Source organism: Xyrauchen texanus, chromosome 3, assembly GCF_025860055.1.
Source record: "Xyrauchen texanus isolate HMW12.3.18 chromosome 3, RBS_HiC_50CHRs, whole genome shotgun sequence".
NCBI classification, from domain to species: domain Eukaryota; kingdom Metazoa; phylum Chordata; class Actinopteri; order Cypriniformes; family Catostomidae; genus Xyrauchen; species Xyrauchen texanus.
This window is the reverse complement of record NC_068278.1, coordinates 6,591,874-6,661,356: the sequence shown is the minus strand read 5'-3', so window position 1 is coordinate 6,661,356 and position 69,483 is coordinate 6,591,874. Positions and strand designations below refer to the sequence as shown.

Sequence of the window (69,483 nt, the reverse complement as noted above, 5' to 3'; positions counted from 1 at the left end):
TTTTAGATAAAAATACACAGAAGAGACTCCTGCACGTTGGATTGTCTAGATAAATATTTCATGACGATGTCCTTTAGAGATTGCTTCCTGTCAATGTGCAGTGCCACATAGACAAGCAAATGGACCTTGTTTGGCACAGGAAAGCTGGATCCACACTTCCTGATTTTTCCAATGATTTTCATGTGTTAGCTTCATTAGCATAATCGCTGTCCAGGTAAATCACTCTATTGCAATTTCACTCATGTTGTTATTTTGTCAGAGAGAGATAGTAGCGATGAGTCGTTATGTGTGTGTCACCCCTCCACCATTTTTAATCAGCAAATGTGTCATACCGCTGACTGAAGAGAGCAAGATCTCAGCAAAACAGTCTGCATGTGTGACACCCTCGGCCAAAATGATTTGTTTTGAGTCTGCTAGTGTAGAGCCAGATTAAGCAGGTACAGTCAGTTCAATTTATATTGAACCGAGATCAGTTGCTGTTTGGATATTTATTGCTATTCCTCCAGGTGAGTTTTCCAGTGTTTCTCATCTGGTTTTGCGTCACAACCCAGATTTGACTTTGGACAGTAAGTAATAAGTAATTGTGTTGGGAGTAATAAACTCCCAACACAATGCCAAAATAAGCATAGAAATGTAACTAAAAATCTCCTTTAAATCAGACATTGAAATTAAATATTATCATTATGAACCACATAGGTTCAAAATATAAAAAAAATTGTATCATGTCCAATGTTTGGGAAGCCATTTTGAATCTGTGGCATTTTTAGGGTGGCATTTTCTTATGAAAATTAACCATGTTTATGTGAAGTAGTTCCAAAAGAACCAACTCACTAAAATGAATTGGAGTTCCTAACTATTATAGAATCATTTAAGTGGTTCATTTACACAAACTGTCTGAGAGAACCGATTTACTTACATGATTTGTTTTTACCAGCACTACAGTACATGAGAGAGAAGAGTGAACATGTTTGATTACATCTCTCGGCGCTTTTGCTGCTTTTGCTATACAAAGCGACAAAATGTAGTGTGTTGTGATGCTACAGCGCTACTTGTTGGAAAAGTTAGCTTGTTACTGAAAAAGCTACACTATTTAAAAAAAAAATAGCTGATCTACTGTCATGCTATTGCAAAAAAGTTACTAGCACTGCTACTTTTATTTAACTACTCCACAATACTGAACATGACGTGTCTTTATATACATGTCAAATATGGCAATTTTGATTTCTAAACGTCTCTTCAGTTTTTATGGTTTCCTACTCTTTACAGCACAAAACATTGTGGTCGGCACAAACCATGTTTGTTTGTGCAAGAAAACCTGATTATAATGTCATAATTTATTTTACCCTTCATAGTTTTGCCCATGGTTTATGCAACCTGTCCTGTTGGTATCTACCTTAATGTGCCACATTCAATTGCACCAGTTTTATCGGACTATATTTGACGTTAATAACAAAACATTTGGGAAAAGTTTTCTCCTCCCTTTAAAAAGGAAACCAATGCCTGCTGTCCATGACCCAGTCAGACCAGAACTGCTGCCAATTTTGGGGTTGCAACACACCACCAGTCTATCTGTCCAAACAGCAAAGGGATATTTGTTTTTATTTCTATTATTTCTGTTCATATGCATTTTTATTTAATTTTTTTGACAAAGCTTTACTCTATTAAACAATTCTGGGCTTTGAAAGAATGCTCATCACCTATTTATGACATGAAATCAGTTATATGGAGGCAAACTAGAGTTAATGCGGTATAAATGTTTGACAGATTTGTAATAGAAGTTGTCCTGGTTCACTGATCTGAGATCAGCTGTTTTACTATGAACTCTTAAAGGTACAGTAAAGGTTGAATAGTCAAGCTGATCCTGAAAAAAGGGCCACTTTTAAATGGGGCGGCATAAGTCCCTTTACTTGTAATGCAAGTTCACCATTCTGTACGATCTCTACAGCACTGAGTGGTTGTAATATCTATTTGTATTTCTAATGCTCTATGACTTATGTAAGGATTGTACATGAGTTGGTCATGGAGACATTTTTGGCAAAGATTAATCTATGTTTGGAAGGAAAGGCATCAAAAGGACTGATCTTTTTTAAATAATATGCATAATCATTAGCAAGATTAAACTATCATTAGTTAAACTGAACTAATGTATATATACATTTAGTGCACTCCCTCATATGGTAATTTTGCCTGAATATGTTCAAATTTATTGTCATGCAACTAGAAAAGAATTGAAAAAGAAAAAAAAAATACATGAAACAAGCCCTGTACTGAATGTATCTTGCTTGCCTTTAAAATGTGTGGAGAAAACTATTGTCACATGTGTCATTTATGTCAACTACTGGAGCATGAAAATCAATTACAGAGACACGTGCATGTTACACACATGAATTCACACATACATACATAAGTGCAAGAATATTGTAAATGTCACCCAACAAAACACACTCACATTAACAGATAATAAAGCACATCATCCTATGTTCCCTATATTAAGGGTTTATCAAGGGATTCATTAATGACTCATAATTAATTTATAAATACATTATAAATCATTTATATATGTGTATAACAACATAAATAAAAAGGGAAATTTCCATGCAAAATGGAAACTTGCCAAATAGTGAGCCATTTACCTCATATGTTATATATGCTTAATAACAGTTATTACAAATTAGCAACATATCAAAATCTACCTTAATAGCACCCGTAAAAACATTTATTAACTATAGCTGCCAAATATTATTATTATATGCTGTGTCTGCATCTTGAACAGTGTTAGAGAGGCAAATAAAAGGATCTACCTCTGTTTGTGGATTTCGATATTCTAGGAACTATTAACAGGCCAGAATTTATTGATCGTAATGAACGTGATGGAATATAGCGTGGTAGAAGGTCACGTAAGTAATGCGGAGCTAGACCATTCAAAGCTTTGTACGTAGTTTTTTTTAATTAATACGGAATTTAACAGACTATAGCCAATGTATTGATGATAAAATGGGGCTAATATGATCATATTTTTTGGTTCTTGTTAGCACTCTGGCTGCTGCATTTTGAAACAATTGAAGTTTATTTGTTGATCTTGCTGGACATCCTCCCAGTAATGCATTACAATAATCTAGTCTTGAGGTCATGAATGCATGAATACGTTTTTCGGCATCAGCAACAGAGAGCATATGCCTTAATTTAGCAATATTTCTTAGGTGGAAGAATGCTGTTCTACAAACATTGGTAATTTGATTTTCAAAGGACAGATTGGTATCAAATATAACACCTAAGTTGGCTTATTTTTTTGAGTTTTTTGGTCCAATAATTAGTACCTCTGTTTTGTCAGAATTGAGTAGAAGGAAATTTCTGGCCATCCAATCTTTTACTTCATTGATACACTCTGCTAATTTGGAGAATTGTGAAATCTCATCAGGTTTGAAAAAATATAAAGTTGTGTATCGTCAGCATAGCAGTGGAAACTTATTCCACGATTCCTGATAATATCTCCCAGGGGAAGCATATACAAGGAGAAAAACAGAGGCCCTAAAACTGATCCCTGTGGCACTCCATATTGTACAGAGGTGCTGTACAAGTGCATTAAAAGATGCAAGCGTGGGAATCGAGCCGGCGAGCTGGTCAAGGTCCGACAGCGTGACTTTCAAACCACGCTACCAAGCATTCATCTAGCGAATCTACGCTCACTTCCTAACAAAATGGATGAATTACTTCTAGCCTGCAAAAATAAGGACTTTGCAAATTCATGGTTTTCAGCAAAACTCAGGCAGCTTTTTCAGCACAAAGAGGATGCTTACAGAAGTGGGAATAAAAGCTTGTATAATCAGGCCAAACACAGACTGACAAATGAGAACAAAGTGGCTAAAAGGAGCTATTCTGAAAAGCTGAAGAAAAAAAACAGTTTTCAGCTAACAACACCTACGACTGAAAGACCAACTACAAGACACCATCCTCCAAAACGTCTTGGTTACCTACGTAACCTCGGTTCTCTCTAGATGAGGGAACGAGTATTGCGTAAGCTAGCTTACGCTATGGGAAAGATTCATCTTTTCTGAGATATTGAAGCCAAAAAATTATCCTTAATTTTGTATCATTTGTCAACGCAGTGCAGCAACTGCAGACCTTGAGCGGGCTAGCTAGCGAGCTCATTGGTTGCTCTGCGGCAACTGCTGCAGCCTATAGACGAACTTTGCGTGAACTCGCGCCCAATGAGAGCGCCAGCGCTCACTGTCCCAAAGCCCGCCAGAATGGGCGTGGCTAGGGTGCATATAAGCGCAGTTCGTAGGCTGGAACCCTGGTTTTCATTGAATGAAGCTGAAAATCGCCGGTGGCGCTGAAGCACGGCCAGCTACGCAATACTGCTCCCTCATCTAGAGAGAACCGAGGTTACGTGAGGTAACCGAGACGTTCTCTTCACGAGAGGTTCTCTCGTATTGCATAGCTAGCTTACGCTACAGGAACCCATTGTCAACGGCGTGCAGGCCAAGCATCCACTGCATGAGCCCCAGGGGGTGGGGGACCCGGGGGAGCCCTTGTGAGTGGGGAAATAATATTTGGCCGGCAAGAGTGCGGGTCAGTGTTTGTGTGATACATAAGCACATAGTGGGAAGGGAAAAACAGAGCGGCGGTGCCGGTCTGTGTGGAATGTGTCCCATTAGTGCAGCTCACCAGGGGAGCTGTAGCGTATTAAACCGCTAGTAGTTTTGCCTGCAGAGCGGGCACTTCCAGATTGTAAAATCTGACAAAGGTGGAGGGGGAAGCCCAGCCCGCTGCCACACATATGTCCTGAATGGAAATCCCACTGGACCATGCCCACAAGGAGGCCATGCCTCTGGTGGAGTGAGCCCTAATGCCTAACGGGCATGGCAGGTCTTTCGACAATAGCGTCCACTATCCATCTAGACAGTGTCTGTTTCGAGGTGGCGAGACCCTTGGTGCGCCCTCCGAACGAAACGAAAAGCTGCTCAGCGCGTCTGAAAGAGGCGGAGCGCGCAGTATACAATCTCAGTGCTCTGACTGGGCAAAGGAGATTTGTGTCGCGTTCGCTATCGGATGCTGGCAGAGCCGATAGGGAAATAATCTGTGCTCTGAAAGGAGTACCGATCACCTTGGGGACATAGCCGTGTCTAGGCTTTAAAATGACCTTGGAGTCACTTGGTCCAAACTCCATACACGCAGCGCTGACAGACAGCGCGTGAAGGTCTCCCACACGTTTAACTGATGACAGGGCAGTCAGAAAAACGGTTTTGAGTGAAAGGTATTTCAAATCCACGGATTCAAGCGGTTCGAAAGGGGGGGCTTTCATAGCTTCGAGTGGCAACCCGTGTTGAACGCGTCTGTCGAGATGACTTTTCGGCGAGATACAGCTCCCATCGTCACTCCCCGCTGATACCATTCGGCCACCGTCCAGGGCTGCAGAGCTGATATACAGGTCTGAGTCACTCTGATCGGCTGGCGGCCTGTGGCCCACGCCCGGTGAGACGTGCGGGTGTTTAGCCAGTGCTGAAGCGGGCACATGCACAGTAAACCCAGCTGAAGTACTGCTGCGGCTGAGGCCATGTAACCTAACACTCTCTGAAATTTTTTCAGAGGTGTGAGGCTGTTCATCTGAAAAGACGCGGCTAGTCGCTGAGTAGATAAGTGAGCCGTCATTGCCACAGAGTCTAGTTCTATTCCAAGGAAGGAAATTGCCTGACTGGGCTGTAGTGAGCTCTTGGTCCAATTGACTGCAAGACCCAGACTGTTCAGATGACTGAGGAGAACTGTCCTGTGAGACAGAAGCTCCGTATGTGACTGTGCCAAAATCAGCCAATCGTCCAAATAGTTCAGAATTAGTAAGCCCTGACTCCGCGAGGGGTGCGGCGCCGCATCCATGCACTTTGTGAAAGTACGGGTGCTAAGGACAGGCCGAACGGAAGGACGGTGTATTGATAAACCTGACCGTCAAGGCTGAATCTCAAGAATGGCCTGTGACGGGATTTATCTGAATCTGAAAATAGGCATCTTTCAGATCGAGAGAAATAAACCAGTCCCCTGGCGCATCATGCGCGAGGAGTTTCCTGATTGTAAGCATTTTGAGCGGTCTTTTGCAAGCACCTTGTTCAAAACCCTGAGATCTAATATTGGTCTGAGGCCGCCGTCTTTCTTGGGGACAAGAAAATAACGGCTGTAAAACCCTGACTCGCTCAGTAAAGGCGGCACTCTCTCTATGGCCCTTTTTGCACAGAAGGTTTGCTATTTCTGAACGAAGCATGCAGGCTGCTTCCGTGTTCACAGTAGTTCGAGCACGCCCTGAAGCAGGGAGGGCGGCGATCGAACTGTAGCAAATAGCCCTGTTTTATTGTGCTTAACACCCATTTGCATATCCCTGGGATAGCTTCCCACGCTTTGAAGCGTAACGCTAGAGGGTGAATGGCCGAGTCAGCCCTGATTGCCGTACACAGCGGGCTGAACAGAATGTGTGAGCGCTTATTGTGCTTATGCATGACTGCTCGCAGACAGCAGGGACATGCTGTTCTGTGAGTGACTTCCGATTGAGATGAATGGGGAAAGAGTCACATCTGTTAAGTGATGCTGCGAGCATAGTCACGGGCACGGGACTTACACATAGAGAGGTGTTTGCTGGCCGTGTGACAGAGCGGGCAGAGAGGGACGCGCCAGCGGGCTCGTGGGCGCGTTATTGACTCTAACACTCGAGCGGGCTGTGCCCGCTTTATGTGAGTGTGCTATGATAGGAACACGGGAAGTGTAATGCTTGTGTGTAGGGGTGAACACTGGATTGTGGGCACATTTTCTACACATAAGACATGTTTGCTCTCTGATAGGGACACGGGAAGTGTAATGCTTGTGTGTAGGGGTGAACACTGGATTGTGGGCACATTTTCTACACATAAGATATGTTTGCTCTTTACAAGATCTTTTGTGTCGCCGTGAAAACGGCGTTTGAGTGCAGGCAAGCGGGTAGTAACACCGGCTTGTTGGCTGCTGAATTCACCACTGTAGTAGCCTGAGAGAAGGGGACTGACAGGGGGCGAAGCTTTGACGGTGGTCCGGCCGCGGTGGGACTGAGCCGTCGTTTTTTCAACAAAGCTAGGAGGACTTCGGTTGTTCAGGTTTCAGTGCAATCTTAGGCTGAGGCCCACTGGGGGGGCGGCGGTCTGCGGCGGCTGTCTGAGCGTGATCTGGGGCGGCTGCCCTGTCGACGCTGGGAAGTCTGGCTTTGTTGAGCTGGGCGCTGTGAAGATGCTCGTGCAGGAGACTGGTTACGTGGGCGGCCTGCAGAGGAGCTAGCGCAGCGAGGCAGGAAGAGATTCATGGCTTGGGTGGCTTTCTGGACTTCCGAAAAACGGTCAACAATGCCACTTACCGCGGAACCGAAGAGACCGGACGGAGAGAGCGGCGTTGAGGAACGTGGAGCGCTCAGCTTCTCCCATGTCGGCTAGCGTTAGCCACAGGTGTCTCTCGGTTACAGTCAGCGAGGCCATGCACTTCCCTAGGGCTTGAGCTGCAGCTTTGGTGGCGCTGAAGGGCGAGGTCCGTCACACTCCTTAGATCTGTAACAGCCTCTGGGTGCCTGCCTTTCTCATCCCATTCCCGAAGAAGGTCCGCTTGGAGGATCTGCAAGACGGCCATGGAATGCAGAGCAGATGCGGCTTGGCCGGCGGCGGAATAGGCGCGCCAACACAGGCGGAAGTAGTTCTGCAGGCCTTAGACGGGAGCACTGGCTTAGACCGCCATCTCGCGGAGGGCGGGCAAAGGTGTGCTGCTACCGAATCCTCGACCGGGGGGATGGAAGAGTAGCCCTTCTCGGCAGCGCCGTCCACTGAAGCGAGAGAGGTGGAGACGTGGGATCGAATCCTGGCCGAGAGAGGCGCGTTCCACGATTTAGAGAGCTCGGCGTGGAGTTCTGGCAGGAAGGGAGCGGCCCGGGAGCGGGCGCCGCGCGGTGACGGCTTTGAAGAAAGCAGCCGAGGAGTCTGTTGGGAGCCTGCTCAGGGGGCGGTGACCACTCGAGCCCGAGGCGGTCGACGGCCTGTGTGAGGAGGCATATCAGTTCCCCTTCGACTCCGGCGCGGGTCCTGCTGGATTCCTGGGCCGATGAGGAGGCTTGTGACCACTCCTCGCTGTCCGAAGCCATGATGGAACAGCAGCCCTTGTCCTCCACCTCGCTCTCGAGGTGGCAGCAGTCGCGACCGCCGGCGGCAACTGCGGCGTCCCGGGGTGGGGAGGGTGAACGTGATGCTCGAGGGAGAGGCTCCGGCGAGACAGTCGCTTCTAAACCCGGTTCCGGCAGCCTTTGGGAGCGGCGCTTCTTCCGGCGCGGCAAAACAGAAGGCGGCGCGGTGGCTTCGGTCCTGAGCGCTTCGAGTCGAGCCCGCAGGGTCGACATCAGAAGCTCCTCGCAGAGGTCGCATCCGCCGTCAGTGAAGGCGGGCTCTGCATGCCTCAGTCCCAGGCAGAGAGCGCAGATGAAGTGGCGGTCTCCGGCGCTGAGAGGGGTGCGGCATGAACCGCAGGTGCGAGGCATCTTTAAAAAAGACGCTCGTGCTCTTTTGTGAAGTTCACTGAGGAACTAGTTTGCTTTAAAAAGGATACGTCGCCGGATGGCGTAGCTCGCAGGATGGCTGAAGGTGGCGGTGGCCGGCTTCTTCGAGCGCTGTCCAAGCTTGCTTGATGCCCCTCGAACAGCGACGCGCGGCTTCTTGCAGTTTCAGAGATGCGAAGAGCTTCGCTGAAGAGATGAAAATCAGGGTTCCAGCCTACAAACTGCGCTTATATGCAACCTAGCCACGGCCATTTTTGCTGGCTTTGGGACAGTGAGCGCGCGGGCGCATCTCATTGGGCGCGAGTTCACGCAAGTTCGTCTATAGGCTGCAGCAGTTGCCGCAGAGCAACCAATGAGCTCGCTAGCTAGCCCGCTCAAGGTCTGCAGTTGCTGCACTGCGTTGACAAATGATACAAAATTAAGGATAATTTTTTGGCTTCAATATCTCAGAAAAGATTAATCTTTTTCTCTTACGAGAGAACCTCTCGTAAGAGAACTGTAACGAATCAGCTATTGGCTGGCGACCTAAATGTGTTTACTGTAGATCTGAAAAGCCAATTTTCACACCTCACACCCGCTCTGACCTTCACAGCACACAAACATTTACACCTCCTGCAACCCCCCAGTTCACCTAGCCTGACACTCTTCCTGAACTTAAGATCTGTGAAGAGAATGTGTTTGGTCTTCCAGAAACAGAATACAAGAAAAGCACAGGGCCCAGATGGTGTTTCACCCACTTGTCTAAGATCCTGTGCTGACCAGCTGGCCCCCATCTTCACACAGATCTTCAACAGATCACTTGAGCAGTGTAAAGACCTTGCTGCTTCAAACGCTTCACAATAATCCCTGTCCCAAAGAAACCCAAGATCAAAGGATTTAATAACTACAGACCCATCGCTCTGACATATGTGGTCATGAAGTCATTTGAGAGTCTAGTGTTGGCCTACCTGGAGGACCTCACTGAACCCTTTCTGGATCCCCTGCAGTTTGCCTATCGAGAAAACAGGTCTGTGGATGGTGCAGTCAATATCAGAATCAGACTTTATTGTCAAGTAGGTTTTCACATACAAGGAATTTGCCTTGGTGTTTAATGCATACAATAACAATAAACAATAAACATAGTAAGATAAATAATAAACTATATGTCATATACAATTTATAGAGAAAAAGTAAACTGACTGGTTTTAATAAAGCAGCTGTACAGTTGTGCAAAATATGTGCAGCTACAAAGTCAGATATCAGAAGACTTCAAAGGATAGTTCGGACTACTGAGAGGATTATTGCCGCTCCTCTACCCACCCTGCTAGGACTGTACACAACCAGAGCGACGAAAAGGGCTGATAAAATCACTCTTGAACCGATTCACCCAGCACACTTCCTTTTTTAACTGTTGCCCTCTGGCTGGCACTACAAAGGACTGAGCACCAGAACAGCCAGGCCAGGAACAGTTTTTTCCCTCAGGCCATCCACCACATAAACAGTTAAAACTGCCCCAAAATATTTTTATTTTGTCAATACAACCATGTGGAATATTCAGTTCATCCGTTCCTACTTATATCCATATTTCATTTATATTCTTTAACATCTCCTACCTCTTCTTCAATACATTAAATCACCTGGACATAACTATATATATGTATATAAAATATCCAAACAAAAATGTTGCTCTATTGTATATTTCTCTTTTTTCATCTGTTATATCTTATTTTTAAATTTGTATGTCACTATATGTATATATGTTTAAATGCATATGTTTGTATGTATGTATATACGGTTGCTTTTGCACTGGAAGCTTCTGTCACCATGACAAATTCCTGACTTATTAGCCATTAATGAACACCTTTATAAACCCTTAACAAAGCATGGTCAAGTCTAATGACTTCTGAGTTTTGTGCCATTTTTTTTTATAGATTTATTTTTTCATTTTGGTAATGAGGATGCAAATACATTACACAATTGCATACCTGAGCCTCCTGCACATCAGAGAGTAGCACTGAGCTGATTAGTTTTTAGTTATTGGTGTATAAATGTATTTGTTTGTATGCGAGTTTGTAAAAATCAGCCCTGGATGACCCATTTCTTTTGGCAAAGGGTTTAAAATAGCCGGGCAGCTGAACACAGAGCATGTACTGGATTGTGTAAAATATGTGTATCATCCTTCCGAGGACCTGTTGTTAATCATCTGCAACAGAGTTGTAATTGAAGAGGGTGCATTGAAAAAAAGAGACGCTAAAATCACCCTAATCAATTATAGATACCTTAGCATTTTTGTTTCTTAACTAGATTTACAGTAGGGAAGTAAAAGCACTCAGCAAAAATCTTTCTCTGTGTAAGCATGTCAGTTTGCATCCAATCACATATATACAAGTTTTGCACTTTTCACACTTATAATCCTGGGTTGTTCCATGTTCCACACTGTTCATACTTCACACTTGGTTAAATATATACTATCATTGCTTTATTATTATATTTATTTTGTGAATTTAAAACAAAATAAATTCTGCAGGCCTGCAAGAATATATACTTTGAAAGGATTTTCGACTTTAATATAAATCCATGAATATTTGGGTCACATTTTAACTTAAAAATAACATGTTTTGCATAAAGAAATAATCATATTATTATTTTTCTGTGATTCTGTAAAAAAAAAAAAAATCATGGTATTATAGTAATGAAAATCCTCATTAATGAGTTACAATGCCTAATGAGCATTATCAGAACATTACAGTGAGACACAGAATATAAAACAAGGTAAGAGTGTGAACAGACATACAAATAATAGGACATATAACATAGAATTGAGTATGTACATGTGCAAGTGGTAGGTGTACAGTTATTGAATTAAATCTGACTGGATTTGCATATATACATGACATATGAATATACATTATTGCACTATGGGGGATTCTTGAGGCAGTTTAATTGTTTATGTGGAAAATGGCCTGAATGTAGAAACTGTTCTTGTGCCTTGATATCCAGATGGCAAAATTTGAAAGCGGGAGTTGGCAGGGTGTGTGTCACAAACGCCCAGGAAGGCGCCTCCTCGATCGGCCACTGGAGATCCGATTCACCTTCTAGTTCTAATTACCCACATACCGGGCTTAATTAATCCACAGCTGATCTCCATTCATCTCCCTCTATTTAAGCTACATGCAGTCTCACACTCACTGCGAAGTCTTGTTAGTCCCAACGACTCTACTGAGCATTCTAGTTACTATCCCTGTTGATTATCTGCTTTCCAACCTTGCTCTCCCTTCTGACTACGATTGATTGCTGCCTACCTACCTGAACTCTTGCCCGCCTCTACGTATTGCCACTTGCTGCCTGCCCTGACATTCTGCCTGCCTCACTACGCTCTCAGCCTGCCTACGAGTGCCCTGCTTCCCCATTGCTTGACCATTGCCTGTTCATATCTGTGAGTTCAATTAATAAACTGCTTATGGATCCCAACTTACCTGAGTCTGTGTTACAGAAGACTTCACCAAACATCGATCCAGCGGTAATGTCACGCATGGCCGAGGAACTCACCGCCCAAGCGAGTCAGTTGTCAGCACAACATCACCAACTCGGACGCCTCACGTCAGCCATGGAAGAAATGATGCGGTCCGTGCAAGCGCTACACCAGCCCGCACCGGCGCTCGCCGCACCCCAAGCCAGCCAAGCGGCCGCCGCCGCTCCTCACTACCAGTCGATCGCCATCCCACGACTCGCACACCCCGAGAAGTTTGATGGTACGCCTTCGAAGTGCAAAGGCTTCTTCATGCAGTGCACAGTCTTCCTCTCTCAACAACCGGCACTTTACCCCACCGACGAGAGCAAGATCCTCTTCGTGTGTTCAGTGCTCACGGGCAGAGCTCTTGATTGGGCTAACGCGATCTGGTTCAACCAGGGTTTCGCCCAAACGACCTTCGAATCCTTCATGGACAGCCTGAAGACCGTCTTTGACCACCCCGAGAGCGGCAAGAGCGCGGGCAAACAGCTGATGGCCCTGCGTCAGGGAAATCGCACGGCAGCGGACTACGCAATTTCCTTCCGCACCCTCGCCACCCAGACCGGCTGGCCAGAAAGCCCCCTCAAGCTCCACTTCCGACAGGGGCTGAATGCCGATTTGCAGTCCGAACTGGCCTGTCGCGATGAAGGAATCTCCCTCGATCAATTTGTCACGCTGGCGATCTGCATCGACAATCTCATCCGCTCCAGACGCCCAAGCCGGTGGGCAGCACCGGCACCTCCGACTCGTCCGATCCACGAGGAATCCGAACCCATGCAGGTCGGACGGGCACATCTGACGCAGGAGGAAAAGGAACGCCGTCTCTCACACAACCTCTGCCTCTACTGCGGTCTAGCGGGGCATTAAACCGCTAGCTGCCTGAGACGCCCATCACAATTCGGGGTGAGTCATCTATCTACCTCAGCTCTCACTGTTTCTTGTCTTGAAGTACCCGTTAAACTCACTCACGTCACTATTACTCTCACCACTCATGCTTTGATTGATTCGGGAGCAGCGGGCAACTTTATTGATGAGTCACTGTGCAGACGTACTAACATCCCACTGATCTCTTGTACTCCTCCCTTGGCAGTGGTGGCGTTAGACGGGCGCCCCCTGGGGACCGGTAGCGTGTGCTACACCACCACCACCGACGTGATCCTGCAGGTGGGGGCGCTGCACACCGAGTCAACACGGTTCTTTGTCATTCATTCACCCCACAACCCAGTTATTCTCGGCCATCCCTGGTTACGAAAACATAACCCACAAATCTCCTGGCAGGATCATCAAATCACACAATGGGGCGCCGACTGCATGACAAAATGCCTGAAATCCATCACGCCTACCACCGTAGGTTCAACCAGAATTTCGACAGTACCTCACGCCTCATCCCCGATCCCTACCGAATACGCTGATCTAAGCGTAGCCTTCAGCAAAATCAAGGCAGCACAGCTCCCGCCTCACCGCGCGCACGACTGCGCCATCGAGCTCATCCCTGGCTTATCACCGCCCAAGGGCCGCATCTTTCCTCTATCGGAACCTGAATCCCACGCCATGAAGACATACATAGAGGAGGAGCTCGCCAAGGGGTTCATTCGGCCGTCCACTTCTCCAGCCGCGGCCGGTTTCTTCTTCATGGGTAAGAAAGATGTATCCCTTCGACCCTGTATTGATTACCGCGGCCTCAACGATGTTACCGTGAAATTCCGCTACGCGCTTCAACTTGATCCCTGCAGCCCTCGAGAAACTGCGGTCCGCCAAGATCTATACCAAGCTGGACTTGCGCTGCGCCTACAACCTTATCCGTATCCGAGAGGGGGACGAGTGGAAAACTGACTTCTCCACCACTAACGGCCACTACGAATATTTGGTGATGTCCAATAGCCCCTCCGTCTTTCAGTCTTATATCAACGATATCTTCCGAGACATGCTTAACCAGTGCGTCATCATCTACATCGACGACATACTGATATACTCCAGCTCCCTTGCAGAGCACATCATGCAGGTCAGAGCCGTACTAAGACGTCTAGCGGAACACCAACTCTACGCCAAGGCAGAAAAATGTGAGTTCCACTTGACCACTGTGGCATTTCTGGGGTACATAATCAGTCCACAGGGGGTGGCCATGGACGAGAACAAGGTGCGGGCTGTCCAAAACTGGCCACAACCCAACACGGTGAAGGAACTCCAACGATTCCTAGGATTTTCGAATTTCGACCGCCGCTTTATCAAGAATTTCAGCACTGTCGCCTCGCCTCTCACCGCCATGGTGAAGGGGGTACAAACCAAGCTTCACTGGTCCACCGATGCACTCCGGGCATTCGACCGGCTCAAAGAATGCTTCACTTCAGCCCCCATCCTACATCATCCCAACCCAGACCTCCCGTTCGTGGTGGAGGTGGATGCATCCAGCTCAGGTATTGGTGCCATTCTCTCCCAGCACCAGGGCAACCCTCTCAAATTGTTCCCCTGCGCGTTCTACTCCCGCAAACTCTCGCCCGCGGAGCAGAACTACGATGTAGGCAACCGCGAACTCCTGGCGATGAAAGCTGCACTGGAGGAGTGGCGACATTGGCTAGAAGGAGCTCGACATCCCTTCCAAGTCTTCACTGACCACCGCAACTTGGAGTACCTGCGCTCTGCCAAGAGGCTCAACCCTCGACAGGCCCGTTGGGCGCTGTTCCTCACACGCTTTCACTTTTCCATCTCTTATCTCCTGAGGTCAAAGAACATCAAGGCAGACTCACTTTCCCGCCAACACGATGCCGCGCCCCTGAGCTCCAGTGCTGAACCCATCATCATGTCCACTTTGATTCTGGCCCCAATCCAATGGGACATCATGGCTGACATCGCCCAGGCCCAGACGATCGATCCATCTCCGCCCGAGTGCCCGCTCAACTGGACATTTGTTCCATCCAACCTCCGTGAAAGGGTAATTCGCTGGGTCCACGATGCCACGACCTCCGGGCACCCCGGCATCTTTACCACCATACACCTTCTTCAAAACCGTTTCTGGTGGGACACCTTGCAAGAGGACACCACCGACTTCGTGAATAGGTGTGCCACCTGCAACGCAGTCAAAACCCCTTCAACCCCTTCCCATACCTCACCGTCCCTGGTCACATATCGCCGTGGACTTCATCACCGACCTACCGGTCTCCCGAGGCCACACCACCATCTTGACCATCGTTGACCGCTTCTCTAAGGCATGTCGCCTTATTCCATTGCCCAAGCTCCCCACGGCTCTCGAAACCGCTGAGTTCTTCTCCACTGGGTGTTCCGCTGCTATGGCCTACCTGAGGATATTGTCTCGGACCGCGGGCCCTAGTTCACCTCCAGGGTATGGCGAGCTTTCTTCCGTCTACTGGACGTCAACGTCAGCCTCACCTCGGGGTACCACCCTCAGTCAAACGGGCAGACGGAACGGCTCAACCAAGAAATCACCAAGTTTCTCCGCACCTACTGCCACCACAACCAGTCTGATTGGAGCCGCTTCCTCCCTTGGGCTGAGTACGCGCAGAACTCCCTCTTGAAACCTTCGACCAACCTAACCCCGTTCCAGTGCATCCTGGGGTATCAACCTCCTCTGTTCCCTTGGTCCGGCGAGCCATCGGAGGTCCCGGCGGTCAACGACTGGCTCCATCGCAGTGAAGCGGTATGGGACCAAGCACACGTCCATCTCCGGTGGGCTGTGGATCGAACTAAGAGACAGGCGGATCGTCACCGCCGCCCAGGCCCTGCCTACTCTCCGGGTCAGTGGGTTTGGCTCTCCACCAGGGACCTACGCCTACGTCTCCCCTGCAAAAAGCTCAGCCCAAGGTATGTGGGTCCTTTCAAAATCATTAAACAGATCAAAGCTGTGTCATACTGTCTTCAACTGCCCACTAACTACCGCATCTCTCCCACCTTCCATGTCTCACTACTCAAACCCGCCAGTGGCCCGAGGTCGGAGGAGGAGGTAGCGAACCCCGGCCCCCCACCGTGGGCGCTAAGAGGCATTCCTGGTACGAGCACTGCTGGACTCCAGACGTCAACGGGGTCAGATCCAGTACCTAGTGGATTGGGAGGGGTACGGTCCTGAGGAGAGGTCCTGGGTCGGAACCGAGGACATCCTCGACCCCAACCTCATCTCAGAATTCCACAGAGCCTACCCAGAGAAACCGGCCCTCCGCCCTCGGGGTCGACCCCGGCCTCGATCAGGTCCTCGCTTCAGGAGCCGCTCACAGGGAGGGGGCTCTGTCACAAACGCCCACGAAGGTGCCTCCTCGATCGGCCACCGGAGATCCGATTCACCTGAGTTCTAATTACCCACATACCGGGCTTAATTAATCCACAGCTGATCTCCATTCATCTCCCTCTATTTAAGCTACACGCAGTCTCACACTCACTGCGAAGTCTTGTTAGTCCCGACTACTCTACTGAGTGTTCTAGTTACTATCCCTGTTGATTATCTGCTTTCCGACCTTGCTCTCCCTTCTGACTACGATTGATTGCTGCCTACCTACCTGAACTCTTGCCCACCTCTACGTATTGCCACTTGCTGCCTGCCCTGACATTCTGCCTGCCTCACTACACTCTCAGCCTGCCTACAAGTGCCCTGCTTCCCCATTGCTTGACCATTGCCTGTTCATATCTGTGAGTTCAATTAATAAACTGCTTATGGATCCCAACTTACCTGAGTCTGTGTTACAGTGTGTAGGGTCCAGAGTATATTATTAAGGGGTAAAATAAGCTTAATTGTCCTGGAAATAATGCCACAATGCCAAAAAATAAAAAATAAAATAAATAAATGCTGCAAAATATGATTTCCTATTGTTTTTCTTTAAGTTTTGTAGGACAAATTACAGCACCTTGATCCTTTCTTCATAGGTTTAGTTAGATTCACCCATACAAATGTTTGTTTTTGCTTTAGCGGGGTTATGTATCACTACAGATAATATTTTTAAGAATTGGTCAGCCAATATTGACTGTCAAGTTGTGTTGCTTGACGTACGCCCCAGTATATTTTTCTATCAAAGTACTAATAGAATAGCCTGGACTTCATATGTGATCCAGGAGAGGGCATGTGAGGTTACTGGACTTTGTGTGACCCAGAAGAGGTCATATGAGGTTAGTAAAAGTGTTGATGTTGCAAAAACCATACAGTGCTCTCAGCTGTAATAGAAATAATGATGCTATGGACCTTGGGAGACACAGCTGAAGATAAACACCCAGCTGCAACAAAATAACGAGGCTATGGACCTTGAGAAACACAGTTGAGGATAAAGATCAAAACAACTAGTGGTCAAAGTGACCGGATTATGCTCAGACTCTCATGTTTTTATACTACATTCATTAAAAAAACCTATTTTTAGAAATAAACTAAAGCCACGTTTCCACCATTAAAAAGAAATCAAAGGCTCTGAGAGATAATGGTGGCGAACGGTATCCTTGACAACCAATGAAGGGGTGTACCCATGAGGGTAATATCAGAAAAGAAACTGTACAAAAGAGAGTCAGAACTCAGATCGTATTGGTTTCTCAATAAACTCTAACCATTGACACCTGGAACCCTGGACTTCGAGAGTTTTCTTACTGAGAGAGAAAATTAGTTTTCAATATTCCACAACACCCAAAAAGAAAATCCTCCATTTAGTCGCATTTAAATCTCAGAGTACAGAGTTGCCGTGATTATTAGCAGAGCACATTTATAACGGTACACTGGCAAGTACACCAGACCGTTTTTAATGGATGTATATGGAGGAGATGCTTCAGTGTACTAAAATAAACTGCTGTCGTGAGGAAACAGCTCATCACATAATTAACTATTTGTGGAGTTTACTAAAGGAAATATAAAGGAAAACAGACAATTTTGCGACAGGTAGGTGTCAGTTTACGGCTCTCCCCATTCATTTCAAAGGTATCTGCAAAAGATGACATGCTGTAGTAATGCACCAGTTGACCTCTCCTCATCTCCCTCCAATGATAAAAGCGCGGAGGTTGTTATATCGGAAGCATTATTAGCTTTCTAATGGTGTGCAGCTCAAATATGAATTTTGCTGTAACGCAGATGAATAACTGCCTTTCCCCATTAGCACTCGGCTTACATTTAATCTTTTTCTGCAAAGAAAACCTCGAATTGGAATTAATTAAAATTAATGAACATTTAAATAATACAAATGTATTGTATATATTTTTCAAAATATTTCTATCTTATTTTTGATATGAGGCACAGTGAAGTAGAAAGTCTGCATCTTTGCCTTTAAGAAAACGCGTCAAATTACGCGTCACTTACGTGCTCGGCACCGCGAGTAAACGCATATGTCATTGGTCCAAGCGTGTTGTTTCGATTTGCGTGCGCGGCTCCAGCGAGTCACCTTGCCACACATAGCGGTAGCGGTATCTCGTAGAAGCGGAGTTGCAGAAGCGAAGGTGTCCTACAAAATACAAATAACCCCGCAGCCATGGCAGCCGCAGCGGACAAGGCCAGGCCCAAGACCTCGCCCAAATCCATTAAATTCCTCTTCGGTGGATTGGCTGGGTACGTATGTGTGCAAACAGACATACATTTGTGCGTGCGTGCAGCGACTCTGTATTTGAATGGGTGAAAGGTTATTGATAACGCGTCACTGATTATACGCTATGCCAGGTTTTGATTAGATGATGTGAATGTGGTGTGGAATGATTTATTAAATTCTTTTGGACCGCTTTTGATGCAATTGAAGCCGCAGGCCCCGGGAAAGCCTAATAACCCCGTGGCAACCTGAACTTCAACTTTAAATGTCACGGACACGCGGCATGTGTTTGATCTGCTGTCATACATGTTGTTCCTACAGGAATCCTGTTTAATTCTTTTTATCACAGTGTGAAATCAATACGAATGGGAATTATCTCATTGGTTTCCAGCATAACACATCAGCTAATTATTTTACAAAACACGAATATTATCATTATGATTATCAGTTGGATGCAACAAAATCCTAATAATACACATTACACAATATCCCATTGGACTCTGTGGAATGTTGTTTTTTAATTTATGTGCACTTCTATGTCCCAGGAGTTGGTTTTAATTAAAACTGACAGATGTAAACCTTTTTCTTATTTGAAGGTCACATTAATGTCCTGCAATATATATCATTTACACAAATTATTACTGTCCCACACTTCTGACGTCATTTCCAACTTGATCCCATTAGGATTGATTCCAAATTTTTGGATTGGGACATTTTGGCCAGGTTGCATTTACACTGTGTCATGATTGAAATGTTGAAATTTATTTCATACTGAAATGGTCATTTAGACATATTTTGACCAACATAAACACAAAGACTCACAGAAACAAACATAAGGCCCTTAAATAATGCTGTTGCATATACAAGCTGTACTTGCGCAAGAGTGAAAGGCATAATAGCCTTACATGAGCTTAAAATGAGCCAAAGTCTAAGCATGCAACTTGAACAGCACTTGTTTAAAGAGGGGTTCATTTTAAAGGATTTACATTTATTTTACTTGTTGGATAAACTGAAATTCCTACAAAGCTCCTAATTTTATGTAGGAGTTTAGAAGTTCAAAAAACAATTTAAATTCCTTTTCCTGTCCTACAGAGATATTTTATTATTTAAGGAATCATAATAGTGCTATTTGGAACTGTGTTCTAAAAGATCTGTTTTTTTGTTTTGCATTATGTTCTTGCATTGGAGTCCTTTAAGAAAAACTCCCTTTATGATCCGTTCCAAATGACATTTGTGCTCAAAAGTTTGCATACCCTTGAAGAATTGGTAATATATATAATATATGTACCATTTTGAAAGAAACCTTGTTCTTAATACTGTGTATTGCACCCTTTAAATCAAATCAAAATCAAATCACTTTGTCACACTATCATGTACACAAGTGCAACGGTAGGTGAAATTCTTGTGTGCAGTTCCGAGCAACATGGCAGTCATGACAGTGATGAGACATATACCAATTACAGTAAACAACATATTTACACAACAACAACTTGCATATCAAATGGACACATACTTACACAACACAATAATTATATACAATGTACATTAAACAATACACACAATATAGAATACACAATATACATTTACATTTATGCATTTGGCAGACGCTTTTATCCAAGGCGACTTACAGTGCACTTATTACAGGGACAATCCCCCTGGAGCAACCTGGCGTTAAGTGCCTTGCTCAAGGACACAATGGTGGTGGCTGTGGGGCTCGAACCAGCGAACTTCTGATTACCAGTTTACCAGTTATGTGCATTAGACCACTACACCACCACCACTCCATAATATTTTGACAGTCCAGTGCTGTAATTAGCAGTGCTAATTATTGATCCTGATAGATCAAGTGTTCAACAGTCTGACTGCTTGGGGGAAGAAGCTGTCATGTAGTTGGCTGGTGCGGGTCCTGATGCTGCGATACCGCCTGCCTGATGGTAGTAGTGAGAACAGACCATGACTTGGGTGGCTGGAGTCTCTGATGATCCTCCAAGCTTTTTTCACACACCGCCTGTTATAGATGTCCTGGAGGGAGGGAAGCTCACCTCTGATGATGTTTCTGGCAGTTCGCACCACCCTTTGCAGGGCTTTGCTGTTGTTGGCGGTGCTATTGCCGTACCAGGCGGTGATGCAGCCAGTCAGGATGCTCTCTACAGTACTAGTGTAGAACCGTGTGAGGATGTGCTGGTTCATTCCAAACTTCCTCAGCCGTCTCTGGGAGAAGAGGCGCTGGTGAGCCTTCTTCACAGCGGCCTCCGTGTGGACGGACCATGTGAGTTCCTCAGTAATGTGGACACCGAGGAACTTGAAACTGATGACTCTCTACCGGTGCTCCATTGATGGTGATGGGGCTGTGTTCTTCCTGAAGTCCACTACAAGCTCCTTGGTTTTACTGACGTTGAGGGAAAGGTTGTGCTCCTGACACCAGCGTGTCAGAGTGTGCACCTCCTCTCTGTAGACTGTTTCATCATTGTCAGTGATCAGACCTACCACCGTAGTATCGTCAGCAAACTTGATGATGGCATTGGAGCTACGTGTTGCCACACAGTCATGTGTGTGTATAGTGAATACAGGAGTGGGCTCAGAACACAGCCCTGCGGGGCTCCAGTGTTGAGGGTCAGTGATGAGATGTTGCTGCAATGCCAGCATCATGTTTAGCATCAATGACAGCGTGCAGTCTTTTTTAGTCCCAAATTCTTGCAGGTGGTATAGCTGCCATTCGTCTTGACAAAATGCCTCCAGGTCATGCAAAGTCTTTGGTCGTCTTGCATGAACCACACGTTTGAGATCTCCCCAGAGTGGCTCGATGATATTAAGGTCAGGAGACTGATGGCCACTCCAGTACCTTTGACTTTTTCTGCTGTAACCACTGGAGGGTTAACTTGGCCTTGTGCTTATGGTCATTGTCTTGCTAGAAAGTCGTATGCGCAGCTTTCGTGCAGGAGAATGCAAGTTGTCTGCCAGCATTTTCTGATAACATGCTGCATTCATCTTGCCATCAATTTTCACAAAATTTCCTGTGCCTTTTTAGAGCTCTCACACCCCCAAAACATCAGTGAGCCACCACCATGCTTCACAGTGAGGATGTTATTCTGTTCATTATAGGCCTTGTTGACCCCTATCTAAACATCGTGCGTGTGGTTGTGACCATAAAGCTCTATTTTGGTCTCATCACTCCAAATTACAGTGTGCCTGAAGATGTGAGGCATGTCAAGGTGTTGTCGGGCATATCGTAACCAGGCTTTTTTGTGGCATTGGTGCAGTAAAGGCTTCTTTCTGGCAACTCAACCACTTTTTGTTCAAGGATCATCGTATTGTGCTCCTTGAAACAAACACAGAGCAGCCTGTATTTCTCCTGAGGTTACCTGTGTTTTTTTCTTTGTAACAATTCTTCTGGCAGTTTTACATTTACATTTATGCATTTGGCAGACGCTTTTATCCAAAGCGACTTAAAGAGCCCTTATTACAGGGACAATCCCCCTGGAGCAACCTGGAGTTAAGTACCTTGCTCAAGGACACAATGGTGGTGGCTGTGGGGATCGAACCAGTGACCTTCTGATTACCAGTTAATGTGGTTTAGACCACTACACCACCACCACTCCAATACATTTTTTTGGCTGAAAATCTTTCTTGGTCTACCTGATCTTGGCTTGGTATAAAGAGATCCCTGAATTTTCCACTTCTTAATAAGTGATTGAACAGTACTGACTGGCATTTTCAAGGCTTTGGATATCTTTTTATATCCTTTTCCATCTTTATAAAGTTCCATTATCTTGTTACGCAGGTCTTTTGACAGTTTTTGTCTAGCCTGCTCAGTGCATCCACGTGAGGGCTAACTCATTGACTATTTATACACAGACAATAATTGCAATTTATGTAGAAATTAACCTTGAACTGCCATTTTAAACCTGTGTGTGTCACCTTGTATGTCCGTAACAAGGCCAAACATTCAAAGGTATGTAAACTTTTGATCAGGGCCAATTGGGTGATTTCTGTAATCATTATTATTTAAAAAGGAGCCAAACAACTAGGTGATAATAAATGGCTTCATATTATCACTATCCTTAAAAGATAGTGTTTTTGCATGATCAGTCATATTTTCAAAATCAATGCCAAAATCTCACAATTTCTGCCAGGGTTTGCAAACTTTTGAGCACAACTCTATGATATAAAATCCTATAAGATACCTTTAGGTTTTTTGACTAGGCTGACACAGGATTTTGAAGAAACTAAATAAACGAATGGACATTCTCTGACTTTCAGAATGGGGGCGACGGTGTTTGTGCAGCCATTGGATCTGGTGAAGAATCGGATGCAGTTGAGTGGTCAGGGCTCTAAGGCTCGCGAGTACAAGACCAGCTTTCATGCTTTGGCCAGCATCCTTCGCAATGAGGGTATCAGCGGTATCTACACTGGGTAAGAATAGGCTTTGTTCGCACTGCACACAAATCCCATTTGGTTTTCAAATCTGATTTTCTAGCGAGGAAATCTGATCAGTTTGTTCAGACTGTGTAGTCAAAATCCTGTGTATCTGCATTGGTTGCCATAGTAATGACTTTAGCATCACCACAATGCTGAGAGAGTAGCTGTCAAATAGCTATGTTTCCATCCAAGTTGCAAGTATAATTTAGGCAAAAAATCTGAATATCGCCAAAACATTTAGCAAATAAATTAGTTTCCATTGCCAAATTGTTCACGATTAGTCACCTCTGCGCCTGGATTATAGATTGTCTTACTAACCACCCTGAGTCTGTCAGGCTCGGTCTCCACCTCTCCTCCATCCTCACTCTCAGCACCGGTTCCCCACAGGGATGTGTGCTGAGTCCACTACTCGACTGTCTCTATACATATGACTGTATCTCCACATACTCCTCCAATCACATTATAAAATTCGCGGATGACACTACAGTGATTGGACTCATTTCCGGAGGCGATGTGTCTGCCTATCATGACGAGGTCTGAAAACTGATGTTGTGGTGCCCTGAAAACAACCTATCGCTAAACTCAAAGAAAACTAAAGAACTCAGCTGACCCCCTCCCATCTTTATAAATGGAGACTGTGTGGAAAGAGTTTGTAGTTTTAAATTCCTGGGAATCCATATATCTGACCGTTTCTCCTGGTGCACAAACATGACTGCTATTAATTGTCAGAATAATCGTTAAATTACTTGATTACCAAAATAATCAATAGTGACAGCAAAATTAGCACTTCCTGGGAAATTGGCTCTTCCTAGGAAAGAGCCACTGGGGACGCCACTGTGGCTCTTTTGTTCAATGTAATTACTTGCGGTTTAAAATTCTTTCACGAACCTCATGCTAACTTTTTACCACACGAATATGGAACCCTTGATTAATTTTGAGTGCTTTTAGTACATGATGATTGATAATGAATATGGGTGATGTGATGCATCCCAATTCCACTCAATTAAAAATTCAGTGACAGCTGTACACAAACAGTCAGAGGGTCTTTTTTAAAGGGCACCTATTATGGCATTTAAAATGTTCCTAATATTGTTTTGGGAGTCCCCAACAACAGTTTTACATGCATGCAATGACAAAAAACACTTTGTTGTCTTATAATATGCATTTACTGTATGTTTACCTGATTTGCTCACCGACTCCCAAATGATTCGTTCAACGACTCATTTTTCCAAACCCCTACTTTGCGTGACGCTAATCTGCGGTGATTGGTCTGATGACTCAGTCAGTTGTGATTGGTATAATCTGTGCAGAGATTGTCGGAAACAGAACGCCCATCACCATTAATGGATTATGGCTTGTTAAGTGTTGAAAATTAGATCATAGCCCAAAGTTAATTGGTAAACACCCAATCAGTTATTGTTTGCGTTAGCCCAACGCATAAACATATTGATAAAGCACTGCATTACTACAAGTTATTGCTATATTCTTTATGACAACTCCAATAACATCGACAAACATTTCACATATTTCAAAAAAATTGACATTGGAGACCTAGAAGCTGCGCTGCACGTAACTTGCACAACACACACAAATACTTATTAAGCATGCTAAAAAACACATAAAAGCAACAATTATTAATAATACTTACAGGTTGTGATTCGGAGGAGGAAGCTGATCCAAATAAACTTGGTACTGAACCTTCCTTCAGTATCAACCGCTCATGAATCCACACTTGAAAGCATTCATGTTCAGTAAAGCAATTGTCATTAAAATGACGCGAACACAGCACAAGGTTCGGGCTATACTTGTGTGGTATAGTTGTAAATATAAACTCTAGCCACTGATTCTTCACATGCTCGTCCCTGGGCAGTGAAAAAAAGGTCGCTTTTGATACGCACTTCAGAACACAGCGTCTTGTTGTCGACATGATGTTTTCAAGTTTTCCCTGGTGTCTGCGCGCAATGAGTGGGCGTGGCCAATTTGATCATTTTCGTCTTGACATCACAATGAAAAGGAAAATGACTCATTGGAAAAACGATTCATTAAATTGACTGAGTCGACTCCTACTTTTGAGAGACGGTGAACTTTCATATATAAAACTTTGCAGGATGTTTTTGTTCACTTAAATCTGTTACACACTACATGAAAGGTAATTTTCAAAATTCCATAATAGGTGCCCTTTAATTTTGAGATTTCTTACATTGTTGACAATCAAGTTACAGCTGAAAATAACAGAGACGTCTCATAGCAACCAAACTGATAAACGATGCAACAATGTTAGCGTTTGTTCTACAAGTTTACAAAAGAGAGAATAATTGTATTATCATGTAATGTTGAAACTTTGACTCAGTATTACATTTATAAAAGTGAATGTTTAACATTGTAAATCTCCCTGGGTGCCGACATGTTTGCATGACGTCACTCTCTCGGCGGAATCAAAGTTGTAGTTATGTTTAAATCCAACATAAACTGGCACTCCAGTTAGAACTTCAGAGTTAAATGAAGGCAGCATAAATCATCACAGCAACAAACTCCAACAGAGCACTGTGACTTTGTCAGGGGCAGAGTCCGCGCTCAACACTGCGCTCATACACACCAGGCAAGTTCTTCCTTTCAAACAGCTAGACGGAGCGCAGCTGAGTTGAACATAGTGTAGGGTTTTTAAAACTATTTTAAATTAATACAGTGTATTAAAAGCACTATGGTTATTGCGTCTCCGGTAAAGCCAACCATGGTTTGAAATCCGTGGCGGGCCGTGCATTTTAAATCTAGGACTTCAGTGTGATTTATGCTATTAAGAAAACACAGGTTCACAATGAATAAGACACCCTATGCCTTTAGGCATCATACATTGTCACAGCTAACTAGAAATACCAATTGGCATTTTAAAAATACATTTCACACCTCGCATGAAAGCCAGAACTTGAAACAACACTTAATGCTCAAGCAAGCCTAATTTTATGAAAGTCTCCCGAACAGACATTCAAAAATCATAATTTTTCATATGAATCTACCAAGGAGGTCTATAATACCTGGAAAAATCCATCTAAAAATATTTGGAATTTAAATTCAACCCAACTGATAAACAGTGCTGCAGCGCTAGCATTTGTGCTTCAGGTGATTATCAAAAGAGATTATAATGTTTTATACACCTGTTTCTGCAGGTGTTTGTTAAACAAGCTTTAATATCATGTACAAATGCATAAAATGTAATGTGAAACAAACTCATTGATATTGCTTAATAAAGTGAATGTTTATCTCTTACTGTGTATACCTCCCTGAGGGTCGACATGTTTGTGTGACATCATTCTCCTGCATTTCAGTGAAATTGGAGTTGAGAATTTCTGCACGAGCCTAAAAGTTGTCATTCTGACTTTAAGTTGCATCCCATTGCACTTTTCCTTGTAGGAAGTTGTAAAATCCAACTTTCCGAGTTGAAGGGAACGCAGCACTACTTTTCAAAACTTGATCTGACACTGAATGTTCAAGCAGCCTAATTTACACTTCGAAAACTCCTGATGTTGCTATAACAATGCAAAAAGCACTTGCCAATTTACTTGAAGTGTAAATCAGCCCTCCTTTCCTGTTTAATAAACGAAGCAATCACACTGTCATGCAGAACATCTCATGTTTTTAAATCCATAAGGATCTCTTTTTCAATGGCGATAGCTGCAGCAATGACAGCCGATTGGTCAGCAAGATCGGTCAGCAAGATCTTGCGCTCTTCACTTTCAAATGACATAACTTAAAGTGTGATTGCATCACTCAAGGCCAGCTAGAAGGCCTCGACCGGGACATAGCCTAAAGATCACACCCACCAAGAACAACTAAACCAATCTGATTGGCTGATGAATCTGACAATCTGACTTATGTTGTGCATTCATTTGCACTGTTGAGGGATTCTGTGGAAATTCTGAAGGCCTGAGGGGGTGGTGTTCAAACTCGCGTGCTGCTTTTGGCATGTGATTTGTAAAACAGTTGTCACACTTTGCTTGTAAGCATCAAGGAATACATTCTGACTGGATAAACTTTTCATTGTTCTCTATTTGTTTGTAGATTCATTAAGAGTGGAAAGCGATTAATAATACATAGGCAAAAAGGTCAATGAGAATGAAAAGATGAAAAACTATTTATTTATTTGGCACTGTTGGACTACTCATGAATGTTTAGATGCTATTGCACACTTCCTAATGTTAAATAGGCAGCAAATGACAAAACAACTACTTGAAATCCTATCTGAATGCTTGGAAACAAAATCTGATTTTAATCTTTATTTCAAACCATGCATGGATTTGATTTTGAGCAGGTTTATAAACATTGGATCACAGGTCTTTTTTGTTGTTCAGACTACAACTCCAACTCGATGGGTTGCCTGAATGACTAGATGACTAGGTCTAAAGCAAGGGTGGGCAATTATTTTGGTACAGGGTCCACGTCAGCTTTAATTAGTCCGGGGGGGCACATTGTACTCCTTTTGAGATGCAATGTTCAATATTGATTTGGTTCTTGTATCTTTTAAACCCAGGAATAGTTGTGTACTTAATTTTCTGAAGTGTATATGTGACTAATGGGACTATTCTGCAATTGCCTGAAGTATTGTATTGCTCTACAAAGGTAGATACTTTTCTATCAGGCATTAAATTTTTTTTTTATAAAGGCTGAGCATAATTATTCAGTTGAACACAATATTATTAGCCCCCTTAAGAAATGATCTGTTTGATTGGCCACGGAACCAACCACTGTTATCCAATGACTTGCCTAATTAACCTAATTAATCCCCCAAGCCTTTAAGTTGCACTTCAAACTGAGGATTATTATCTTGCAAAACAACTAGTGAAGTAATATAAAACTGTCATCATGGCAAAGAAATGTGTTTATACATGAGAAAAATAATTGTTAATGCTCACAAAGCAGGAGAAGTGTATACACGTTTATTAAAGCGTTTTCAGGTGTCAAGAACTGCCGTGAGAAGTATTATCAAGAAGTTTGAAGAGACCCACACAGTGGAGAACAAGACTGGCAGAAGCAGGAAGCGAAAGAGGGCTAATCATTTTGACCTGTAGATTTTTGTATTCTTTGTTATAATTTAGTATCTATTTGTATTATAAACGCACTAAGTTGCCTAAAATTATTAGGTTTAGAAATGCTATGTTGAAAAAAGTCTTTGCTTCATTAAACAGCACTTGTGAATTATTTGAAAAATAACTAAATATTTCAAAGGGGGCTAATAATTTTGTCTTTAACTGTAAATTATTTATTTTACCATCTTTACTTCCCTGGTAATTTGTTATTCACTTTAACTCTCTACATCAGGGGTTTGTTTTAATTACTAAAAAATTTGAAAATTAAAGAACTCTTTAATGTTTGGCGCAAAGCAGGCCAGTTTACGTTAGCATTAATAACATGACCCTTTTACACGCTAAAAAGGTCATGATGCGAGTCTCGTCAATGTTTTGGCTTGCCATTCAGCACACAGCTGAATAAAACAGGTTGCATGACTATGATAAATGATATCTGCAAGTGTTGTTGGATTAACATTTCTAGGGAGAGCTAGAAAGAGCGCAGTCGCCTGCATGGTTGCCAAATTGCAAAAAGTATAATATTAGGCCCAAATTTGCCGTAAATTGCCCATGTGTAGTCTAAAAGAACCCCTTATATAACTAGGCAGGTTCACCTGTCCCCGATAGGACATGTTTCTTAATAAGTGTCTACATAAAATGTGATCCGCTAGACAGTGTGCAACACAATGCATGGGTCTGTTTTTAAAGTGTTTCAAAATGCACCGCGTGCGGTGGATCGTTGCAAAACAGTATGAGATGCAACGGCTGAAGATGTCCACTTTAGTGGTGGCGCTTCAAAACTGAATTAATTTAAAGACACAACATTGATGCCAAAAAACTTATTTGATATAAACTACACTAAGCATCACTTATTTACTGTTGATATGCTGGATTTTTGGGCTATTTTGTCCCTAATTTTGCTGCCTGTCTGAACAAAGCCTTTGAGAGACATGCCAAACTGACATGAGAGGAAGGACCATTGTATATAGGGATTTTTCAGAAGGCAAGATTGTTTTTTACTGTAGTGATAGAACAGATAAATTAATTAGAATTAATTTTTGAATGAAATAAATTTTTTGTGTTTTTAAGATTAATTTTACCAGTGACTGGATGTGAGAATCTAGACAGCTGTAGATGGACATCCATACTGAGTGACTGTAGAAGAAGACCATAGCTTTACACAAGCAGTAAATATCTGATTAGGTTTAATTTGTATCTGAATTATATCATATCCTTTTTCAATACACATTTATTTTGTTCATGTCTCCATCTTTTCGATTCCTCATTTTCTGTCGTAGACTGTCTGCTGGTCTGTTGAGGCAGGCCACATACACTACCACCCGTCTGGGCATCTACACAGTGCTGTTTGAGCGCATGTCCAAAGCAGATGGCACACCGCCCAACTTCTTCATGAAGGCTTTGATTGGAATGACCGCTGGGGCCACAGGAGCGTTCGTCGGGACTCCGGCTGAGGTGGCTCTTATTCGAATGACGGCTGATGGGCGGTAAGAATGGAACTGCATTCCACAGTATTTAATGTGACATTTAAAAAAAAAAATGGCAATATAATGGTTTTTTTAGAGCTACACATTGGGACAACAGCCAGCAAATGCTTTCGTTTTGTGACTTTGTTTAAATAGCAAAAGTATTCTTCCCATTCAATTGGGATTTCAAAAGAGTTCATTAAAGAGACTTGAACCAAACCAACCATCTTTGAGATAAATCACGTTACAAAATGTGGAGGGAAAAAAAATTAATTCTTAATGGGTGAAAAATGTCTACATCCCATGAAGTATGACGTAACTGAATTAGGGATGTAATGATGAATTGATCATTGATTAATCAGAGTTGATAATTTAATAGATTGTTATTGATTGATTGATCATTTTCAGCACAAATGCACTCAGTTATCAAACTGTCTGTACAGTCACCCGCCATTAAGGTGTGTTAAAGTACAACATGACAACAAGCACTGTTGTCCATCTCTATCAAGTCATCCGACAATCACGTCAGTATTCACTAGGAGAGCATGCAGGTGCACTTGCCTGAAATCTCACGGTCACCAGAGCGGCATGTTCATACTGTTTGTAACTGTGTTATTTGACTTATTTTATTATGGTCCGAAGTAGTCCACGAACCACAACATTTTGTTTTCATAAACTCTAATATGGATCTTCTATACAAGTTATTATTAACAGTAATATATTAACAGTAAATTAAACAATTCACAAATTCGTACTAAACATTGCCAAAATGTATTAAAATACACTGAACTGAAAATATTTTAAGAGGATAATACCAGTTGAACAGTAGTCTATGTGTACATATAATTTGCTGTTTTCTGCATTATTTTTGCGGTATTAATGTTTTATTGGTCGATTAATTGGCCAATAATTTTCAGGACAATCAATATGAAAGTTTCTGAAAACTGACCTTAAACTGAATAAAAAAGATTGTACTGTATAAAACTAAAGAATTAAAGTAATTTTTGGGCTTTATAATTAGGCCTATAATGAAGTAAAAAAAATAGTATATTTTAAATTCATATAAAAATATTCAGATATATACAGATGTAAGTATTTTAGAGTTTAGGTTACGTCATTCATGGTGCTTCATGGGAGTTTTTTTTAATTGCAATTTCTGTTTATCTGTAACAGACTTCTCTGATTGGTGGATTATTCTTTAGGATTATGGGTAGTTCTTCAACAGGATTTCAGCTATTAAACATGTTTGGGTTTTATTATTGTTGAAATTACACTGATTTCTATATTCTCAGAGGTCACCGTAGGTCTGTCTTGAATGTTTTTACATTATTGGTAAAAATCAATTTCTCTGTGGTGAAAAGGATTTAGATTTTAACTTCCGTAACCTTACTGTTGAGCTGTATATTATCATCAGTCTGATATATGTATTGTGTTCCTCTTTAGTATTTAAGTATTCAGTAGCTTCTATTTTTCTAAATTATATCACTCCCTACTCGTGCGCAGGTTGCCTCCAGACCAAAGGAGGGGTTACACAAATGTTTTCAATGCCCTCATCAGGATCACCAGAGAAGAAGGTGTCACCACAATGTGGAGGGTGAGCGAATATATGTGTGTGTGTGTGTGTGTTTGAAACTGAGAACATGGCCATGTTCTGAATGAGTCATATGTAACGTAGCCTACAACATTTTTGTATATTTTACAAATAATCAACTGTGACTTGATGTGCCTATGTTACATGTGTATACAGCTCTTTTTTTGTTGTTGCTTGATTTAGTATTTTAAGACTATATATATATATATATATATATAGGATAATTTTTGTGTGTTTGTGATGCAGGGCTGTATACCCACGATGGCCAGAGCAGTTGTAGTGAACGCAGCCCAGCTTGCTTCATATTCCCAGTCCAAGCAAGCTCTGCTGGACTCTGGTATGATCCTTCTTTATCACAAACTTGTAGTGTCAGACCTACTAAAACTTCCAGCTCAGACCAGATTCTGATGGTAGCTGGATTTTCATGTTTTTTCTGGTCTAGTTTGTTGATGCCATCTTTAAGCTGGTATGAGCTGGGAGAAAGAGACAGGTGGACCACTGTTGTGATGCCCTATAGAATCCGTTCTCTTGTAAAACTTATATATACACACCATGAGACACACACACAGCTGAAGTCAGAAGTTTACATACACTTAGGTGACCCAAAATCATGTCTTGAATTATTGGATGCTACTAAAACTGATCACCCAACAATCGTGAAGATTTTAATCAAACTGTCATCTCTTGAGTTTTAATATTATTTTCTGTTGGGTACCTGGACACTTACTGAACAGAGAAGCACTATCTACTGAACCAGTAAAATGCCCTATACCTTCCACAGATCTGAAAACAACTCTGAATGAATACATCAAAAACAAATGGTAGTCAGAGGGGGATCAGTGTTTAAACAACAAATTACTTGAAATCTTGTTGTTGGAACAAGATATGTGTTCCCTTTTAAAAATCACTAGGATCAAGTCATTTAAACACTATGCCGGATAGAACATATAAGACTTACCAGTTTTTACTATCAGGAGAAAATTCACAAAAGTGCTCATCTTGTCAGAACCCACTATTTTACTGGACTGTTATACTTCTACACATCTGAGGAACCTGTATTATTCAGTTGATACTTTTCAAAGTAAATCCAAATTTAGTTTTATGGTTTTTAGGAAACATTTATCTTAAACACCTTATTTAACTCTATTTTAAATAACTAAACCTGTCTCCGCCATGAATATAGCCATAGAATCTGGCATGGTGGAAAAAAATGAAAGAATGATAGAAAGGATATACTAAATTGTACTGTTTATCAATAATGAACATCATTATGTTTGGAAGAACATAGAGTTCGGCAGACTAACCAAGAAAGTATGTACATGCTTTCTGAATTTACTTGTTGAATTTAAATGTACTGAACCGTTTCCCTCTTTTTGTGTTTGCTCAGGATATTTCGGAGATGATATTCTGTGTCATTTCTGTGCCAGTATGATCAGTGGACTGGTCACCACAGCTGCTTCCATGCCTGTAGACATTGTTAAGACCAGGTACCCTCAACCTTACTTCCTGTGATTTCAAACTAGATAATCGGCTCCACCATAACAATCACATTTTGACAAATATAAAATGAACAATAACTTGGGATGCACTTAGGTATGCATGGAAATTTGATTCATATTTGATTCATATGATTGCAATTTAAGCAGCCTCTGTTTTTCTGTCTGTATTAATGTGCTGCTGCTTAAAACTGTTTATATCTTATTTTATTATATCTTTTATACATTCTTACTAATACATACTAAATATCCAAATATGAAATATTTCGAATCTCAAAGATTTAATGCTTACATATGTATCTCTTTCCAAAAGAATCCAGAACATGAGAATGATTGACGGCAAGCCAGAGTACAGGAATGGATTGGTATGTTCTATTCAACTCTCTCATTCTCTCTCTTTCCCCTTTTTGGGGGCGTTCAAACAGGACATGTTCTTATGTTCAAAAACAGCTTGTGTAACAGTAGAACAGACTGCAGGTGTCTCGAAGCATTTAAAGGGGGTTATATTTAATTTAAATTAGGGGGTATATTGGTAGAATTTGTATTCATTTTCAATATCGTCTCAATCGTGGGTATGCAAATCGCCACCACATGATAGGGAATGCTCGTTCCATCCACTTTACATTCAGAAGGAAAATGAGCAAGAGCTTGTTAACTCTTTCCCCGCCAGCGTTTTTAAAAAAAAGTTTCCAGCCACCGCCAGGGTTTTTGACGATTTTCGCTAAATTTTAATGGCCCGCAGAATATTTTCTTCCATGAATATATGAAGATGCTATATATCACAATAAAGATCGATTTTATCTTATCTTCATTTGTTCTTTTTTTATTGCGACTTGAACAGAGGTAGGTTTTGTCAAAAAACAACATTTCAGACAAAAAGCTGAGAAAAAGGCATGTTTATGTCTGATATTTTGAGCTTCTCAATACTCCACTTCATGTTTGAGACGATCGCAGTCTGTTTCTTTGATCAAAGAGTTGCGTACTCTTTCAAAACATGCGCAGGGGTCTTCCTTACCGCATAACACCTAAAACACGGAAACCCGGAAAATTCCGTGTTTGGCGGGGAAGCATTTTTTCATAAAACACGGAAAATTCTGTGTTTGGCGGGGAAAGAGTTAATAAAAAGCTGAGTCCCTCCAGCCAGGTCACCTAAGCAACCAAATTGGCCTGGTTGCTTGGGAAGTTAGAGTCATATGGGGTAACCTCAGTGGGGCGCATGATGAGCTTTGCCTTCACATGCGCTATGTCTCCAAGGTAACGCGCTCAACAAGCCACGTGATTAGTTCCACGGATAGACAGACTCAAAATCGGAGGCAAAAGAGATTCGTCCTCCACCACCCGTATTGAGGTGTGTCGCTACACCACCACAAGGACTTGGACTGCATTGGGAATTGGGCATTCCAAATTGGGGAGAAAGTCCCAAAAAAATGAGTCCTCCAATTGTTAAATAATCATACATTTATATCTCGTAAAGATGTCAAAATATTTTCCATTATTTATTGGAAGGCTAAATCCAAAACATGAAACTGGACAAACAAATGTGTGATTGAAGGGTTTGCTTTAGAACCAAGTCAAATGCTTTAGCCTCTCTGAAAAACTGAATAATCGTTTTTTTTTTTTAATTGTTCTTTATTGAAAACATTGCATCATTGCCATGTACATGACAGGTCTGCCTTTACTTGGGACATCCACAGTGTCGGGTTGATGGACAAAATTACTCACCAATGCGCATGAAATACCCACATTATCTCAAAATGGCCAATATATTGGTCTATCACTAGATTTAAACTTAATTTGTTGTTGTCATTTATTGTTATAGTTTGAATAAATATCTCCAAGTCAGTGTGTCATCATCTCTCTCTCGCCCTCCCCCTTTCTGTAGGAAGTGTTGGTGAAGGTCATCAGGAACGAGGGATTCTTCAGTCTATGGAAGGGTTTTACTCCTTATTACGCTCGTCTGGGACCTCACACAGTCCTTACATTCATCTTTCTGGAGCAGATGAACAAGTTTTACAAGATCTATTTCCTCGACTCATAGATATAACCTTACAACCACCAGGGGACAGCATAGGCCCAATCCATTTCTGATAGGCCAGTGTGTATACTCGTCTGTGAATGCTGGTTTTACACATTGTTTCTCTTTTACATAAGGAGTGTATTTTCTGGATTTGAAGGCTAGAAATATGTACTGGCTCAAGGGCACTGGATTGTGATCCTTTGCTATGGTGGTAGCTGTGACGGACATTTGGACTCATATTACACAAACCATAGTTGACTGACTTAGTAATACCTAAACTGGCCCTATCTGTCTTTGTGTGAGCATGGATCATTCACACCAAAAATACCCCCCTCCGCCATTTTTGAATTCTATTTATGTAATTCTACATCCCTCACCAGCACCTTCCTCTATTAAAGCTTTACTTGTCCACAATTGTACTGATGTGCTAACAGACTTACTGTAGTTATGAAGAGTCATTGTCAATACACACACTGAACCAGAATTCTGAGTGAATCGTAAAAGGTTTTTCTCTTTCTTGCCTCATAATTCATTTGATTTTAACCAATGTAAACAAAACAAATGTATTTGAAGCAGGTATTTTGGTTCTTGTACTGCCAGATGAATGTTTGGGGAAATATTTACCAATTGAGATGAAGGAATTGGATAAAACAAAAGTGGTGGGACACAAGACTCCCAATATAGTGACAACTTGTAAACACTTATTAATCCTTGTAGACGCTTAACCTCGATTTACTAAGTCCTCTATTGTCCTACCGCAAAGGACTGCTTTGCAATTAATATTTGGTAATGTTAAGCACAATCAACAGCCAAATGCAGTATAATAAAGAGGTGTGCAAATGCCAAGACCGCATCAATGCAGTATTGAAGTTTTGAGGTATTTTAATAGAATTTAGGGACACACTTTATATTAGTTGTCTTTAACTTCTGTGTACTTAAGCATTTGATACAATATATTTTTATGTATGTTACTGTTGGTGAATTGTACTTACATTTAAATTACCTGCATTCAATTACATCTGTAGTTACATTTTTAACCTTATCCCTAACCCAAACCTAACCCTACTCCTAAACCTACCTGTGCCTCAACCTCAGTAGCAGCAAATGTGAATCTTGTGAGAATTTTGCAGAACAACATGTAGTTACACAAATACATTGTACTAACATTTAGAAAATACATTTATGACACCTTATATACACTCACCTAAAGGATTATTAGGAACACCTGTTCAATTTCTCATTAATGCAATTATCTAATCAACCAATCACATGGCAGTTGCTTCAACGCATTTAGGGGTGTGGTCCTGGTCAAGACAATCTCCTGAACTCCAAAGTGAATGTCAGAATGGGAAAGAAAGGTGATTTAAGCAATTTTGAGCGTGGCATGGTTGTTGGTGCCAGACGGGCCGGTCTGAGTATTTCACAATCTGCTCAGTTACTGGGATTTTCATGCACAACCATTTCTAGGGTTTACAAAGAATTGTGTGAAAAGGAAAAACATCCAGTATGCGGCAGTCCTGTGGGCTGAAAATGCCTTGTTGATGCTAGAGGTCAGAGGAGAATGGGCCGACTGATTCAAGCTGATAGAAGAGCAACTTTGCCTGAAATAACCACTCGTTACAACCGAGGTATGCAGCAAAGCATTTGTGAAGCCACAACATGCACAACCTTGAGGCGGATGGGCTACAACAGCAGAAGACCCCACCGGGTACCACTCATCTCCACTACAAATAGGAAAAAGAGGCTACAATTTGCAAGAGCTCACCAAAATTGGACAGTTGAAGACTGGAAAAATGTTGCCTGGTCTGATGAGTCTCGATTTCTGTTGAGACATTCAGATGGTAGAGTCAGAATTTGGCGTAAACAGAATGAGAACATGGATCCATCATGCCTTGTTACCACTGTGCAGGCTGGTGGTTTTTTTTTTGTTTTATTTAGTTTGACAGGGACATTGTACATTAATAAAACATTCCTGTAAATGTACCAGAATTAGCCAAAGGCTATTTTTCATCCGTAGTCCCTGGACAAGATGTTACAAGTCAACCTAAAGAAAAAATTAATTAAGAATACATAATAGAAATTTTAATAATTACACAGTACCATAAAAAGCTTTTTAAACAGTTTTGGATCAATTAAAAACAATCAAGCAAAATATAAACAATAATAGGATGACTAGCAGATATGAGATTCTAATGTTGACAAATCTGAGTACTGATTAACCAATTTTTTAATTGAACCCTAAATAAAGCATATGTGTCTAGATCTCTTATCTAGACACATAGTGGTGGTGGTGTAATGGTGTGGGGGATGTTTTCTTGGCACACTTTAGGCCCCTTAGTGCCAATTGGGCATCGTATAAATGCCACGGCCTACCTGAGCATTGTTTCTGACCATGTCCATCCCTTTATGGCCACCATGTACCCATCCTCTGATGGCTACTTCCAGCAGGATAATGCACCATGTCACAAAGCTCGAATCATTTCAAATTGGTTTCTTGAACATGACAATGAGTTCACTGTACTAAAATGGCCCCCACAGTCACCAGATCTCAACCCAATAGAGCATCTTTGGGATGTGGTAGAACGGGAGCTTCGTGCCCTGGATGTGCATCCCACAAATCTCCATCAACTGCAAGATGCTATCCTATCAATATGGGCCAACATTTCTAAAGAATGCTTTCAGCACCTTGTTGAATCAATGCCACGTAGAATTAAGGCAGTTCTGACGGCAAAAGTGGGTCAAACACAGTAATAGTATGGTGTTCCTAATAATCCTTTAGGTGAGTGTAGTGTACACTGCCTGACCAAAAAAAAAAAAAGTTGCATACTCTAATATTAAATTGGACCGCATTTAGCTTCTTTTAAGACATTTATTTCCATCCTTTGCATTCATTTTTGCTGAGATCTTGCATTGATGACATTTGATTCGAACCACTGTGTAACGTTTTTCCCAGCACATCCCAAAGACTTTCAAAGGGGTTAAGGTCAGGACTCTGTGTTGGCCAGGTCAGGTGCTTCCCGAACCACCCTTTCACAATTTGAGCCAGTTTGTATTGTCATCCTGAAATATCCCTGTGTCATCAGGGAAGAAAAAAGTAATTGTTTGGATAATTTGGTCATTCAGAACATTCCGATTGTCAGCTGAATTAATTGTATTGCCACATAACGTTGCTGAGCCTAGACCTGACCAACGGAAGCAACCCCAGATTATAACACTTTCTCCTTGTACAGTGGGCACTATGCATGATGGGTGCATCACTTCATGCACTTCCCTTCTAAACATGATGCACACATTGCTTTGGAATAGGGTAAATCTGGACTCAGACCACATTATCTTTTTCCATTGCTCCACAGTCCAATCTTTATGCTCCCTAGCAAACTGAAGTAGTTTTAATAATTAGCCTCACTAACAAGTGGCTTTCTTGTGGCCACACAGCTGTTTAGTCCCAATCCTGTAAGTTCTCGTCACATTGTGTGTGTGTGTGTGTGTGTGTGTGTGTGTGTGTGTGTGTGTGTAAATGCTCTACACAATTATTGCTCTAATTCACAATTAAACATATGTATTCGTTCTACTGTCAATTTTCTACAATGTGACTTCAAGTGTTTTAGTGATCTCCATCATAATTTTTTTCTGACCACATTTCTTCCGCAAAGCTGATGGTTCACCAGGTTTTAATTATGCGTTGAACAGTTCTTAAACCAACTCCAGTGATTTCAGCAATCTCCATAGTGGTTTTCTATGCTTGATGCAGGCCGACAATTGTCCCCCTCTGAAACACAGTAACATCTTTTCCACTATGGGATAAGTCTTCTGACATGGTTGTTTAAGAAATGAGAAGCTACACACTGCATCATTAAAGAGTTAAAATAATTGTTGCCCTCTGAAACATTAATCACTGCAAAGATGATCCAATATAGGCTCTTAAGTATCTGCTCATTTAAATCTAAACTGGCCAGGCAGTGTAGTTTCTGGTCTTTGAAAATACACAATAGTAACGGTACACAACAGTGGTGTTATTAAATCATATTTAGGAAATGCTGTTCATTTCAATGTGACTTGAGGAAAAAAAATAGAATTTTCCAACACTAGCCCAGCTTTCAAAAAAAATATTATGACTTGGCTCTTGAAAGTAAAGTAACTTTAAAAGTCATCATTTTTATTTGAATAGCGCTTTTCACAACACACATTGTTTCAAAGCAGCTTTACAGAAAATCATGCATTAACAGAAAACTGTAATATCTATAAAGTCTTCGTTGTGTAGTTTGATTAAATATGATTGTAAATTGTGTATAAAAATAATTAAGTATAACTGTAGGCTATTTATATCCCCAGTGAGCAAGAAAGCTTACAACAAAGAAAAACAAACAAAGATATTAAGTAAACAGAAAATGAGTACACCATTTGTTGAAGTGGCTATTTGGAATATTCATGTATTTAAATGTACAAGATATGTACAAATATGCTATGTAAAAATGTACATTTACAATTTAGTATCCATTTTTTGCATTATACTCCCACGTCACATAATTATTATTCCAACCTTCCTATAATGAAAAGCGTAAAATGCCAAATTGCAAAAGGAAATAACATTTCTAACTGCTTTAAATGGTAGGCTATAAGTAGGTTGCTAGTGACCGGAGACATGTTAGTGTGGTCTTTTTTTTTTTTGTTACTTCCAGAAATCATGTTTTATTTCATATCTTATTTTTATTGTACCCCAACATCAGACAATATTTAAACAGCCCAGCCAGACAAACAAGCGGATTTAACAAAATGTATTTTATTTTCATGAAAATGCTTTCACATGTTCACAGTGCTGTAGCTAGTGAAGTGAAAGGTGGTAATGATTCTAGAGGCCCAAAGGTACAGGGGGCCCCACAACAAATTCTAAACTGTATTTTTGAATAGGTAAGGGGCCCCAGATTAACTTGCTACAGCCCTGCATATTCACCTGACATGACATTTTTCCCACATCTCGGCAATTTGTAGATCTATTTGTGATAATGGACGCAAGTTAGGTTGCAAAAGGGGCATTTAAGTGTTAATGAAATTAAATATGAATCAAAGGCACCATTTATGAGAGACTGCCGGTTTCCTTCCTTGCTTGCTTGCTTGCTTGCTTGCTTTTTTCTCATCTTCACCAACTCCTGCTCTTCTCTCCCTCTGCCGCTACCTGAAATTGAAAAAAGTCTTACATTCCAAGTTTTGGAATCGACTCTCAATTCCCAACGCTTCGGAATCGACTCCCAATTCCCAACGCTTCGGAATCGACTCCCAGCCCTACCAGTGACTTCGCCGTCATTTTGTAGTGGGACCACATTGCCCATAATGCAAGTGCGAGTTTCCGGTCTGAATTACACAGTCTAAAGATGGCGGACCTCCTGGGCTCGATTTTGAGCTCGATGGAAAAACCACCAACCGTCCACAACAAAGAAAGCCGAAAGAAAGCTAAAGGTAGAAATTCTTTGTTCTACTATACAATAAATATGCTGCCGTTTCGCGTACAATATAAAACTGAGCATGCTCGTACACATTTCCAAGTGAAACACGATTATTCAGTCGTCCTCTGCTGCGCTCTGTAAAAATCCAACCAATCGCCGCCAGAGAAATAAAATATGCAAGCGCATACGTCACATCTGTACTGCTGAAAATCCCCTTGACGTCACAGTTAGTTTGTTTATATTATTATATGTTGAATACGTTTGCAGTAAATATTTTAATATAACCCAGAACGTATTCAAATTTTATATTAAGAGACCGTGCGTTACCCCAATTTTACCACGATGATTAAGGGGCGTTCTTATGCAATTTACCCCATACAGAAATCTGATGGATGGCAAACACATGAAATAAATTGAACACATATTACAAAAATGGACGTTTTCATTATGTAACATTTTCCTAAGCACATGTTTAGTTTAAAAATGTACATGTATTCTCAAATATAACTTAAATTTTATATATAGATACACACACACACACACACACGGTGGCAAGAAATAGTATGTGAACCTTACCTGCATTTATGTATACATTTGTCTTATCTGGTTTGAGCTTCATGTAAGTTACAATAATAAACAAACACAATCTGTTTGAACTAATAACACACAAATTATTGTATTGTTCTTGTACATATTAAATACATTCACAGTGTAGGTTGGGAAAAAGTAAGTTAACCCCAAGGCTAATGATGTCATCAAATGCTGATTACAGTCAGGAGTTGGCAAATCTTGCATCCAATTACTGAAATGAGATTGGGGTGCGGGTTTGAGATACTTTGACTAGGACTGTCCCTGTCAGTGCCTGATCTCTCATTCAATCTGCCTGTGCAACAGTGTGTGATAATTGTATGGTATAATGTGACAAACGGTAAAACTATATGCGCTCCAAACCAATGTCTTGCCACTCCACAACACTACTGGGTAAATGTTTTGTGGACTAATGAAACTAATATTGAAATGATTGTGAAGAACACACAGCACTATGTCCATCGTAAAAAGGGCACTGCATACCAACATGAAAACATCTTCCCATCAGTGAGGTACAGTGGAGGGAGCATCATGATTTTGGGCTGATTTGCTTCTTTGGGGACTGGACAGCTTGCCATCATTGAGGGGAAAAATTAATTCTCAAGTTTATCATGATATTCAACAGGATAATCTTGATACTACACTCTCATAATTACGCCCCCTGTATGCAGCTTTTCTATCTTTATGTTCTGTACTATGACTGACACCGAGGTCTCTAAACTCTAAACTCTTCCTCTCCAACAAAGATTTACACTCTACAATATCAGAAAGATAAGATCCTTCCTCTCTGAACATGCCACACAACTTCTTGTTCAATCACTTGTCTTAACTAGATTGGACTACTGTAACTCTCATTGCAGGCCTCCCTGCATGTGCAATTAGACCCCTGCAAATGATCCAGAATGCAGCAGCACGTCTGGTCTTTAATGAACCAAAGAGAGTGCATGTTACACCACTCCTTGTCTCTCTTCACTAGCTGCCGGTTGATGCACGTGTCAAGTTCAAGGCTCTGATGCTGGCATGCAGTCACTGGGTCTGCTCCAGCATACCTAAAATAATTTCTGCAGTTATGTTCCCACCAGTGGCTAATGAGCGCAGCCTTGTTGTACCAAAGAGACCGGAATTTCCTGGACTTTCGGTTTCACTGTACCAGTGACATTTTCAACTCCATCCGTGAAGCAGACTTGCCTCTGTCTTAAAAACAAATGGCTAAAAACACATCTTTTTCAAGAGCACTAAACCATGCATTAAAGAAAAAATCTTGGATACTACTTTTCTGATGCTAGTGAAACTTTGTAATGCAGCACTTTTTGTACCACTGTCTCCTTAAGATGAATTGCTTATGATGTATTTTTCCTCTTTTGTCTTCGGATAAAAGCGTCTGCCAAATGAATAAATGTAAATAATGTCACAGTGGCTGTGAACCAGCTGAATCTCAGTAGAAGCTGGGTAATGCTGCAGGACAGTGATCCTAAACATTAAGTAAATTCACTACAGGATAAGTCAAGAAAAGGAAATCGACCTTTTGGAGTGGTCTATTCAGAGCCTAGACCACTTATTAAATCTTAGGGTTCACTTACTTTTTCAATAGCAATGTTAATGTTTAACTGGATGTGTCCAATAAAAACATGAAAGTTTATAATGGTTTGTGTGTTGTTAGCTTAAGCACATTGTGTTCTTGTGACTGATTAAGTTTTTATAATCACAACATTCTAATACAATTGCCAATATTACATATAATATGTTCAATGAGATCATGAGTTTTTTACTCAACTTCAAAGAGTTCTTAATGCCAAAAGAAACTAAGAATGTTTTTGTAATGATTTAGGGCAAATTTGTTAACTCTAATAAAGGCTTTATATGAAATCTTTTCTTAGAAGTGTATATTGTATATTAAGATCTTTGAACACTGTTCATCCAATCATGTAACTCTGCAAAGCATATTTTAAAAATGGATTTTCTAACATTTGTTGCATTGAACACAGTTTTGTGGGATGACTGATTCAAGCCTGGTGTTCACTGATAATTTACTGCTACCTCTCTTGCTTTGCCACACAGAACAAGCAGCCAGACTGAAGAAGATGGAGGAGGATGAGAAGAGAAAAAAAACAGAATTTAGGAAAAAGGTATGATTCACCCTTTCTCGCATACACGTAAGGATGGGAGGTCTGTCTGATTTCAGTAATTTAGTTATTTTGAAGCAGTTTTTCTCCCTGTTTATTTTATTTTTTTATCCCATGGTAATTCAGATTAGTGTTCATAACACAAAATCTCCTCAGTTTTACATTCAATGTTTCCCTGCACACATTTTCCCTGTGAATACATTTTTGCTGAAAGATATCTGCTCATTTCAAGTTGGACATGTCCGTTCTATGTTCAATCACTTGAGAACTGCTCAGCAGACTGTTTCGGTATGATTCGTGAATGTTTCGTTCAGATTTGCATTGTAAACCTTATCAGCCAGTGTTATCTGACTCTGAAGAATGATTTTTTCAAGAATCAGACATCACTAATACGAAAACATAAAAGTGTCAAAATATAAGTTTAAATCGGACTGACGCTTTTGTTTTAAAGTTTCAGTTCTATCTTGAACAAAAATGTTTAAGACATACACTGATGAGCCAAAACATTATGACCACTCACATGTTAAGCGAGTAATGTTGATCATCTCCCAACAAAAACACATGTCAAGGTCTGGGTAGATTAGTTGTTAAGCGAACAATCAGTTCTCATATTCCACATGTTGAATGCAGGAGAAATGGGCAGGAGCAAAGACTTGAGCGACTTTGACAAGGGCCAAATTGTTATGGCCAGATGACTGGTTCAGAGCATCTCTGAAATTGCAAGGCTTGTGGGGTGCTCCCGGTCAGCAGTGGTGAGTACCCACTGACAGTGGTCTGAGGAGGGACAAACCACTAACTGTTGACTGGGTGTCGGGCACCCAAGGCTCATCAATGTGAGAGGGCAACGAAGGCTATCCCGTCTCGTCCAAACCAACAGAGGTTCTAATGTGGCACAAGTCACAGACAATTTTAATGATGTTACGGGAGGAATGTATCACAACCTCAGAGTGCTCATGATGACCCCTATCCACTGTCGAAAGTGCCTACAATGGGCACGTGAGCGTCAGAACTGGACCTTGGAGCAGTGGAAGAATTTCGCCTGGTCCCATGAGTCCCATTTTCTTTAGCATCATGTGGACTGCCATGTACATGTGCACCATTTACCTGGGGAAGTGATGGCACCAGGATGCACTGTGGGAAGATGAAAAGATGGTGGAGGGAGCGTGATGCTTTGGGCAATGTTCTGCTGTGAAACCCTGGGTCTGGCAATACATGTGGATATCACTTTGACACGTGCTAACAACCTAAACCTCATTGTAGACCAGGTACACCCCTTCATGGCAAGGGTATTCCGTGATGGCAGGGGCCTCTTTCAGCAGGATAATGCACCCTGCCACACTGCACACATTTTTTAGGAATGGTTTGAGGAACATGATGAAGAGTTCAAGGTGTTGCCCTGGCCTCCATTTCCCCAGATCCCAGATGTGTTGGACCAACACGTTTGATCCACGGCTGCTCCACCTCACAACTTACAGGACTTGAAGGATCTGCTGCTAATGATTTGGTGTCAGATACCACCGGACACCTTCAGTGGTCTTGTAGAATCCATGCTTTGGTGGATCAGCGCTGTTTTGGTTGCACGCATAGGACCAACAGCATATTAGGCTGGTGGTCATAATGTTTTGGCTCATCAGTGTGCAGTATATGATGAACCAAAATGTATATTTGTTTTTCATGTTATGTTTTGTTTGCAACCAACATCTCCAAAACAAACACATCTATGTTCTTTTGTTCTGACACCTTCTGAATGAAAAGTAGATTATTAGAATATTGTCACAAAGAAAGCTTTTATTTATAAAAATTTTGAATTTTATTTTATAGATGGAGAAGGAGGTGTCAAACTTTATTCAGGACAGCACACTGAAGAAGAAGAAATATAACCCAATGGGCAAGATTGAGAGAAGCATACTGTGAGTTCATCGACATTCTTTATGAATCTCCTGTTTTAACAGGGAAATGACACTATTTTTAAGAACATTTCTAAACCCAAATGAAATGTAAAGCAGGACTTTAGGATTGTTGAATACAATTTCCAGTTCTATCCCAGATGCATATGCAGAGATCATTCGTAGGTTAACTTAGCGTGTAAACATTGTGTAAATTCTCAGGCATGATGTGGCCGAGGTGGCTGGATTGTCGTCTTTTTCCTTTGGTGAGGATGAAGAGAGCAGATATGTCATGCTGTTCAAAAAGGTAAGCAGCTACAACAGAGCACTTCCTGTCAGAAAGATTTTTGCATTAAGCATACTGTACTGTATACTGTTTGTGACCGATTTTCAATCTCTCTTTCCTCAATATTATTGCTGTATTATTGTTTAGCTCATTTTATTTTGTGTGGCTGTTTATGAAGGAGTTTGCCCCATCAGATGAGGAACTGGAGGCGTATCGTAATGGTGAGGAGTGGGACCCACAGAAAGCTGAAGAGAGACGCAGACTTAAGGTAAGGGAAGATACGCCAAGTCGAGTACTCTAACCCACAAAAATTAAATGAAAAATATGCATTGATAAAAATGGGGGGTTAGTTCACCCAAAGTGAATATGACTATATTTTGTCTTTACTGCACTGGCAGAAGTATGAACAAGTGAAAATACACTTATCAAAATACACTTATATTAAAGATACATCCTCAAAATATCTTATATGTTGCTTCTCAAGTCAATGTATCTTATTTTAAGGATTTTTTTGATCATTTTAAATGGAAAACAAGACAAAAACACATGATGACAATAGGATTTTTTGCTGTGATTTTTTTTTTATTAATTAAACAATAAAAATACAAGTAGTTTTTCGCCTTTAATTCAGTGAATATCATTTAGAGGTATTTTTAAAAGATGATTTTGTCCTCTTTATTGTTAGTTAGCATGTTTAATACAACCTGTTAAGTCGGGGCACAAGCTGAATAGTCAGTTAAGAGCTAATGATCAATCATTACAATAATCACCAAATAGTCGAATAATCATTCAAATAATCGTTAGATTAGTCGACTATAAAATAAAATTGTTAGTTGCAGCCCTAATGTTCAGTAGGGGGTCTGTGGGGGACATGCTATCTGTTGTAGGGCTCCCTGTTCTTCTATTCTAATCTTTCTATTTGCAAAAGTAATATTTGGGAGTCTTAACATGTATATTTCCTATTGACACACTAAAGCTGAAGATATAAATAACCATCTTAAGACAAATGCTTTTGTGAAACATCTTATGTGCCAAAGACGTTTGCACAGAACTGTATCTGCACTAAATTGAGTGCGAGATTAGTGAAACTAGTATGCCAAAGTTACCTGAATAGTAAATACTTTTAGTGCATGCTAGAAGCATGCAAATTGGTATACAGCAATGGTCATGCTTCAGAAATGTGACAACATGAAATAGCTTGTGCTTGGGCAGTAAACACAGATCTATGTAAACTCGTATCACTGTTAAGGCATATTTGTGGTGAAAAGAATATTAAAGTCATTTTATAATCTTGGAGAACTGTGTTTTGGATTAATATTTCTATTTGTGTTGTATATCATCATTTGTATTACTTAGAACATTATAGTCAAGTAGGCTAATTGGTCTTGTTGGGTTTTCCTCTGTACCCGCTGCAGGAACAGGCTGCATTAGAGATGGAAGCAGACAGTCACACTCAGAAGAGACCAGCCTCACCCAATTCAAACTACAGAGACAAATACAGCCATCTGATTGGCACATCTGCTGCTAAAGATGCCGCCCATACACTTCAAGCCAATCAGGCATATGGCTGTGGTATGTATGCAACTAATTTAAAGAAATTGGATGCTCAACCTTTAAAAAAAAAAACAAAAAACAAATGCTAAACTGAAGTTTTAATCACCCAGATTCTGTGTTATCTGAAATATAAATGATTAAACTGATGAAGTTCCATTTAATGAGAAAAACCATTCTGCATTGTTACAATCCTCACACACTAAATTTAAACCATCACATGGACTACAGCAGTGGTTCCACATGCTTTGATGCGGTCAAAGATATAAAAACTCACGATACCAGTAAGACAGTATGTCAGCGTGTCTATAAAACATACAGTTCTGTGCAAAAGTCTTTGGCACATAAGATGTTTCACAAAAGCATTTGTCTTAAGATGGTTATTTATATCTTCAGCTTCAGTGTGTCAATAGGAAATATAAATGTTAGACTCCCAAATATTACTTTTGCGAATAGAAGAACAAGGAGCCCAGCAACAGATGTCATGGCCCCCCCCACCACTGAACATCGTGTCAGTCTGAGATTACATAAAGAGACAGAAGCAATTGAGACTAAATAGACAGAATACAAATAGATAGAAGAACTGTGGTGAATTCTCCAAGAAGCTTGGAACATCTGCCAACAACCAAGAAAAACTGTGTCCAGGTTTACCAAGAATTGGTGCTGTTTTAAAGGCAAAGGTGGTCACACTGAATATTATGTTTACTGGACTTTGTATGACATTAAGTGATAAATGAAAACTAGTTATGTCATTATTTTTGAAGACATCCTCACTATTTTTGCACAGCATTGTATGTCAAAAATTCGTTTATGATTTAGAATGTTTATAAATCTGATCTTTTTAAGATGTTTAGCAGATGTTAATTAGATTGTGATGCTTTCCAGATTAAAAGATCTAAAACAGATGGGCTGTAGTTTATTATTGCAGTGTACACCTGTAGGCTGTTTACAATTGCGAACTAATACAAACATCGATTAACAGCTTCGAACGTGATTCACTTAATTAGATTTAAGACCCAGAACTGTTTTAAAAACTTTCATTTTTAGTTTAATTTATTAATTAACCATTCAAATGCCAAGTCAACGTGAAATTGCATTCCCAACCCATTTTCCCCCATAACATGACATACAGTATTTCAGTAAAGAACATTCAACGAGGGGGAAAAAATATGGTTGGACTTGATTTTATCTATCAAGAAAAAATTACTTTGTGAAAAGTGGTCATTACATACCAGAATGGAGCCAAACCTGAATGTGAAACTGCTGAAACTGTGTCCAAATTGTCATTGGTTGTTGTCAACGAGGCCAAAGTGACATCAGCTGAAAAGAAAAGGTGTTTCAAGGGCAGCACAAGTTGACATTTTACACAAAAATAAATCTTTCGGATAATGTGCACTGATGGATCATACACAACAAAACCAGGAATGTGTATCGAGAAAGTAAATGGGGTCAAGTCTGCCTTGATTTTTATTTTGCTGCTTCTCTTTTTCCTACAGTCCCTGTGGCCAATAAGAGGGACACTCGCTCCATCGAGGAAGCCATGAATGAGATCAGAGCCAAAAAACGTCTCAAGAAAGGCGAGGAGGAAGGAGCCGGCAGTGGCAGCTGTTAGTAAAAAAAAAAAAAAAAAAGGGGGGGGTGGGGGGACATAAGATGTTCTGCACAAAAGAAGGGTGACTGGACAGTATTTTACTCCTATAACAATATTTTACATGAACAATCTTACCTGTGACATTTGAAGGTGAATTGTCATGCACATAACTGAAGTCCAGAACTGGCACTGTATAAGCGCACTGATCAACAAGGCTTTAAACTCTATAACTATGGCTTAACCATCCAGAACAATGTGTTTTAGAGATTGTTATTAGAATAGGCAGAAACGTTTGGTGTTTTATTGTAGGAATTAATTTGGCACAGTGATCTCTAACAGCTGTTTAAAGTAAGTTCTTCATTTAAATTTTTAGCGTTTGGTTTCAACATTGTTTTGCTTTGTTTACAATTCCATTATATTTAAAACTGGCATGATATTTATTGTTTGACGTAACTGGTAGGTATGATGTCTGACTTCATTGCCATTTTAATCATCTTGTCATGTATATTTTAAATCATGAGACGGTTTGTCATTCAACTAGCAGTTGTTTCTTGTAACTGTTTGTTTGCTATAATGTTTTAAATAAATTTGGTTGAGGGAGAGTTCTAGTGTTATGTTTGTCTTTTATGTGCAGGTGTATCAGATATGCCGCCAGTTTTATGGAGTTCTGAGCATCCATGTCTTATCTGTATCAACACGTTTTTTTAATTTGGGTCGTAATCCATTATGCCCATTTTTATACGGACTGGACTGATCAAATCTGATGTTGAATAGTTTTTTTTTATTGATTCTACATTAAATAAAGAAGCGCAAATCATATATACATGGAATCAACATTTGCATCCCACAACCACCCCACCCTGACCCCAAACAAACATCTCTGTGGTCACATTTGAGTATATACACACACAAAAAGCAAACAAACACACAAACAAAAAAATATATTTGTAGTAGTAGCACCATATACCTCCATCCACCCCGTGCACAAGAGCCGTCCTAAATATTTACCCCATTTTCCTCTTCAAAAGCCGCCACCCTCCCCATCTCTGCGCACCACTCCCAAAATGGGTTCGCCCTAGCCAACCTCCAACCCCTCGAAATTATCTCCATGGCAATCATCACACTGGTCAGAACCCAATTCGCTATGTGTCTATTCCCCACATCGATGACTGCGCCTTTGCCAAAAACACAGTCTGGGGCAAAACTAAACCAGAGTGTCCAGAACGTCAACAAAAACTCCTGAATCTCAACATACAACCAAAAACATGGGCCATAAATGTAAAATCTTGAATTGCATAAGGCGCACCCTTGCATCTCTAGATGCAGACTTGATGTCTTTTAGAACCCTAGCCCACACTCCCTCCTCCAATACCAAGTTTAAATCTTTCTCCCATAATCTCTTGATAGAAGTTAAAGCTCCATACCCCAGACTCTGAATTAGTAGAGAGTAATACATTAAGGCCTCATGACCTTTTCCAAAAGCAGTAATCACCATTCCCAGATTATCTGCCACTTTAGGGGGGTGTAAGCTACTACCAGAAATAGTACAGAGCAGGTGGTTCAGCTGTAAATACCTATAAAACTGAGATCTGGGAATCCCAAAATGTTGAACCAAATTTTCAAAGGATCTCAACACAGTGTAGTAACCCCCCTTACGATCCACTCTGACCAGCAGAAAGGGGACTTATTAATACATCATTTGGGTTTCAGCCATATGCTCGAGGCAACATTTAATTAAATGGCTGAATTAAACACTGGATAAGTGCAGATGCGAGAAAACGGGGTGTAACTTCTCTGATTAGTTTGATAGAAAACGGGGTGTAACTTCTCTGATTAGTTTGATAGAAAGGCTTTGCAATGGCGAAATAGGGCAAGAACTTCCTGTTCAATAAAAAACCAGGGAGGGGCTCTCAGGTGGAAGTGTCAAATGAGCCAAATGTCTGAGTCCAAATGCATATTACAACAAATTCTTGGGTAGGACTAGCCCACCTTTGTCAATTGTCCTATGTAACTTATTAAAATGTAATCTGGGACGTTTACCATTCCAAATGAAGGACTTCGCTATGCTATCAAATTGCTTGAAATAAGAGAGGGGGACATCTACAGGGAGAGACTATAGCAGGTATTTAAATTCAATTAATTTTAATAACATTGACCTTCCCAATCATAGAAAAATGTAATGAAGCCCACCTGCCCACATCGCTCTTTTTATTAAAGGGTCCAAATAAACTAACTAAATCAGTCAAATTTGCTGGGAATAAAATGCCCAAATACTCGATGCCCTGTTAAGTCCACTGGAATGCACCCGTTTGAAAAGCCATTACTGAGCAGTACGTTGTCAGAGCCAAAGCTTCGGACTTAGACCAATTGACTCTGTATCCTGAGAAATTAGAAAAGCAATTAATAATTCTGTGGTGGTAAGGCACAGATCTAGCAAGGTAGGAGATGAAAAACAAAATATTATCTGTGTAAAGCAAAAGCTTATGTGCCATACCTCCTGCCACGACCCCTGGAAAATCACCTTCCTTTATTATCGCGGCTGCTAATGGTTCCAGGGCAAGACAGAACAATAATGGGGAAAGAGGGAAACCCTGCTGGGTGCCCTTATCCAGACTAAAATAATCTGAAATTAATCCATTTGTTTGTACTGCCTCTACCGGGTGTCTATAAAATAACTTAATCCAGCCTATGAAAGTATTCCTGAACCCATATATTTCCAAAATCTTAAAATGATAATCCCATTCTACCATATCAAACGCCTTTTTGGCATCAAGTTAGATGGTAGTAACTGGAGTCTGATCATTCGCCACTGACCACATGATATTGCTGAAACGCCTAATGTTATCAGAAGAGCTGCGGCACCGGATTAACCCCACCTGATCTATATGTATAAGAGATGCCATAACTTTTCTTAATCGATTAGCCAGATATTTGACAATATTTTAACATCTAGCTGGTTCAGGGAAATTGGACGTTAACTCTTACACTCGCTTGGATCTTTGTCCTTTTTAATGATCAGACTGATCCGGGCTTGTATCATGGTTGGGGGAAGCTTTCCATTCATAAATGATTCCTTATAAACTTTTTGCAAAAGTGGAGCCAGTTCTGTAGCATAAGATATAAAATATTCAGCGGCAAAGCCATCTGGCCCCGGAGTCTTGCTGCCTCCTCCAAGGTTATCTCAGAATCAAGAGAATTGTTTTGCTCAGCCATCAGTTTGAGAAGTTCTAATGGTTCCACAAAGTTTCTAATATCCTCATCAGTGCACAAAGACATTGAACTATAGAGATCAGAAAGCATTATTAATATCAGTGGCCGAGGTAAATATTTCACCACCAGCAGATTTCACTGAGGGAATGGTAGAAAAAGATTCTCTCTGCTTTATTTATCTTGCCAGAAGTTTTCCTGCCTTTTCCCCTGACTCAAAGTGTGACAATGTTGCCCTGAATTGCCTGAATGGAAACATTGATTTCAGCCTTCAACATTTGTTGAAATTCAGGATTTTGCAAAAGAGATACATTATAGCGCCAACTATATGATTTATTTTTCTCCAAATCTGGCAACACCACTAAACTCACCAGTGTGTGATCTGAGACAAAGATGTTTCCAATTGTGCAATCCAAAACAGATGAACTGAGGGATTTAGATATAAAACCAAAAATCAATTCTAAAAATAAATCTTATGGACTGATGAAAACAATTTACAGTCCCTACCAGATGGGTTCAAAAGTCTCCAAATATCTGTAAAACCATTATGAAGCGTCAATGTTACTCTAAAAGGCTTACACACTTTTGCATCACTATGACCAAGGACTGAGCCCATCAAAAGATTAAAGTCTCCTCCCAATATTATTTCATGAGCTGTGCCAACGGCTTGCAACATCCCTTCAAGTCTATAAAAAAGCCCTGATCGTTAGGTGCATAAGTATTAGCCCTAAATCAAACTTTGCCCCTGAATATTTGCTAAAACAATAATTTATCCTTAATCTGTTTGAGACATTTGAATTGTAGATATTTACTTAATTTAATGTAATTGGAGTGGTGGTGGTGTAGTGGTCTAAGCACATAACTGGTAATCAGGAGGACACTGGTTTGAACCCCACAGCCACCACCATTGTGTCCTTGAGCAAGGCACTTAACTCCAGGTTGCTCCAGGGATATTGTCCCTGTAATAAGGGCTCTGTAAGTCGCTTTGGATAAAAGCATCTGCCAAATGCATAAATGTAAATGTAAAAATGTAATTAATTTAATGAATCCCCTGCTCTTACTTGAGCCAGCACTAAAGAAAAAATGTCCACCCCATATCTTCCCAAATTTTTCATCTTCCTGCTTGGAAAGATAAGTTTCTTGAAGAATCACTATATCACATTTCTTACGTTTAAGAAAAGAAATAACCTTCCTTTTTTTTATATGGTTCCCCAACCCATTCACATTTCACGTGAAGAGAGAGACAATCCACTCATATTAACATGTTAGAAAAAATAGATTTTTTTTGTCAAAAATTTAATTATAAAGACCACATTCCAACATTGGTGCAACAATCAACCCCCAAACATCCCCCAGAACAAAAAAAAAACAGCCATCCGGCATCCATCCATCTAAACTCAAACAGTCCAAGTACACCTACTAGAGTCCCTGTGACTCTAGTCTGGTGCTTCTATACAAATTTTGTGGGACAGAATTACACAACAGGAAATAATCTATAAAACAAACTCCAGCCAATAGGCAGAATAAGCACAAAGAACGTGTAGATTCACCCACATAATTGTCCCGAAGGTGTGTTTCTCCACATAATATGCTCCAGAACTAGCACAAAAACAAAAACGTAAAGTTTCCTCGGGCAGTTGAATGAATGTTCAGTGAGCTGGCCCATTCGGCAGTTACATGAGTGGAACAAATACCCTTATCACTCCAATGTTTGCAAGAAATATTCCACAAAACAAACTCCATCCAATAGGAGGCATATGCACAAAGAACATGCAGATTCATCCACAAACTGCCCCGAAGTAGTGTTATTCCACAAAACAAACTCCAGCCGCTAGGCAGAAACAACACAAAAAGCACTCAGTTTCCTCTGACAGTCAATTCAATGTTCAGAGTCAGGTCCACTCGGCTGCATCGAGAGCATCACACAATGACTTACTCATTCCATTGACTTTACAAAGTACATTGCATGCTGTGGGCATTTTTACATGCCCACAGTGTTTGGCCATCCTTAGTATCTATTCTCAACTTGGTCGGGAACATCAGTGCAAAAGTGACCTTACTTTGATGTAAGAGTTTTTTTGCATTCCTTGAATCGATCACGTTTCTCTCTTGTCGAATTCGCAAAGTCTGGGAACAAGAAAATGCTGTGGTTCTTCCAAGAAAGCCTTCCTTTCCTCCTCGCCTGATGGATCTTTATCGGATGATCTCAGACATTTGGCCAGAATTGATAGGGGCTTGTCTCCCTCCGCAGATCTCCAAGCCGGGACCTTGTGAGCTCTCTCAATTTCCAGCTTATGGCCTGTTATGTTGAGCAGACTCTGGAAAAGCTCATCTAGGAATTTCACCATATCTCGGCCTTCTTCATCTTCAGGATGTCCATCAATTCTGACATTGTTTCACTAGTTACGATTCTCAAGGTCTTCCAACTTTACCCAAACATGCTCCAAGTCCGTCTTGGTTGCTAATGGGTTACCCACTAATTCCCTCTCCGATGACTCCAGATAATCGATCTGTTTCTCAATATGCGACACTCTTGGAACCAACTCGTCTCCACGGCAGTGATCGATCGAGGTATTATAGTAATATCCTCAAGGTCAGAACGACCTTCTTCAGCATTGCTGTCATGTTTGGCAGTTGACTCTGAATCTCTTCCACTGCACCAGCCAAATTGAGTTCCTGTGTGGCAGGGTGCATTATCCTGCTGAATGAGACCACTGCCATCAGGGTACTGTTGCCATTAAGGGGTGTACGTGGTTACATCCACATGAACATCCACATGAATGCCAGGACCCAAGGTTTCCCAGCAGAACATTCCCCAGAGAATCACACCTGGCCGTCCACATGATCTAAAAGAAAATGTGATTCATCAGACCAGGCCATCTTCTTACATTGCTCCATGGTCCAGTTCTGACGCTCACATGGCCATTGTAGGTGCTTTCAGAGGTGGACAGGGGTCAGCATGGGCACTCTGACTGGTCTGAGCAAGTTGTGATGTACCGTGTGTTCTAACACCTTTCGATCATGGCCAGCATTATGTTTTTCATAAATTTGTGCTTAAGTAGCTCTTCTGTGGGATTGGACCAGAGAGGCTAGCCTTCGCTCCCCACACACATCATTGAGCCATGGGCGCCCATGACCCTTTTACTGGTTCACTGGTTGTCCTTCCTTGGACCACTTTTGGTAGATTCTAACCACTGCATACCAGGAACATCCCACAAGACCTGCCAGTATGGAGATGCTCTGGCCCAGTCTTCTAGCATCACAATTTGGCCCTTGTCAAAGTCGCTCAGATCCTTACACTTGAAAATGTTTCCTGCTTCCAACACATGAAATTCAAGAACTGACTGTTCACTTGCTGCCTAATATATCCCAGGTGCCATTGTAACAAGATAATAAATGGTACTCACTTCACCTGTCAGTGGTTTTAATGTTGTGGCTAATCACTGTAGATTTGTAATGTCTGTCTAAACCTTATTGTCTGCTCAACCTCTATTAAACTCTTTTTCTTTCAATAAATATAACAAATAAAAAAATGTAATGAGTTCTTTTTGTGAATAACATCAGAATAAAGTGTCACCTCGATTATGGGAGACTAAAGGAAGTTATCACAATTGCATATCTCAGTAACTACAATGCTTTTAGTCAAAAGTTCATGTGTGTTTTCTCTAGAAGTGGGTTTGTATGTTGATTTCAAACAACTAGTTCAAAAAACTCTTAATTATTTGGTGAATTCTATAGTATATTTTTCAATATTCTAGTATGTTTTTATATATCATTCAATATTCTAGTATGTTTCTTATAAATCAAAATACTTATATGAGTTTCCAGGCCTTTGTGTGACCCAGGAGAGAGCATATGAGGTTACTAAAAGTGTTGATGCTGCAGAGAACACAAAGAATGGTATATAACCTTGAAAAACAGGTGTATTTTTTCAAAGACAAAATGTGTTTCTGTTAATCAATAGTATACTGATGAGAGTCCTTGGTGTGTTTCTTTTGTGCTGGCATGTATCTTTTCAGAGATACTTTTAATCAGTTATTATATGAATGGTGTCTTGTTTTAATAAGCTGAATGTATGATATCTTTGCAGCTGGTGTTTTGCTTTTTCTGTTAATCAGCAGTATTCTAGCATACATCCTTGACGATATCTCTTATATGATATGTTTCTGCCATGGTGTTTTGTCTTGATGAGTTAAATATCTTTGGAGCTTGCATTTTCTTTCATTAATCAAATGACAATGTGAAGGAACAAACAAGGCCGCGAAACAAACAAGGCCGCCTCATTGTAAGGGTTTCCATGAACTATGACATACACTCACCTAAAGGATTATTAGGAACACCTGTTCAATTTCTCATTAATGCAATTATCTAATCAACCAATCACATGGCAGTTGCTTCAATGCATTTAGGGGTGTGGTCCTGGTCAAGACAATCTCCTGAACTCCAAACTGAATGTCAGAATGGGAAAGAAAGGTGATTTAAGCAATTTTGAGCGTGGCATGGTTGTTGGTGCCAGACGGGCCGGTCTGAGTATTTCACAATCTGCTCAGTTACTGGGATTTTCACGCACAACCATTTCTAGGGTTTACAAAGAATGGTGTGAAAAGGAAAACCATCCAGTATGCGGCAGTCCTGTGGGCTGAAAATGCCTTGTTGATGCTAGAGGTCAGAGGAGAATGGGCCGACTGATTCAAGCTGATAGAAGAGCAACTTTGCCTGAAATAACCACTCATTACAACCGAGGTATGCAGCAAAGCATTTGTGAAGCCACAACACGCACAACCTTGAGGCGGATGGGCTACAACAGCAGAAGACCCCACCGGTACCACTCTTCTCCACTACAAATAGGAAAAAGAGGCTACAATTTGCAAGAGCTCACCAAAATTGGACAGTTGAAGACTGGAAAAATGTTGCCTGGTCTGATGAGTCTCGATTTCTGTTGAGACATTCAGATGGTAGAGTCAGAATTTGGCGTAAACAGAATGAGAACATGGATCCATCATGCCTTGTTACCACTGTGCAGGCAGGTGGTGGTGGTGTAATGGTGTGGGGGATGTTTTCTTGGCACACTTTAGGCCCCTTAGTGCCAATTGGGCATCGCTTAAATGCCACGGCCTACCTGAGCATTGTTTCTGACCATGTCCATCCCTTTATGGCCACCATGTACCCATCCTCTGATGGCTACTTCCAGCAGGATAATGCACCATGTCACAAAGCTCGAATCATTTCAAATTGGTTTCTTGAACATGACAATGAGTTCACTGTACTAAAATGGCCCCCACAGTCACCAGATCTCAACCCAATAGAGCATCTTTGGGATGTGGTGGAACGGGAGCTTCTTGCCCTGGATGTGCATCCCACAAATCTCCATCAACTGCAAGATGCTATCCTATCAATATGGGCCAACATTTCTAAAGAATGCTTTCAGCACCTTGTTGAATCAATGCCACATAGAATTAAGGCAGTTCTGAAGGCGAAAGGGGGTCAAACACAGTATTAGTATGGTGTTCCTAATAATCCTTTAGGTGAGCGTATGTCCAAAATATGTGAAGTTACCAGCTGATGTATGTTTTTAAAAAATAGTTAGGCGGGGGATTTTCCACCAATATTTAATTAATGAAGGAGACAAGACCTATTGGTGGCGAGGGAAAGAGACAAGGGCAATAATCCCATTGGTCAGAGATAGTGGGTAAAAGATAACAAAAGGTATATAACTGAGAACTTAGGAGGATAATGTCAGAACGGACAGCTGACCGGTCTCATGTTTTTTGGTGTTCAATAAACTACAACTTTGGCATCTGGAACTCAAGACTCCGAGAGTTTTCTTACAACTTAGAGAGATTCATCGTGATTTTCCACGACAATTCCTCCTCCAAAGTCCTCCTTCATATTTTTGCTATAGCTGTTGGGTAAACAAGTGAACGCAATAAAACCACACTGGCTTACATTCGGGCAAAAGTCAACCACATAATTAAGGTAGATTTTAACTGAATGGTTGACTTGTGTTCTCTGTAAAAGTCACTTTTCATTTTGTCTGGTTGGTGCAAGTTGTTACATATGATAATTTTTATTATAATTTATATTGGTAATACTTTTTTAATTTGATGAAAAGCCATTAACAGACACTGGGTATTGGGGAATGTTGTTACAAAAGGTCAACGTGTTTATCTTTTTATCTGGGATATAAAGGTGTAAATGTTTAATAGCTTTTTTTGTAGTCAAGATTACAAGGTTTGTGTCTATTAGTGATGGGCATTCCAGCTCTTTTCAGTGAGCAGGCTCGTTCGGCTCAGCTCACCAAAAAGAGCCATCTATTTTAGCTCCCAAATGGCTCTTTAAAAAATATGTTTTGTATTTTTTCAATTCAAACAGTTTGCGATAGTTTATTATAATTATAATGAAATTATTACATGGAATCATACTCTACCTTAACCACAATGTATTTAAAAATGCATTGGTTTGCTATGAAAAATAATGCTATTAAACCTTGCAACTTTTTTGGTATATAAACAAAGTGCATTTAAATCTAACCATTCAAAACAAATACAGCATAATAGAATATCAAAGTAAAATAAATAACTATTTGCAAAACTGCAGCATCCCACAAATTGAAATAAATGTAAAAAAGATGGATGCTATTACACGTGCATTTAAAGTATAACTTTTTTAATGTATATAAACAAAGTGCATATAAATGTAACAATTCAATACGAATACAATCTGAACAACATAATAAGTTGGCTCCGCCCTCCCTCACGCATCTTTGGTTCACTGGTTGACACCGAGTGTCTGATTGACAGGATCAACAGGTGAGGTCAAGGGCGTAGAATACGCGGGGTTGCGGGGGACGTGTCTCCCTCACTTTTAATAAAACCAAAGCACTTTTTCACTGGGCAAATGTGTTTACGCTGTGTCTTTTATAAAGCAAACGTCTAAATGTGTAAATGCAAAAGTTAAAATACACTGGTCATTCATATAATTAATTCAATAATAAAAAAAAAATTTTAGCGATTGGGAGCCCTAAAAATATATATCTTATATAGGGTTGGGAGGGTTACTTTTCAAATGTATTCCACTACAGATACAGAATACATGATGTAAAATGTAATTTGTAATGTATTCCATGAGATTACTCAAGGTCAGTAACGTATTCTAAATACTTTGGTTACTTCTTCAGCACTGGTTGATTTTTTCTCTTGTTTTGACTATTAAAAAATCTGCCAGTACAGTAAGACAAAACGTATCGGTTACCTAACGTAACCTCGGTTCTCTCTAGATGAGGGAACGAGTATTGCGTAAGCTAGCTTACGCTACGGGAAAGATTCATCTTTTCTGAGATATTGAAGCCAAAAAATTATCCTTAATTTTTGTATCCATTGTCAACGCAGTGCGGCAGCTGCAGACCTTGAGCGGGCTAGCTAGCGAGCTCATAGGTTGCTCTGCGGCAACTGCTGCAGCCTATAGACGAGCTTGGGCTGAACTCGCGATCCAATGAGAGGCGCCCGCGCGCTCACTGCAACAAAGCCCGCCAAAATGGGCGTGACTAGAGTGCATATAAGCGTAGTTCGTAGGCTGGAACCCTGGTTTTCATTGACTGAAGTGAAAAGTCGCCGTGGCGCTGAAGCACGGCCGGCTACGCAATACTCGCTCCTCATCTAGAGAGAACCGAGGTTACGTTAGGTAACCGATACGTTCTCTTATGAGAGGTTCTCTCAGATATGCGTAAGCTAGCTTACGCTACGGGAACCCATTGTCAACGCCGTGCGCGCCAAGCATCCACTGTATGAGCCCCAGGGAATTAAGGGGGACCCGGGGAGCCCTTATGAGTGGGGAAATAATATTTGGCCGGCAAGAATGCGGGTCATTGATTGTGTAATACATAAGCACATAGTGGGAAGGGAACGACAGAGCGCGGTGCCGGTCTGTGTGGAATGTGTCCCATCAGTGCAGCTCACCAGGGAGCTGTAGCGTATTAAACCGCTAGTAGTTTTGCCTGCAGAGCGGGCACTTCCATATTGTAAAATCTGACAAAGGTGGAGGGGAAGTCCATCCCGCTGCCACACATATGTCGTGAATGGAAATCCCGCTGGACCATGCCCACGAGGATGCCATGCCTCCAGTGGAGTGAGCCCTAATGCCCAACCGGCATGGCAGGTCTTTTGACGCCGTATGCAGCAGCAATAGCGTCCACTATCCATCTAGATAGTGTCTGTTTCGAGGCGGCGAGACCTTTGGTGCGCCCTCGAACAAAACGAAAGCTGCTCAGAGCGTCTGAAAGCGGCGGAGCGCGCAGTATACAATCTCAGTGCTCTGACCGGGCAAAGGAGATTGGCGTCGCGTCAGCTATCGGATGCTGGCAGCGCCGATAGGGAAATGACCTGTGCTCTGAAAGGAGTACCGATCACCTTGGGAACTTAGCCGTGTCTAGGCTTTAAAATGACCTTGGAGTCACTTGGTCCAAACTCAAGACACGCAGCGTTGACAGACAGCGCGTGAAGGTCTCCCACACGTTTGACTGACGACAGGGCAGTCAGAAAAACGGTTTTGAGTGAAAGGTATTTCAAATCCACGGATTGAAGTGGTTCGAAAGGGGGGCTTTCATAGTTTCGAGAACTATAGAAAGATCCCAGATAGGAACCGATGGGGGCGCGGGGGTTCATCCTTCTAGCTCCCTGAGGAAGCGGATGACCAGCTCGTTTTTACCCCATGACTGGCCGTGCAGGGGTTCAGCGAACGCCGCAACGGCCGCCACATACACTTTGAGCGTGGATGGGGATCTGCCCTTATCCAGCAGCTCTTGTAGAAATACGAGCAGCGACGTACACCCCACATGTCCGCGGGTCCAGGTCTTGGTCGGTGCACCATTTTGAGAACACAGACCATTTTGACGCATAGAGTCTTCTCGTGGAAGGGGCTCTAGCGTGTATGATGGTGTTTATTACTCCTTCTGGCAGAGCGACGGGTAGTCATTGATCACCCACGCATGCAGCGCCCAGCTCTGGGTGGGGATGCCAGATTGTGCCGCGAGCTTGAGAGAGGAAATCTGCTCTCACTGGGATGGGCCACGGCGCTGTCAGTGACAGCTGCGTAAGCTCCGGGAACCATGTCTGATTCTCCCAACGCGGGGCTATGAGGAGCACCGAGTGACGCCGCTTCCTGATCCTCTGCATTACCTGTGGCAATAGCGAGACGGGAGGGAAGGCGTAAAGCGGGCGCCTGGGCCAGTCCTGGGCCAGCTGCGTCCTCGCTCGAGAAAAATATTGGGCAGTGAGAGTTCTCTTTGGACGCAAAGAGGTCTATCTCCGCTCTGCCGAATAGGTGCCATAACGTCTGGACTGTTTGAGCGTGCAGGGACCATTCCCCTGGGGAATATTGTCTCTGGACAGTCTGTCCGGGCCGTCGTTCAGGTGGCCTGGCACGCGCGTCGCCCTCAGCGAGCGCAGGTGGCACTGGGACCAACTCAGTATGCATTTCGTCAGATGGAAGAGGTTCCTGGATCTGACACCGCCCTGACGGTTTAGGTAGGATACCACAGATCTGTTGTCCGAACGGACCAGGACGTGGTGACCCTGAATGACCGGGAGAAAGCGCACGAGCGCGTACTCGACCGCTATCATTTCCAGACAATTTATGTGAAGGAGCTTTTCCTGAACTGACCATAGGCCGAAAACCGGAGAGCCCTCGCGAGACTGCGCTCCAACCCGTGTTGGACGCGTCTGTCGAGATGACTTTTCGGCGAGATACAGCTCCCATTGTCACTCCCCGCTGATACCATTCGGCCACTGTCCAGGGCTGCAGAGCTGAAATACAGGTCTGAGTCACCTTGATGGGCTGGCGGCCTGTGGCCCAAGCCCGGCGAGACGCCGGGTGTTTAGCCAATGCTGAAGCGGGCGATGTGCAGTAAACCCAGCTGAAGTACTGCTGCGGCTGAGGCCATGTAGCCTAGCAATCTCTGAAATTTCTTCAGAGGTGTGAGGCTGTTCATCTGAAATGACGCGGCTAGTCGCTGCACACGGCGCCAGCTGTGTAGATAAGCGAGCCGTCATTGCCACTGAGTCTAGTTCTATTCCAAGGAAGGAAATTGCCTGACTGGGCTGTAGTGAGCTCTTGGTCCAATTGACTGCAAGGCCCAAACTGTTCAGATGACTGAGGAGAACTGTCCTGTGAGACAGAAGCTCCGTATGTGATTGTGCCAAAATCAGCCAATCGTCCAAATAGTTCAGAATTCGCAAACCCTGACTCCGCAGGGGTGTGAATGCCGCGTCCATGCACTTCGTGAAAGTACGGGTGCTAAGGACAGGCCGAACGGAAGGACGGTGTATTGATAAACCTGGCCGTCGAGGCTAATCTCAAGAATGGCCTGTGACGGGATTTATCTGAATCTGAAAGTATGCATTTTTCAGATCGAGAGAAATAAACCAGTCCCCTGGCGCATCATGCGCGAGGAGTTTGCTGGTTGTAAGCATTTTGAACGGTCTTTTGCAAGCGCTTTGTTCAAAACCCTGAGATCTAATATTGGTCTGAGGCCGCCGTCTTTCTTGGGGACAAGAAAATAACGGCTGTAAAACCCCGACTCGCTCAGGGGAGGCGGCACTCTCTCTATGGCCCTTTTGCACAGAAGGTTTGCTATTTCTGAACGAAGCATGCACGCTGCTTCCGTGTTCAAAGTAGTTTCGAGCCGCGCTCTGAAACAAGGAGGACGGCGATCGAACTGTAGCAAATAGCCCTGTTTTGTTGTGCTTAACACCCATTCGGATATCCCTGGAATATCTTCCCACGCTTTGAAGCGTAATGTTAGAGGGTGAATGGCCAAATCGCTCTGATTGCCGCACACAGCGCGCTGAACAGAATGTGTGAGCGCGCTTACTGTGCTTATGCTGGACTGCTCGCAGACAGCATGGACAGGCTGTTCTGTGAGTGACTTCCCGATTGAGGTGAATGGGGAAAGAGTCACGTCTGTTAAGTGATGCGCAAGCATAGCCACGGGCACGGGACTTACATACAGAAAAGTGTTTGCTGGCCGTGTGACAGAGCGGGCAGAGAATGGGCGCGCGCACGTATTCGTGAGTGCATTTATTGACTCTAACACTCGAGTGGTTCGTAACCGCTTTTGAGCGACATCGGAAGCTCCTCGCAGAGATCGCATCCGCCTTCAGCGAGGGCGAGCTCTGCATGCCCCAGTCCCAGGCAGAGAGCGCAGATGACGTGGCGGTCTCCGGTGCTGAGAGGGGCGCGGCATGAGGCGCAAGTGGAGCGAGGCATCTTTAAAAAGACGCTCGTACTCTTTTGTGAAGTTCATAAGAACTAGCTTGCTTTAAAAGGATACGTCGCCGGATGGCGTAGCTCGCAGGACGGCTGAAGGTGGCGAAGACGGCCGGCTTCTTCGACGCTGTCCACGCTTGCTTGATGCCCCTCGAACGGCGACGCGGCTTCCAGTTCAGAGATGCGAAGAGCTTCGCTGAAGAGATGAAAATCGGGGTTCCAGCATACGAACTACGCTTATATGCACTCTAGTCACGCCCATTTTGGCGGGCTTTGTTGCAGTGAGCGCGCGGACGCCTCTCATTGGATGCGAGTTCGCCCAAGCTCGTCTATAGGCTGCAGCAGTTGCCGCAGAGCAACCTATGAGCTCGCTAGCTAGCCCGCTCAAGGTCTGCAGCTGCCGCACTGCGTTGACAATGGATACAAAAATTAAGGATAATTTTTTGGCTTCAATATCTCAGAAAAGATGAATCTTTCCCATAGCGTAAGATAGCTTACGCAATACGAGAGAACCTCTCGTAAGAGAACACACATGTTAAAAATATATTCTCTGAAAAACCTAAATATCTTATGTAGTGTTGTTTCTAAAACAAGCTACATCAAATTGATCTTGTTTTAAAGGTGCAGTATGTAAGATTCCCTTGTTATTAACAACACCTGTGGCTGTTATGTGAACTGCAGCCAGCTTCCTGTTGCTTGTGCTTGTGCTTGTGCTCACACTCCATGGGGACGTGAGCATTGGCCAAAACAATGACTCACCGGCATCATGCTGACAGATGAGGCAGCATGATTAAAATTACGCAGTTATGATTGTTTTACTACAAACTTTGAGACTGCATATTATATTTGACTCTCCAGAGCTGGAACAGGGCTAAAACAAAGTGTGGATATTGGTCTGACTATGTGAGAGTGCAGTTTGAAGTAATCACTTTTCTTTGCATGATACATTGACTGCATTTCTACGATAGCCTATGTCGGCGTTAGCTATCTAGCCAGATTTATCAATAGCTGTTAGCTAAATTTGGTCATTTTGATATATCGATGCGCTATTGTTTTATAATAATAGAGTGTATATATTTTCTGTATAACCAAGTTACGTTACACTAATTAATGGGTCTTTTTGCATTATCTTGAACATTGTCTTGCATTCATTTCATGTTATTGTAGTTTACTTTGATGAATAATTACAGATTATCATTGTAAGATGATAGATCATGGCAAGATCAAGTTAGCTAAAGTTACACAGATCAATACTTATGGCACTACATTTCAAATGCTTTGCAGTTATGTACGCTTACCTGTCCAATAAGAAGTACGCCAATTCAGGGTCGGTTTTGATCCCCAAAACCGAACGAATGTCCCTCCAGGAATCAAATGCCCTGCCGATGTTCACTCTAGTTTTTGCTCGACCACGATCACGTTTCCACTTAGCCAGTTGGGATTCAGTAGATAAATGTTTAAAAGTTTTTTTTTTACGCTGAGTTTGTGTAGGTGTTGGTGTTGTGCTGAGAGCTGGACATTTGCTGGATTCCATCTCTAAGATAATGTTAGTGTTGCAGACTGTCGGTTGACGCAGAAGAGAAGCTATTACTCTCTGAGGCAAGGCTCTTGGGAGCGCGCATAAACGTCCGGCAAAAGCGACCCGCTCCCTTTGTATGAAAATCAGACTACAGGCTTTAATAGGCAACCTAGGAAGTCTTGGCAGGACACATTTTTTAAGTTGTGTAACAAGCCGTTCACACATTGGCAAAAAAAGGCCATATATAAAATATTACATGGAAATTGTTACATATTGCACCTTTAAGGATTTTTTTATATTTTACAGGAAAACAATACAAAATATGATTTTTGCCCCAATATCAAAGTTCTTACTAGAAAAAAACTAATTATGATCGAACAAAAATTTCTTGATAAAAAAATATGATTGTGCTTGGTAACATCAATGCAAAGTAATCTCTTCAGTAATCAAAATACTTTTTGAATGTAACTGTATTCTAAATACCAATTATTTAAATTGTAATGGAATACATTTACATTTACATTTATGCATTTGGCAGACACTTTTAGTCAAAGTGACTTACAGTGCACTTATTAGAGGGACAATCCCCCCGGAGCAACCTGGAGTTAAGTGCCTTGCTCAAGGACACAAAGCTGTGGGGATTGAACCAGTGACCTTCTGATTACCAGTTATGTGCTTTAGCCCACTACGCCACCACCACTCCATACATACAGCTACTAATATTTTGTACTTTAAATACGTAATCCCGTTACATGTATTCCGTTACTCCCCAACCCTGATTATATATTTATGTTTGTCTTGTGCTAATCATTCTGTCCCCCTCACTTTTGAAATGATTGCTACACCCCTGGGTGAGGCTGTTAGTCTGAGCAAAACAGTCAGAACGAATATGTGTGCGCTTGAGCATTTAGGCATATATTATTTTTTTTCTTTTAAGTCCTTAGTCCTCTATTCCTTTTATTCATATCTTATTTTTTTATATATATTTGTATAAGAGATTCGGCTCCCAACGTTCGCGAACGACCCATCACTAGTGTCTAATTAACTTTCATAAATAAATATGCATGCACTGCTGTAAAAAGCGTGGCAAATTTGTATTGTCTCCTCAGATATTTATTATATTACTAATTACTTTATTTTAGTTATTTAAAAAACATTCATTTCATTTTTATTTATTTACATTTACTTTGTTCTTATTTGATTTGTCCATCAACCCCCTGCAACTCCACCATGAACCGCTAGGTGGTTCGCGGATCCCCGGCGCTCTCGCGATAATCCCATGTCTTGTACTTCCCGTTGGCCTTGCAGAATCGTAAACAAACAGGTGATCAGGAAGGGTCATAACAGACGAGCAACCGATACACATCAATGAGTGGTTGCGAGAAGGACCTTTGTGTAAAATATTCACCGTGTTACAACGACCACATTTGAAATAAAGCGTGGGATACTCTAGTTGTCAGCTGAGAAATAAGAGTGATCAGAACCCGCGTGTACAGTGAGTAAAACATACAATCCTATCCCTGACAATGACACCTCGACATTAAGATAAAATGTCGTTTATTAGTACTTTTCTTATCTAATTGTATATTTCGGTAACATTGTCGCTTTGAACAGTTGTGAACGGGAAGTAACTGACAACTGTTTGTATTTTCGTTGAGTCGCGACTTTCTGCTGTTTTTATTAGCCTTTAAATTGTAATTGTGAATGCTGATTAATGTTTCTGTGCTGTTGATTAAAATAGCGATAAAGCTTTCTAGAAAATACACTTGTTTAGCTGGTTAGAGATACATATAAACTAAGCAAAAATGAAACGTCCTTACTTTCAACTGCTTTTATTTTCAGCAAATTTAACATGTGTAAATATTTTTTATGAACATAAAAAGACTCAACAACTAAAGGTGGGTGCACACTGTACGATTTATAATAGTCCTTTAGGATTGTTGCTTGTCAGACGTATGATGTGAACGTATTGATATCGCCATGTGTGACGTGATGTCAGACTACACGATATACATCATAACCAGTCGTCTCAATCAGTGAACGTGACTCATGTTATGGGAATGTTGCGGAATAGAAGCGAAACGGCTTGGTGGTAGCTTAATAATGAGCTACCACTCGCAAATATTTAATAAAAATTACAAACTTACGTAGATTTCTAGAATTGTATCCAACTGTATTTGCTGATTTGGATTAAAATGTCTCATAAATACTTACCAGTATAAATGGTTCAATCTTTCTATTTTATTTTATTGTATTTATTTATATATAAAATTGGAGTGTTGTGAATATCAACTAATTACGTTTTACAGATGTTTAAAGTAAATGTATTAAAAGTAAAATGGTAATTAAAATAACAATGTAAAGAAAATGCAGTCATTTATTTATTTTAATTTTGTAGCCCAAGCGCTATATTTATTTCATTCAGAGAATAATGCTTTCATATTGCTGACGTGTTACAGTTTTCTCCAAGTATTTTCTGCTTATTTATTTATTTATAAATTTTTTAACATAAAATGAAAAGAAGAAACAATATTGAAAGTGCTTGAGTTGAGTGATAACTGGGTACAAATGTTGCTATGGTGGTGCAAACGTTGGGCAGGTTTCTTTCTGGTGTGAGAAAGGAGCGGAATATCCCATCTGGCCATCGTAATAGCAGTCACACTATACGGCTGCGATGCTAAATTTCAGATACTGCCAAAACATTGTTGTAGGCTGAAGATCAACGAAAAGGCTATTAATCAGCCATCTGTCACAATGAACGTTTTAAGATTGCAGACGGCAGAATCGTGGCCAAAATCTTACATTGTTCACCGCCTTAAGACATAAACTGAACAAGTTACACAGACATGTGACTAACAGAAATGGAATAAGGGGTAAAAAAAAAAATCCAAAAAAAATGTAACAGTCAATGGTGTGGCCACCAGCTGCATTAAGTACTGAAGTGCATCTACTCCTGGACTGCACCAGATTTGCCAGTTCTTGCTGTGAGATGTTACCCCACTCTTCCACCAAGGCACTTGCAAGTTCCCAGACATTTCTGGGGGAATGGCCCTAGCCCTCACCCTCTGATCAAACAGGTCCCAGACGTGCTCAATGGGATTGAGATCTGGGCTCTTCGCTGACCATGGCAGAACACTGACATTCCTCTCTTGCAGGAAATCATACACAGAATGAGCAGTGTGGCTGGTTGCATTGTCATGCTGGAGGGTCATGTCAGGATGTGCCTGCAGGAAGGGTACCATATGATGGAGGAGGATGTCTTCCCTGTAACGCACAGCATTGAGATTGCCTGCAATAATAACAAACTCAGTCAATGATGCTTTGACACACTGCCCCAGACCATGACGGACCCTCCACCTCTTAATCAATCCCGCTCCAGAGTACAGGCCTCTGTGTAACACTCATTCCTTCGATGATATACACTAGTCCAACCATCACCCCTGGTTGTCCTTCACTTGTGTTCTTCATTGTATTTTCACTACTGAACTAGGGATCTGATTGAGATGCACCCTCAGTGTTTCACCAGTTGTTCCTGATACTGACAGAGCTCATGGTAGGTCAGCATTCACAGTCTAGTCTTTACAGTAGCAGAATTGTAGCTGCAAAAATGTCATGCCTCTTTTCTTGTTGTTTCCTGAGCAAACTTCCTTCAAAACTACACTGACTTGTCAGTTGAGAAGCATTGTGCCTTGCTGGTTGGACTTATACAGGCTGTTTCCTAGGCTCAGGTTAAGCCTAGGAAACCTAGGCTTAGGTGCCTAGGTGGTGGTGGCGTAGTGGCTAAAGCACAGGGCTGTTAATCAGAAGGTCACAGGTTCTAACCTCATGGCCACCACCATTGTGTCCTTGAGCAAGGCACTTAACTCCAGGTTGCTCCGGGGGGATTGTCCCTGTAATAATTGCACTGTAAGTCGCTTTGGATAAAAGCGTCTGCCAAATGCATAAATGTAAATGTAAATGTAAATTAGTTAGAAGTATCAGTAGTGATTACCTGTACAGATTACCTCTAATTTGGTTGACCTATTCTGTTCTGTGGTCTTCATTTGAACCACCCTGAGTATTTTAGATTTAGAACTTGTTGGATGACTTCAGACACTATGAGGGCACTGGCATATCATATCTATTGGTCTTTTTCCTTCAATGTAAATGAATGCTGCTTGTGTAGTTCTGCAGCCTTGCCAACTGATGACACATTAGTTGGTGTGTTGAAAGTTGAGGACTAATCAAAACAGCAGGCTAACTTGCCATTTATTAACACTTTAAATCCCTGAATGTTCTCGCTTTTTACAATTATGGGTAATTATTTCTTGGAAAGATGAGAAGGGTGGAATGTTTGGGATGACACTTAATACAACTGCATCAGCTCCCTTTTTAGTGAATGACTTAATCTCCAGTGTGCTGGCTTTCTGTACTGGTCTCAAAACAGTTCAAAATTCACCTCATTTACATCATAACTCAATATAAAGCCTCTGAAAGCACAATTTTTCAGCTTTTGGATGAACCCATTGATTCTCAATGTGATAATGCACAGTAAATATAGGAGGACAAAATGTGCTTAAGTACACATTAGTGCACATTGTATTTAACAGCGTGGCATTTCATTTTTGGGAAAGAGAAAAAAGGCAAAAATAAAACACTGGTTTCTTTTCTACTGAAGACTTGAAGACTGGAATTACTGTTAATTTTGTTAAGTTAATAATAAAGTGTTTCTTAATAATAAAATTATTATTATTAAGAATTTTTCTTTCTTTTACCCCATGAGTGTGTATGTGGGTATGTACGTATATGTATAATAATTTCTTTTTATTATTCTTTTTTTTTTTTATTATTATCTATGTCTTGCTGCGGTTTTTGTATTGTTGTACACTGGAAGCTCCTGTCACCAAGACAAATTCCTTGTATGTGTAAGCATACTTGGCAATAAAGCTGATTCTGATTCTAATAAGCTATACATTTATATTGAAATAATGTATAGTTAGAAGTTTGTGTTAAAGAGTACACCCAATTAGTTATATATATATATATATATATATATTATACAGTGCATCCCGAAAGTATTCAAAACAAAATAAATCACATGTACATAAGTATTCACAGCTTTTGCCATGACTCTCATAATTGAGCTCAGGAGCATCCTGTTTCCACTGATCATCCTTGAGATGTTTCTACAACTTGATTGGAGTCCACCTGTGGTAAATTCAGTTGATTGGACATGATTTGGAAAGGCACACACCTGTCTATATAAGGTCCCACAGTTAACAGTGCATGTCAGAACACAAACCAAGCCATGCTGTCCAAGGAATTGTCTGTAGACCTCTGAGACCGGATTATATCGAGGCACAGATCTGGGGAAAGGTACAGAAAAATGTCTGCAGCATTGAAGGTCCCAAAGAGCATAGTGGCCTCCATCATCCGTAAATGGAAGAAGTTTGGAGC

At 41.6% G+C, this 69,483-nt stretch overlaps 3 protein-coding genes across 3 annotated transcripts in view; all 3 read left to right on the top strand.

Annotated features, from left to right (window-relative positions):
• Positions 1 to 18,357: 18,357 nt before the first annotated feature.
• slc25a11 (solute carrier family 25 member 11) lies at positions 18,358 to 36,076 on the top strand. Its single transcript, XM_052094102.1, has 8 exons — positions 18,358 to 18,552; positions 22,787 to 22,939; positions 29,304 to 29,510; positions 30,993 to 31,083; positions 31,327 to 31,417; positions 32,468 to 32,567; positions 32,890 to 32,941; positions 34,459 to 36,076. Exons 1-8 carry the CDS (start codon positions 18,476 to 18,478, stop codon positions 34,612 to 34,614), a joined length of 927 nt encoding a protein of 308 aa, XP_051950062.1. The 5' UTR covers positions 18,358 to 18,475; the 3' UTR covers positions 34,615 to 36,076.
• A 3,816-nt stretch (positions 36,077 to 39,892) lies between these two features.
• Positions 39,893 to 48,683, top strand: spag7 (sperm associated antigen 7). Its single transcript, XM_052094138.1, has 7 exons — positions 39,893 to 40,047; positions 42,681 to 42,748; positions 44,567 to 44,655; positions 44,854 to 44,938; positions 45,096 to 45,185; positions 46,333 to 46,489; positions 47,965 to 48,683. Exons 1-7 carry the CDS (start codon positions 39,963 to 39,965, stop codon positions 48,078 to 48,080), a joined length of 690 nt encoding a protein of 229 aa, XP_051950098.1. The 5' UTR covers positions 39,893 to 39,962; the 3' UTR covers positions 48,081 to 48,683.
• A 16,660-nt stretch (positions 48,684 to 65,343) lies between these two features.
• The window catches only part of rnf167 (ring finger protein 167), a 22,609-nt gene continuing 18,469 nt past the window's right edge, over positions 65,344 to 69,483 (top strand). Inside the window, exon 1 of the mRNA XM_052094088.1 lies at positions 65,344 to 65,542. The gene's annotated coding sequence lies outside the window, so the exon portion shown is untranslated. The remainder of the gene's footprint in view (positions 65,543 to 69,483) is intronic.

Bases quoted from the DNA above. Each gene is read 5' to 3' on its own strand.
- slc25a11 (XM_052094102.1), top strand. From the start codon at position 18,476: ATGGCAGCCGCAGCGGACAAGGCCAGGCCCAAGACCTCGCCCAAATCC. The intron at 31,418-32,467 runs GTATGATCCTTC...GTGTTTGCTCAG, and splicing joins GCAAGCTCTGCTGGACTCTG to GATATTTCGGAGATGATATT. The intron at 32,942-34,458 runs GTATGTTCTATT...CCCTTTCTGTAG, and splicing joins CAGAGTACAGGAATGGATTG to GAAGTGTTGGTGAAGGTCAT.
- spag7 (XM_052094138.1), top strand. From the start codon at position 39,963: ATGGCGGACCTCCTGGGCTCGATTTTGAGCTCGATGGAAAAACCACCA. The intron at 40,048-42,680 runs GTAGAAATTCTT...TTTGCCACACAG, and splicing joins AAGCCGAAAGAAAGCTAAAG to AACAAGCAGCCAGACTGAAG. The intron at 44,656-44,853 runs GTGAGTTCATCG...GTAAATTCTCAG, and splicing joins AAGATTGAGAGAAGCATACT to GCATGATGTGGCCGAGGTGG.